Source organism: Carcharodon carcharias, chromosome 5, assembly GCF_017639515.1.
Source record: "Carcharodon carcharias isolate sCarCar2 chromosome 5, sCarCar2.pri, whole genome shotgun sequence".
Classification (NCBI taxonomy): domain Eukaryota; kingdom Metazoa; phylum Chordata; class Chondrichthyes; order Lamniformes; family Lamnidae; genus Carcharodon; species Carcharodon carcharias.
This window is the reverse complement of record NC_054471.1, coordinates 96,594,821-96,666,909: the sequence shown is the minus strand read 5'-3', so window position 1 is coordinate 96,666,909 and position 72,089 is coordinate 96,594,821. Positions and strand designations below refer to the sequence as shown.

At 39.8% G+C, this 72,089-nt stretch overlaps 2 protein-coding genes across 6 annotated transcripts in view; both read right to left on the bottom strand.

Moving 5' to 3' along the window:
• The window catches only part of arhgef10 (Rho guanine nucleotide exchange factor (GEF) 10), a 397,136-nt gene extending 393,729 nt beyond the window's left edge, over positions 1-3,407 (bottom strand). For 2 of the 3 annotated variants that reach the window (XM_041187543.1, XM_041187546.1), the window contains exon 1: positions 3,057-3,407. The gene's annotated coding sequence lies outside the window, so the exon portion shown is untranslated. The remainder of the gene's footprint in view (positions 1-3,056) is intronic. The other variant, XM_041187548.1, reaches the window with a different exon arrangement.
• A 23,047-nt stretch (positions 3,408-26,454) lies between these two features.
• Positions 26,455-61,719, bottom strand: cln8 (CLN8 transmembrane ER and ERGIC protein). Of its 3 annotated transcripts, none has more exons than XM_041187550.1 (4): positions 61,648-61,719; positions 57,238-57,361; positions 28,754-29,475; positions 26,455-27,972 (listed from the first exon to the last, which is right to left on the bottom strand). In XM_041187550.1, the coding sequence occupies exons 3-4, from the start codon at positions 29,315-29,317 to the stop codon at positions 27,658-27,660; spliced, it is 879 nt and encodes a 292-aa protein (XP_041043484.1). In that variant the 5' UTR covers positions 29,318-29,475; positions 57,238-57,361; positions 61,648-61,719; the 3' UTR covers positions 26,455-27,657. The 3 variants fall into 3 exon arrangements, with proteins under 3 accessions (XP_041043484.1, XP_041043485.1, XP_041043486.1); XM_041187551.1 differs by having other exon boundaries at positions 57,238-57,347; XM_041187552.1 differs by lacking the exons at positions 57,238-57,361; positions 61,648-61,719 and adding an exon at positions 35,375-35,495.
• Between the last annotated feature and the right edge of the window lie 10,370 nt (positions 61,720-72,089).

Below are 72,089 nucleotides of genomic sequence, written 5' to 3'. Positions count from 1 at the left end.
GAGGTTTATGAAAGGAATTCCAGAGCTTGGGGCCAAGGCAACTGAGGGCAGGGTGGAGCAATTCAAACCAGAGATGCTCAAAGAGGGTTGTGGGCTGGAGGAGATTACAGGCATATAGGGACAAGGATGAGAATTTTAATGTAAAAGCACTGCTTGACGGGGAGCCAATGTAGGTCAACAAGCACAGGGGTGATGGGTAAATGGGACTTGGTGCAAATTACGATACAGGCAGCAGAGTTATGGATGAGCTCTAGTTTAGAGGCTGTAATGTAGGAGGCCAGCCAGGAACTCATAAGAATATTTAAGTAGAGGTAACAAAGGCGCAAATTAGGGTATAGCAGCAGCTGAGCTGAGGCAGCGGCTAAGTCAGGCAATGTTACGGAGGTAGAAACAGGCAGTCTTGGTGCTGGCATGGGTGTGTGTTTGGAAGCTCACATCTAGTTCTAATATGGCACCAAGGATGCAAATGGTCTGGCTTAATTTCCAGCTGTTGCCAGGGAGAAGGATGGAGTTGGTAGCTAAGGAACGCAGTTTCAAGTGGAGAACAAAGGCAATTACTTCAGTCTTCCCAACATTTAATTGGAGGAAATTGCAGCTCATCCAGTCCTGGATGATGGGACAATCTGATAATTTAGCAACAGTACAGGAGTGGAGAGAGGTTGTGGTAAGATAGAGCTGAATGTCACCAGGACACTTCTGAAAATGAACACTGTATTTTCTCAAGATGTCACTGAGGGGCAGCACATAGAGAAGGAAAAGCGGGGGGAGGGCCTAGGGTCGACCCTTGAGGGGCACCAGAGGTGACAGTGCAGAGAAGGCTACGATTGAATGGATAAGAATTGAACCAGGCAAATGCAGTCCCACCCAGCTGGATACCAGTTGCAGAAGGATGGTGTGGTCAATCATGTCAAAGCCTGCAGACAGGATGACAATTTTAAAATCAATGCATGGCTTAAATGGCAGTCAATGTAGGTCAATGAGCACAAGGGATGATGGGTGAATGGGACATAGTTAGGACTTGGGTAGCATAGTTTTGAATTACCTCAAATTCACAGAGGGCAGAAAATGGGAGGCCAGCCAAGAGTATTAATCCCAGGGCTATTTTAAAAGACAACTTTTAAGGCAGAGCTGGGTAGATTTTCGGCTAACGGAGTCAAAAAATATAGGGAGGAGGAGGAAAGTGGCGTCAAGGCCACAGTCAGATCAGCCATGATCTTGTCAAATGGCAGAGCTGGATTGAGGGGCCGAAAGGCCTACTCCTGTTCCTAATTCATAGGTTCTTAGGTAAATGACTTGTCACTACATCATGCACCTTCTCAGGCTTGGTTATAGAACAGCAGCAGCCTGGAAGAAGACTATCTGTCAATCTTGTTAAAGAGAAAACATAAAATAGTGTACAAAATTAATTCAAACAAAATCATTCAAAACATAAATTGAAAGTTTACTCAAAAATACTACATTTGAAAATCATACTTTCTTCATTTTACACATTTTCAAGGCATTTTCAATCCATTAGGGGGTGTGCCAGTGTGACCTAGAATGTTGAACCTTTCAGGTTCCCCTTTCCTTTCCTACTAAGGAATTGCTTGGCTTATACATGGCAATTGACCAGCAGCATGGCATTGTGCCATGTCAAGTATAAATATTCCACATTCTACAAGAACACATTCAAAACTCCTAATTCACTGTGGCACATAGGGGTTTTAAAGGTCAAAGTTATAGCCTAAGCAAAACAGTTCTGATAATAATTGAAAATACAGCAGACTGCATAACAAAAAGTCATTTATAATCTCAGAAGCTACTATAATCATTATTGACTTCCAATGGAATTCAATATTAGAAATCAACTTGTACCTACTGTAATTACAGAGAGTAGTTTCCAATAGAATAATGTTACTGGCATCACCCAACTTGTTTCTTGCTGGTTACATTGTTCCAACTTGGTAAAAGTCTAGCAGCTGAGTTAAGGAATATGATCCTTAAACATTAGCCCAAAAGTTCAAACCCAGATATACCAGCATTTGAAATTCTAAACCAACTTTCAATAGATATGTAACATACCCACCAAACTAGTCATGAAGACAGAAGCTACCATGAGACCACTCTAAAACGTACAGGAATTGTACCTGGATCTGACTGTGCTCAACATATATTCAAAGTAAAGCTCAGCCCATTATCTCCTACATCTCCCGTCGTTGGAAGTATCAGCACAGATTATTTTGCAGGATACTTGTCCTGTACATAGTCTGCAATATAGGCTAAGAAAGCTTGACTTTTAGAATGCTGATTGTCTTCTTAAAAATTAAGAGGTCTACGTTGTACATTTGGAAGGAAAAGTTAAATCGAGGCAATGATGCCACCTTGAACTGAATTAAACTGTATAGTTTAGCCGAACGCTGTTCACAGGCCCAATTTTGGTCTTACAGTCCGAAATGTTAAGGGAGTTTGATGTAGCAGGAAGGGTTAAACTTCCACTACATTTTTAAAAAAGCAAAGAGCTTAGGTACAGAAAGCTAGGAAAGTTTCACAGAAAAACTGTTAGGTTGTATCCAGTTCTTTTGTAAGGCTGCTGTAACTCAAGTTAAGTTTTTAAAATCACGCTCCCGATACACTTGGAGTCATGATTTTCACCAACACAGGAAAGAATCGGGAATACAGTAACGATGCAGAATCAAGCGCCGTGTTTGACCAAAACTCGTCCTCCTCCTGCACTGACAAGACGCTTCCTCTGGGTAAATGCCAACTTCTCATGTACCCGAACCATAGCAACGCTTTGACTTTCCAAGCCGAACAAAAGACAGTTTGAACACTATTGTGATTTGTCTCTCCTCAGTCCCATCCCAGCAAATTCTACATTAAAACGGTCCGTCGTCCCACATGGACTCTCATCTGCAGAAAACTCCACTGAATATCGACAAAATCTCAGCCTGTTTTTTTAGGGGTGGGTTTGTTTAATTTTCCAGAAAACCTTTGAGGGGGGAAAACGTCGCTGGATGTGCATTTTTTTTTTGCTGTTGTTGTTTGTTCTCCCTCAATTTTGGAGCAGACTTACTTACCATCGCTGTCTCAATTCCAAGTTTGCCGCGATTTCAGCCACTCAGCAGTAAATGTAACTCCAACTCCTTTCACAGTCAGTCCTGCAGCTTTTACTGCCACTTCACGGATCAGCACTGGTCCCGCCTCCTTAAAGCGCTCTCCTGGCTTCCTCAACATCTCACTGGCTCAACAGCCTGTCAATCATCCAGCCAAGCCCCACGGGCTGAGATTTCGTCCGGTTGTTGATTTTATCTGGGCGGTGATCTATAGATTTCTCCCTCTTAGGTATGTTTACGTATAAACTTCAGGAGAGAAAGGGGGGAAATCAACGAGGCGGCCGCGATAGTTCTAGGTGAACGCTGGGTCGATGTTGCATCCTCCATTGGCCGTGGCTCTGACATAGAGCACAGGGGAAACGCCTTTTGTTACATTCTTCAGGCATTGGGTGAAAGAGACAGTGAGTTGACATGGCTGAGAATTGTGCTCCCATTCAGCGAACGCAGTTACGTCCCTCGTTTAACATAATTTTAAAAATTGCCCATCTCTATTAATTTATTATTAATTTACTTTAAATTATCTTCTTTAAAAAACATATATTAAGCATATGCATCTCTGATTAAATTATACAGAGCTCCATGATATCAGCAATGAGAATTTACAGAAAACAATTGTAATTCATGTCCTATGATGTTTTTCACACACAAGCTGAATACCATAAAATCATGGAGCACAGGAGGAGGTCATTCTGACATAGGCACAATGGGTCAAATCGCCTCCTGCTGTGCCAAGACCATTCTATGATTCCATGCTTTTATTTGGCCCATTGTGCCTGCACCAACTCTTGACAGAAGTATCCAATGAATTCCACTCCCCTACGCTTTCCCCTTTAAGTATTTATCCAATTATGTTGCTATTGAATCTGTTTCCATTAGTTTTCAGGCAGTGCGCTCCAGATTACAACTCAAAAAAATTCTGCAGGTTGCCCCGGTTCTTTTGGCAATTACCCGAAATTTGTGTCACTTTACCCTCAGCCACTGGAAACAGTTTCTCCCTACTTACTCTATCAAACTACACCTGATTGTTAACATCTATTAAAGTTTTTCTTAACTTCCCCTGTTCTAAGGAGAACAACCCAGCTTCTCTGGCCTCTCCATTATGCTGAAAATGTCCTTCAGAAATTAAAAGGCTGACGAAGACCAAAATGGAAACCACAAATGCTAAGAATATACAGCGAAGCAGTCAGCACCAGCAAAGGCAGCTAAATGTTTCAGATGTAAGTTCTTTCCTTACACCTGAAATATTGACCCAACTTTTCTCTGATACTGATAGATCTGCTATGTAGTTCCAGCATGGTCTCTATTTTACCTTTCAGCATTTCTCGACCAAAGAAGATTGTTTACTCATAGTGTGTATGAAGTTGTTTTCATTCTTTTGTTTAAAAGAAGTTATTTATTTAAGAAACTTTAATATGTAAGTAACTGTAATATTCTCCACTAACTTCAGAACATGTGGTCAAGATTTGTGGAAACTATCCAACCCTAGGGCATCGACAGTTTGGATGAGGTGTGAAGTGCTGTTTATTCTAGCCAATTGTACGGAAACCTGGCCAAATGCATCAATATGGTTTGCAAAGGCAAAAGAGACATTTCAAAGTAATATAACTTGCTAAAAGCTTCAGACAGCTTTTTCACAGATAAGCATGGACCATTGAACTTGTGTTGGGAATCAACACTTTCAAGACCTACTGTCATAAAAAGAAAGCTAAACACTCATACTTGACAATCACACTTGATGAAAGCAAAGTACCACAGATGCTAGAAATGGGAAATGAAAACAAAAAATGCTGGAAAAACTCAGCAGGTCTGGCAGCATCTGTGGAGAGAGAAACAGAGTTAATGTTTCAAATCCGTATGACTCTTTTTCAGTGCTCTGAAGAAGAGTCATATGGACTCAAGACAATCATATTTTGAAGCTGTGTTAAGTCATTGTGCTAGCCGAAATGCAATGTTGATTACTGTGTAGAATCTTTGTATGGTTTCATTAGTGCGATAAGATCAGGGGACATTTGGAATCGGATGGCCATTGTGAGTAGCTCTGAGCATAGGTAACTGGTAACAGGCGAATATGAATGAGGAAGCTCTGAATGTTAGTTTAGAAATTGGAGACAAGATGTTTAGAGAGATTTGTAGAAAACAGCCTAGGATGAGATAAGAAAATTATGATGTAAAAGCTTGGTCAATCAAAGACAAAAGTCATGTGTGATAGCTCCAGAAGCTTGTGAAGGATGGACAATGTCAGGGTGGGCTTTAACTCCATGGCTCAAACAAAGAACTTGATGATCCATTGGCTAAGTTATATTACAAAAGATTTTTACTAGACAGTGAAGTCCTGTCAGTGCAACATCCTGTATGCTATTGAAAAAAATATTAAAAAGTGGTTGTTAATGCAACCATTACTGCTATCAGAAGGAAGTGGTTTGGTCAGTTTTCCCATAAAGGAGGACCTATGATCAACAAGGACTGATCATCCATTAATGATGTATGTGTGGTTACCTCTTTTAACATTATTGGTATACTGCTTGCATTGTAGTGTTTTTATAACTAATTTAGATTGTGTGATAATGTTGGTTTTGAATCTGAGTTGGAGATACAATAATAGACAGAACTGTGTGGCCTGTGTAATTTCTCATAAATCTCAAGTAAATGAATCATAAATCTGTAAACTCCAAGAGTGAGGCCTCACACTTATATATCATAGAAATGGTGGCTTGAACAGTTTGATTGAATCACACAATAATGCTCAATGTACCTTAAAACAGTAACTATATAAGTTCGTCACACAAATGGCAGTTGTGAAAATGTCCCTTTAGACCCACAGGGTGAAACTTCTCAACTCAGACAGTTTTGTTTCTCTTTGACATTTTTATTTTTGCTATTTTTTGTTCTTAATTTTGTGGTGATCCTGGTGTATGAGATGGAGAGTTGAATGTTCACTTATTTGCAGCTGTCTCAATATCATGGATTCTTACAGCAAGTTAGATGTCAGGAAAATAATCTTGTTCCACTCTGTACCATCAAAAATTTTCCCTGGCCGGTATTTTCCAGCCCTTTCATTGGCAGGACCCACCGCGGGAGATTTGGCAGCCTAGCTAAAATTTCATTGAGTTTTGGCATGACTAGACAATCCCAGCAACGGGAGGGGTAGAAAATCCCACTCGATGTGTTGATAACATCATAAACACAGTGGGAAGACTTTTTATGTCTGCTATTTCCTGTGAAAATATGAAAACGTTCTAAAATAGCATGTTTATGATTTTACTAAAAATAGTAATCGAAGGAAGTCCTATGGTATGATTACTTTATTAGCCCATAATAACGAAAGCAAATCATCAGTTATCAACCCAGCTCCAACCTTAGCAGAGCATCCTGTTGCACTAATATCCATTTTGTTCACTTTTCACCTTGGCCATCTTGTGGGTTAGAAAGAAAGAATTTAGCTTTCTGCCCAAAGCACTTCACAACTAAGGTACTGATTTTAAAATGTAATCACTGTTATGCACAGGCAACCTTTTTTTAGGTAATGCCAGAAAATGTTCACCATGAAAACTCAGTGCTCTTCAAATAGTATCATGAAAGTGTTTCCATCCATCTGAATTTAAAAGACAGGGGCCAAAAGGCTCCATCCTGGGCATAATTAGTGATCTAGGGATTAATTTTGCTCAAAATTGTATCAGTTTTGCAAAATGTACTTTTTGCTCTAATTTCCACTTGCTTATCTGCATATCACTGAACATGAAATCTTCCATGAGCCAGCACAACTGGGCAGCGTTTTCATCCTACTGATCTTGTGGTATCCCAGTAGTTACAGCCTGCCAACTTGAAATGCTTAATTTTCCCCTACTCTGCTTTCTGTCATTTAACCAATTCTCTATAAAATATTACCCCCAACCCCATGAGTGCTTATTTTACCCAATAACCTTTTATGTCGCACCTTATCAAATGCCTTTTGGAAATCCAGATATACTACATCTTCTGGTTTTCCTTTGTCTGCTCTGTTAGTTACAGCCACAAAAACTTGAGCAAATTTGTCAGACAATATTTCCCTTTCACAAAATCATGTTGACTCTGCCTGAACATATTATGATTTTCAACAGCTCTTTAATAACATATTCCAGCACTTTTTCCTGACAACTGATGACAGGTTAGCTGGCCTATAGTTCCATTTTCTTGAATAGTGGTATTACATTTGCTACCTTTCAATCCACTAGGATTGTTCTAAAATCCAGATAATTTTGGACTATCACAACCAGAGCATCCATTATCTCTGTAGCCACCACTTCTAGAATCCTAGGATGTAGGCCATCAGCACAAGGGATTTGCTAACTTTTAATTCCGATAGTTTTTCTTCCTCTACTGATATTAATTACTTTAATTTCCTCAAACATTTGTTTAACACCTCTGCCATTTTGTTATTCCCCATTATAATTTTTCCTGTCTCAGCCTCCACTGGCCAATGTTTACCTTTACTATTATCTTCCTTGTTACATACTTGTAGAAGCCCTTATGATCTGTTCTTATATTTCTTGCTAGTTTACTCTTATTCGGTTTTTTCTCTTTTTACCAGTTTTTGTTCATCCTTTGTTTGTTCCTAAAGCTCTTCCAATCCTCTGGCTTACTACTATTTGTCAGAACATTATCAGTCTCTTCTTTTAATTTAATACCATCCCTAACTTCTTTTGTCAGCTATGATGAATCACTTTTCCTGTGAAGTTCTTGTTTCTCAATGGAATGTATTTTCATTGAAAACTTTGAATTAATTCTTCAAATGGTTGCCACTGCTTATCTACCTCCTTACCTTTTCATCTATTTTCCCAATCAACCTTAGCCAACAGGCCCCTCATACCTACATAATTGGGATTATTTAAGACCCTTGTTTTGGATTTAAGTGTACCACTCTCAAACTGAATTGAAAATCTATCGTATTTTAATCACTGTGCCCCATTGGATTCTTTACTATGAAATTTCTAATTATTCCTACCTCATTACACAATACCATTCTAAAGTAACCTTATCCCTCGTTGGTTCCATGATATATTGTTCAAAGAAACTGTCTCAAATGCATTCCATGAACTCGTCCTCCAGACTACTTGAGCTTGTGAAGGCATTTCTCTTTTGTTACTGCCAGGCAGTTGAGGATTGATTTGTCCACAGCTGGTGGTAGATGGGAAGTCTGCATCTGGTGCTACCTGATCTCCTTGGCATCGCTAGTTTGTTCTTTATTCTGACATATGAATCCCAATGACAAAGGAACACTGAAAAGGAACCCATAATTTGTGTCCCAATGGCAGCTGAGATAAATGAGCAATGCAATTTTTAAGAGATCCCTTCCTAATAGATATGTTGGCCTCTTAAGGTTAATTTCAAGTTCACAAACATTATAGGAATGGGACAAGAAAACAGAAATTTTGGTGCTTGCCCATTTATTTATATCAGATTTGATTTTGTAGTGACATTATGCAGGAAACAACACCATTGGCAGACAGCCAGATTTGACAGTATATGAAACAGGTTTGAAGGCAGCAAATTCCTTGCCCTGCTCAGTCAGTAAGTGCCAATGGAAACAAGAATTTCTTGGTTATAAATTCAATTAATGCTGCTGATCCTGTGGATAACAGGACCTGATTTTATTGTTCAACAGGGTTTCCTGCTAGTGACATCAGGCAGGCCCTGCAATTTTTCCACCCACCACCTGTCTAGTGTACATCAAAACATAAGTATTAACCCAGAGATGTTTGGTAACCATGAGATTGAAGCTTAATTGGGTATCTTTTGAAGTGTAAAAGGAAAATCAGTTTCATCAGCAGAATGGAAAATCAATCACCCCTTGAAACACACTACTACACATTTGCAATTCTTAATATTTCAAAGAGGATTGTCTTTGATGTCTTTCATGGTGGTATGCTGGTTTATAGAGTGTGCCTACATATATGTATTTTTGTCTTTACATCAGGGCTTCCTGAGTCAATAACCATCCCTCTGCTCCTCACAGTATCAAAGATGCATCTCTCTTTTTCCTCCTCCCCTTCAACGTAGTCCTACCCCTAAAGCCTAAACAGGGTCTCTTTCTCTAACCTCACAAATGAATCTCTCCAGCTGTTCCTTGCCGCCCCTCATTTCAAGAGCTTAAACTACCAAATGGGAAGTTTGTGGAACTGGGATATGGGATAGATGGCAGAAGCAACCTCGAGAACCGGAAAAAGCGGTTAAGGCAGCGGATGTAGTATAGAGGATAGGAGAGACTGGGTCAGGGAAAATGAGGAAGCATGTCGGAGTTGCTAGTGTAGCACTTAAACTAGCAGGGATCACAAGGACTGTTTCGTGATGAAAGGAGTGTGGTCATTTGGACATTGTTGTAGTCCCAGCCATTTGATAACATTGGGTAGGGAGGGGGAAATCACAGAAATTGCTGATTATCATTTGCAGATGAATTTGTGTAAATATTTATTCTGAGGATATATTGGAGTGGGCGAGGGACTGTCAGGCAGCTGGATTTCAGATAATATTTCTTCCCTGGAAAATAATAAAGTAGAATTGTTTGGGGAGAATAACATGGGGAGGAAATTGTAGCAGGGAAAAAGATTTTGCATAATCAACATCCATAAAACAGATTATCTGGTCATTGTCACAGTGCTGTTTGTGGAAACTTGCTGCATGCAAAATGGGCTGCTGTTTTCCCTACTTTACAACAGTGACTAGTACACTTCAAGAGTACATCAGTTTCTGTAAAGTACATTAGGACATCCTGAAGTCACAAAAGAAGCTATGTAAATGCAAGTCTTTCCGTCTTTATAATATGGTGAATAATACAAGTAGAAAGCCTACAAGTTAAAAACAACGAAAACAGAGATCTAGTGAATGGGGAAGAAGGCACTTGAGAAATGATGAAGGAAACCAACAGGTGACAGACTTGATTTGCACACAGATTCAATACAAAAGACAGCCTATCATGCTTTTAAAAATGTGTTTTAACATTTTTTGTTTTTATTCCGTTATGACCGATGCAGTTAGTAAAGCTGAGTTATTTAAAATTCTCAGAGGGAATCTTTAAACAACTGTCAGAACCCACAATTTTAAGTGTTATGTTTGAGATGCAACTCTAAATTCAGGAATCAGACCATCAGTTCTCAAGGTTTTACATTAAATTACATGAAACATTTTATTAATTTACATAGGTTAAAAAATACATATACACATGGCTTCAAATTATTATCATAATTTTTAACAAATTCCCAAACTAATCACCATTAAGGCAACAGCAACCCATAGACTTAACCAAACACCAGCCAAAGCATTTTCATCTTACGAATTCAAAATGAGGTTCCTTTCACTTTGGTTCCTGTGGAGACTTTCTTTTTGCAAAAATATACTTTATTCATAAATCTTCAACATTTCCTGTAGAGACAGTTGGAGGCTTATGGCTGCCTTTTGTTCTCACATTGCCTCTGCCTTGCACACCTGAAAACTGCTGAAGTTACACCCACCACCTCTCATTGAATGTAAATTCTCATTGTATCAAAAGCCTCTTCTAACAATAAAACCCCTTTCATAGTACCAATTTTATTAATAATATAAACATATTGTTTGGTATCTGGTAGATAAAAATCAGTTTTCACCCCACCTCTTGAATGTTCCATTCAAAAAATGCAAATACACTTTATTTTTCTTACATATCAAAACTAGTACACATCAAAGTACCCAGACTAGCTGGCTTTAATGCAATTAAGACACACCCACAGACTAAACATCTATTTTTTAAAAAAAATTCCCAATAATGTTATATACATTAATAGCTTCATGACATTCCCCTCCTTCTCAGAAAATGAACCATCATAATTCTAAAAGTCAGCTTCATTTTAATAACCCATCTCACACCATCTCCTATACTTATTACACTATTACGTTAGCAGGTGCATGCATTAACATAACTATATATATATATATATATACACTCACATAAGTCCTTGGTATCAACAGAAGTCACTACTGTTCAGTGTCCAGGTTTTTTTATAAAAAGTCTCATTTTCCTTAAAGCTGCAAGCTCTTGATCACGCATCTGCGAACATAGTTTCTCTTCCAGCAATATGTATAATACATAGATTAAATGGTAATAATAATAGACTCCATTTGAAAAACCTTGCACTTTTGTGATGAAATTTGTCTAAAAACTTCCAAGGATTATGGTCTATATAAACAATTGTTTCTGATGAATTGTTCGCAACATAAGTTTCAAAATGTTGCACTGCTAACACCAAATTCAAAGTCTCTTTATCGGTCATTGAATATCTTCTGGGTTGTACATTTAGCTTCTGTGAAAAATTCCCTATTGGTTTTTCAATTCCAGTGTCATCTTCTTGTAACAATACAAAAGCTGATGTCTCCTTTGCTCTCTCTGACAGTGGTACCTGCCAATATCCTTTTAGCAAGTCAATCTTTGTGATAAGTTTTGATTCTCCTACTTTCTCAATGTGTGGTATATCTCAGTGGTATGGGATATGAATCAGCTTTTGTCATTGCATTCACCTTTCGATAGTCCACACAAAGTCTTTGTGTTCCATCCGGTACCAGTACAATAGCTGAACTCCAGTTACTGCAACTAGACTCAATATAATTTTGAAGCATGAAATCAATTTCTTTTTGTACTTGTGATAACTTTGCCAGATTTAATCTATAAGGTTGTTGCCTTATTAAAGATGATATTCCTATACATACATCATGTAAAGCTAAATGTGTCTTTCCCAACTTATTTCCACAAATAGGTTTGTGTGACTGCAATAGCTTTTTCAAATCACTTTGACACTTGCTTGGAAGGTAACTCAATATTTCATTTAAATTTCAAGCACCCCCTCATTATCAAATTTGATTAGAGGAAAATCAATTTCAGAGTCCTGCACTGCTACCTCTTTCTCATCATTCACCATCACTAATGCCTCTTTTTGTTCCTCTTCCCTGTCAAAGTGCTTTTTAAGCATATTTACATGACACACCCTCCCTTTCTTCTATCTGGAGTATTTATTAAATAATTTACTTCACTCAATTTCTTTTCAATCCTGTAAGGCCTACTAAATTTTGCATTTAATGAATCACTTAGTACTGGTAACAAAACTAATACTTTCTCTCCGAAACAAAACTGCAATTTTTAGCCTTCTTATCTGTTTTCACTTTCATCACTTGCTGTGATAGCTTTAAATGTTCCCTAGCCAACTAACATGCTCCATTCAATCTTTCCCTGAAATTTGATATGTAATCCAGGAGAGTAGTTTCTGAATTTTGTCCCACCAGTTTCTCATGAATCAATTTTAGTGGTCCCCTTACGTCATGACCATGAACTAGTTCAAAAAGGCTAAAACCTGTTGATGCATTAGGAGCACCTCTAATAGCAAATAACAAAAGTGGAATTCCTGTTTCTCAATCCTGTGCATAATCAAGACAGTATGCTCTTATCATAGTTTTTAAAATTTGATGTCACCTTTCCAAAGCTCCTTGTGATTCCGAATGATAGACTGGTGACTTAAACTGTTTACCCCCAATTGTTCATTACTTCCTTAAACAGCTGTGACATGAAATTTGACCCCTGATCTGATTGTATTCCTTTAGGTAAACCATATCTTGTAAAAAATTTATTAACTCCTCCACAATCCTCTTAGTTGTCATTTTTCTTAAAGGTATCTCTTCAGGAAACTTGATAGACACATCCATTATTGTCAATAAATACTGTCTTAGGGAAAGGCCCTACACAATCAATCATGACTCTGGTAAAAGGTTCTTCAAATGTTGGTATCAGAATTAAAGGCGCAGGCTTAATCACTGCTTGTGGTTTTCCTGTTATTTGACATGTATAACAGGCTCTACAGAATTTGACTACATCGCTATGCAATCCTGGCCAAAAAAAAATCTCTATCTTTTCCTGTGTTTTCCTAATTCCTAAATGTCCCCCCATTGGAATTTCATAAGCAATCCTCAGAATCTCATTTCTATACCCTAATGGGATAACAATCTGATGCACCTCCCTCTAGCTTTCATTTGCTGAGACGTGATCTGACCCCTATTTTCTCATCAAAATACCTTCTCGAAGATAACATATTGGAATACATTTTACTTCGGTTTCTGAATAAGCTTTCTGATATAATTGTTTTAATTGCAAATCATTTTTCTGTAACTCCACTAACCTCTTTGAGTTAAATATTTCAACAGAATGTCCTGTATTCCTTCCTCCTGAACAATGTTATCAAATACAGTGCCAGCTAATTGGATTTTGACACTTTCTTCTTTGCTTTGAACTGCCTGCTTATCTTGTTTGTCTTGTTCTTCCCTATGAGCCTTTGATCTCATTATAACACAATCAGGAAACAATCCAGGATGTTCCTTCTGTAACACCTCTGTTGAAAACACTTCTACAGGCTGCTCAACTACCACAGGCATCACCCATATTTGCAATCCAGCTACATCGTTACCCAGAATAATTTGAACCCCTGCAATGGGCAATTTTTCCACCACTCCAACTATAACTTCACCATCTTCCATTTGCTCTTTAAATTTATCTTCCACAACAGAATAGACTTAACATCTCCATGAACCCCACTTATTACAATGGAAACACCTCAATTTTCAAATGTCACTTCTACCTTCAGTACTTTCCTTTTTATTCTGAGAAAAAAACTTCCTGGCAATTTCCAGCTACTCCTTCTCTTCCCTGACTACCTGCGTTCCTTTCACCTCCCCGCTTTTTATCCTTTTCCAGTTTGAAAGGGTGACGGAACAAAGGTTTAGCTTCTATGAATTAACTCATAATCATCAGCAATCTCTGCTGCTCATCTTACAGAATCAACCCTCTGTTCCTCCATATAAGTTCTCGCTACCAAAGGGTTTGAATCTTGAAATTCTTCCAGAAGAATGACTTCCATAAGAGCTGCATAGTTTGTCTCTATTTTTAACGCCTATATCCACCGGTCAAAATTACTTTGTTTTACTCTTTCAAACTCAATATAGGTTTGCCCAGGCTGTATTCTCATATTCCTAAATTTCTACCTGTACAATTCAAGAACCAACTCATATGCACTCAAAATAGCTTTTTTTACCATATCATTATTCACCGACATTTCTTCTGAAAGTGAAGCATATACCTCAAGTGCCCTAGCTAACAACTTAGACTGTAATAATAATGTCCAGTTTCCCTGTGGCCATTTCATCTGTTTAGCTAACTTCTCAAATGAAATAATGAATGCTTCAATATCTTTTTCCTCAAAATTTGGAAGAGCTTGTGCAAATTTAAACATATCCCCACTCTAGAGATAAATCCTTCCTCACCTACTCGCATCTCTTTTCTAACTGCCAACATTTGCAGTTGGAATTCTCTCTCCTTTTCTCTTTCCTCCTTCTCTATCTTTACAATTTCTAGTTCCCTTTTAAAGGCCATTTCTCTGTCCTTTGCTTCAAATTCAAGCTTTTTCAGTTCCTTTGCTTGTTCAAATTCATTTGCAACTGAAGTCTCACTACCTCCAGCTGTGACTCACTAGTGTCAGATTTCACTTTCCACCTGTAGATGCTGTGCTACACTTTTAACTATATCTGATTTTGTAGCCCCCACAGGTAACCCCAATTTTAACTTATCTGCCAACTCTGTTAACTTACTTTTGGTTATTTTCTCTAACCCAATCAGGGTTATCTCTTCTATTCTCAGACAAATCTTAGCAATTGCCAAAGCCATCTTGCAGTCTCACCACTTCTAAAATACCTCACCAACTTCTTAATTCAAAGTGCGTCTCATACCCGTAACCATTAAGATTCACCAATTCCAAACCAATCAAGGAATTAGAAATATAATTTATCCTGGCAAGAGTCCCCAATTGTTATGATCAATACAGTTGGTAAAGTTGAGTTATTTCGAATTCCCAGAGGGAAACTTTAAAATTATAGGTTATGAGAGTTGCTTAAGTGTTATGTTTGAGATGCAACTCAAAATTCAGGAATCAGACCACCGGTTCTCAAGGTTTTACATTAAACTACACGAAACATTTTATTAATTTACACAGGTTAAAAAAATATACACATGGCTTCAAATTACTACTATCATAACTTTTAACAAATTCCCAAACTAATCTCCATTAAGGCAAAAGCAACCCATAGACTTAACCAAACACCAGGCAAAGCATTTTCACCTTACGACGTCAAAATGAGGTTCTTTTCATTTTGGTTCCTGTGGAGACAGTTGGAGGCTTACAGCTGCCTTTTGATCTCACATTGCCTCTGCCCTGCACACCCGAAAGCTGCTGAAGTTATACCTACCACCTCTCACTGAATGTAAATTCTCATTGTATCATCAACCTCTTCTAACAATAAAACCCCTTTCATAGTACCAATTTTATTAGTAATATAAACATATTGCTTGGTATCTGCTAGGTGGGTGTCAGTTTTCTTGAATGCTCTATTCAAAGAATGCAAATATGTTCTATTTCTCTTACATATCAAAACTAGTACACATTAAAGTACCCAGTAGCTGGCTTTAATGCAATCAAAACACACCCACAGACTAAACCTCTATTTTAAAAGAAAAATATTTCCCAATGATATATACATTAATAGCTTCATGAAAATTCAAAGATCAAGTGAGTGTGGTGTAGATCAGGGATTCTCAGCTGGGGATCTTTGGCTCCCGAGAGGCTTTTGAGGTGTCTGCCAAATCAAAATCTTCCAAGAATAATTTAAAGAATTATTCTTTATTTCTGCATTTGAAGTCATTTATCCCTAAGAACGAGACCTTATTTTTCTACCCACCTCCAGAACCAAAAGAGGAGTTTAATTTAGTTCACTGATATGAAGTTGGGCTGGTGTGCCCTTGCCACCACCCACTGTTGTTGAGGCAGAGGAGACCCCAGCCTCTCTCCTCTGCCAGTTGCATCAGTAACAGTTGGAAGTGAGGTCTATTCCGAGCAGGCCACTTGCTCTCCTCATACCACCATCTTTATAAACCTGACAAGTGAAACAAGTTAGTAGGGTTTGATGTCAGCTTTGTGGGGGAAAGGACCCAAGAATTAATCGAAGAATTTGGAGTGTGTGTGGCTGACTTCACTTTTCCCTCTTTATTCTGCTGACTGCTGCTTTTTCCTGGTAGTTGTTTACAGGGCCAAGCATGGACAATCAAAGTGTCTGCTGCTGCCGGGAATTGACAGTCCCAGCTCCAGGAGTAAACACACGCGAGGTGTGGGTGGCTTTGAAAGTTGACCATTTGTACTGGGAAGTCATTTGGAGTTTAAGTGCACATCATTTCTGGCTATCTATCTGATATTCTGATGTAAGAACTTGTTGTGCACAAATTTGCTGCTAATTTTTACCACACGGCAAACTCCACTCTTAAAAAATAGTTGAGTTATGCTATATGGAATTTTTATCATTTGGGAGAGGGGCCTCAGAAGCAAAAAGCTTGAGAATATCTGTGGTACATGAGAGGCTGGTAAAATGTTTATTACACTGAAACCAAAAATATAAGTCTGAATTTTCAGATCATGAATTTTTAATGTTAAAATAACACTGACTGGAAAATAGCATCACATACAGGGCAAACAAAAACATCACAATATGGTATTACCAGATTTTACAACAATTTTACAGTGCAATAGAAGGAAATAGCACTAAGTATAAAGAAGAGTCATACTGGACTCGAAACGTTAACTCTGCTGCCAGACCTGCTGAATTTTTCCAGCACTTTCTTTTTTTGTTTCAGATTTCCAACATCCGCAGTATTTTGCTTTTTTTTTAATTCTTTCATGGGATGTGAGCATCGCTGGCTAGGCCAGCATTCATTGCCAATCCTTAATTGCCCTTGAGAAGGCGGTGGTGAGCCACCTATTTGAACCACTCCAGTCCATGTGATGTAAATACACCTGCAGTTCTGTTAGGGAAGGAGTTCCAGGATCTTGATTCAGCGACAGTGATATAGTTCCAAGTAAGGATGGTGAGTGACTTGCAGGAGAACTTGTAGGTGTTGGTGTTATATGCATCCTGCTACCATTATACTTCAAGGTGGTTCTTACCAAGTGACAGGAGCCACTCTTAAAAATAATTGTATTGTGTTACCTCTTAACCTTCTCTGCTCTAAGGAGAACGACCTCAACTTTTCCAGTCTCTCCCCAAAGCAGAAATTCCTCATCCTTGGGACCATTATGGTAAGTGATATAATTATAGTAATTCTATTTTGCACCCACTTCAAGGGCTTGGCATCTGTCCCAAAATCTGGTGTCCAGATCCCAGCTGAGGACCAACAGTGTTTGATAAAAATTTAAGTGTTACTACCTTGCTTTTGTACTTTATCCCTTTAATAACAAAGCGAAGGATCCCATATGCTTTTTTAAAAGAGCCTTTCTCAACTTGTCCTGCCACCTTCAAAGATTTGTGTACACACGCCACTATGTGTCTCTCTCCAAACACCCCTTTAAAATTGTACCATTTAGTTCATATTGCCTCTCTTCATCCTTCCTAGCAAAGTGTATTACTTCACACTTGTGTGTGTTAAATTTCACCTACCATGTCTCTGCCCGTCTGTCTATGTACCCCTGAAGTGTGTTACTATCCTCCTCATTGTTTACTACATTTTTGAGTTTTGTGTTACCTGTAACCTTTGAAATTATACCCTGTACACCCAAGTACAGGCCATTAAAATATATTAAAAAGTGCAGTGGTCCTAATATCAACACCTGGGGAACAATGGCATAACTCCCTCTGTTCTGAAAAACAACCACTCACTGTCACTTTCTGCTTTCTGTCCCTTAACCAAATTTGTTCCCAATCTGCCTCTGCCTCTTTAATCCATTTTTGTCATGCTATATTTTAGCCACAATATTATAGTCAATGCTTCTGGTAGTTTTTTTTCTCTTAAGCTCAAAACAAACAAGTTTATTCTAAATTTATATTCTTAGCTGCATTTATCTATAATCTAATGACTCTTGATACCTTAAAGTGTGATAGGCAAATACTTTATCCAACCTTTTTATATGTACTTGATTTTAAATTGTGTGCATATTTATATGTTACATATATATATATACATTCACATACATACATATATACATAGAGAGATATTTTATAATATTTAAGAAATATTTTATAAAATTTGTGATAAATTGTGATGGGTCTTGAATTGTTCTTTATAACAAGACTCTGAATCAGAATTTAAGCCTGAACCCTATCCATCAAAGCTACTAATCTAACAAAGTTATGGACAAATACTGTTAAACACAGTAAATATGTGCCACGTTTAGAGTTGCAACTGTGTATGTGTGTGTGTGTTTTTTTTGTGTGTCTTGAGTGCCATCTTGTGGGAGAAGGGAAAAATGACTCATTAATCTCTTTGTCAGAAACTTTCTTGAAACGCTATATTTTAGCCACAATATTATAGTCAATGCTTCTGGTAGCTTTTTCCTAGATGATATTGATGCATCAGTAGACGTGACAGCCCGAACTATTACACAAGTTGTACAAATGTTAATTGTATGGCAATGGAAACTACATACCCCCTGCCTTCCAGCCCCCAATTTTTGCCCATTATGGAAATAATTTCAGTTTTAGTTATATTCCTAAAACAACTGCATAAGCAGCTCACTTCATACAGAAACAAAGGACAATGACACTTTGATTAGACCTCATTTCCTTCCATTGAGTGCCTGTTTTTTTCTGTCATAGCATTCAATTTTGTATTCAACAAAACTGTTCAGTAAATAGTTCAAGTGCATTTGAATGCTGATCGCATAAGTAGCTCTGAATTTCAGCAAAATGCACTACAAATCTGCAAAATGAGGGCTGATCTCTGGTTACAAAAGAAAACATTAATTGCAGGGTAATTACTGGGATTAGAAATCACCCTATGATTTGGGTCAGTAATTTGTTTGGACTTAGAATAGAGAGAATAAGAGCTCATTCTCTGGTTCGTTGTAAGTAGCAAGGAACAACACAGATCTGTTTCACAACCTTAGCTTTTCACCATATATATTAATGGATGAAGAAATAAAGTGTTGCATGTCCAACTTTGCAGATGATACTAACTTACTGCCCATCGCTTGAGAAGATGGTCGTGGTGAGCTTATTTCTTGAAGCGCAGCAGTCTGTGGGCTGAAGATACTCCCCCAATACTATTAGGTTCCGGGATTTTGACCCATCAGTGATGAAGGAATTATGGTATATTTCAAAGTCAGGATGTGCCTGCTGCTCGTCATTCTAGGTGGTAGAGGTGGTGGGTTTGGGTTGTCGAAGAGTTGCTACAGTGTATCTTGTGGATGTTACAGGCTGCAGCCATGATGTGCCAGTGGTGGAGGGAGTGAATGTGTAAGTTGCCAATTGAGCAGGCTGCTTCAAACTTGGAAGTCAACCATGTTGTGAACCTTCATGCAGAACTAATGTTGTGGCAAAGGCTTCAATGTTTGACCTAATTCAGTTAAAACTGAGCTGAAGTATACCTTGATGGAAATTTGGAAGCATTTGGTAGTCCATAGAATCATGGAATAATACAGAGGAGGAGGATTAAGACAAGCAAGAAAAGGCTAAGATGTCAGGTGGCATCAGTCAAGACTGCCATTCTGTTACACATTTGGACTTTCTGGAATAGCTGTTAGGAATAACGTTGCCATACTGTACAATACGGATTGGACTGCTATTATAACTCCAGCTCAGAGTGATGGCAGACAATAACTGCAGGGCCAGTGTAATGGCGGCACCAGGGGAAGTGATCATGAACATTTTAGAGTTGACAGAGAACTCAAGCTTCCATGTACACTGGCAGTTGCTAACTCAATTTTCACCACACCATACTAGGAGTTGCTAGCCCAAAACTGGAGCTTCAAGCTGAATCCTTACCCTGCTACAGGTCCACAAAATCAAGTGTCTCCCTCTATGTCCACATATTATTGTTTTCCAATCTCCAGATCCCTCCCTACCATTACTAACACACCTACCATCTACCCCAGTGCTACTAGATTCCAGGATACCTCCCAGCACTGCCAGACCCCAAAACCCCCAGTGATCTGAACCCATATTTCAATCCTGCTAAGCTCAGTTCACTAGGCAGTGTCTCCTATGCTGCTAACTCAGGATGTTAGTGCTGCATTTTGCTTTCTGCTCAGTGCGCCAACATCTCAGTACACTGCCTCCCTGAACTCCAGACCGTAACCACCCCCCACTACCACAGTGCAAATTTTCAGGATTCCACCTAAACATGGACTCCCAAACCATTTTTCTTTCCCCTAACCGACACTGATACATCTGCCTACAATCTTCGGCTTTCAAAAAAGGATAACACTGCATATTCAGTAAAGTTGCAAAACAATTATGAATGCTGCTTGTTTAAAATGTTTTTTTTTTTAAAGTGCAGATATTAATCCAGAAAACGCTGGTAAAACTCAATGTCATCTACAGGTCCAATATCCAAAATCTGGCACCCTCGTGATCGAGACCATGCTGGATTTCGGAATTTCCCAGATTTCATCACACCAGACTTGGAGCATGGGAACTAGATTGGTGCACCACTGTAAACAAAGTGGCAAGCTGATAACTAATTTGGCATGCAACCAATAACTGGTGCCTAGCCAAATTGTCCCATTATTTGGGCAATAAGTCTGACTTTCATATAATCAAATATCAAATGTAATACTTTCAAAAATGTCCAGGTTTCAGACAGCCAGATTTTAGATGCCCAACCTGTAGTCATGTTCAAACAGCAACTATAAATCAATGGGACAAAGTCATTCTGGAATTTGGAGTTTTATGGATTATAGAATGATATTAGAATGCCTAACTACAAGTGTATGAACCAGAAAACATCGTAGATATAAGTATTTACCTGGAGTATAAAACAGTGATAAAACAACATAAAACAGTCATAAAAATGTTTTACTGATCCAAATAGTTTATCTTCTATCGTTCTGTTCCCAAAATACTGCATCAAAACGATTCTGAATGCTGCTTGGGTCTGCTCAAAAAATTTCTGGACAACTGGTGTTTCCAAACAATAGATTTCTGGACTGGAGTATCTACAGTGTAATACATTGTACGTTATATGTCATAATGCCTGATTATAACACATTGCCTTCCAACTCACCAGTGGCAATGCCATGGGAGATCTAACAACATATTACAAACGTCATGTAGAGGACAGCATAGATTTCCTGGTAAAGCTGTGTGAGACACTTAATCATATTTAAGCTGAACAACTTTGAAATTATCCAAACACCTTACATTTGTTTAGAAGATATACAAACTCATTTGTGATTTGAATTTATTGACTGAATTACAATCATATGCAAAGTTTCTTTGCAACAAGTGAACCAATCAGCTGTGATTTTCATACCCTTCCCCAACAGCAATAAATTACAGATTTAAAATAATATTTCTAAATTAAATTGACATACTTCACTTTAATTTGATTAACCTAACTTTGATATTGTCCTTTGTAGCTTTGAATGCCTTCATTAATGTTTGTACACGAAGGCTCCAGCTACTCAAAAATCTGGACTTGGATTTAATAACCAAAGGGATGTTTCCACAAGCATGTCTTTGTGCAGTGTGCCCATTTCTCAGGATGAGTTAACCATCCTTCGGGAAGAAAGTTTTCTTTCAGTCCTTAACTGTACCTGAGTTGGTTTTTCCAAATTAGGTGAAACAAGACTAGAAGGACTATTAAAAAATATTCTTAATTAAGAAACTTATTAGCCTGATCATGTAGTCCAATTTATCACTGTTTTAATCCATTTAAAATATTTTGAAACTTTGAGCAGAAATACACATGCCTTCAGTGCTAAGTTCTGGAAATATTCATTGAGAGCAAGAGAGTGAGTGCAATTTTCCAAAGAGATGCAAAAATTGTTGAGAGAATTGTATGAGTTGGAAGTGAAAATAAGTTTCATTATAGCAGCTAATTACTTACTGTGGTCTCAAAACAGGGAAAAGACAACCCTATTTTTACAATGCGAATTCTCCAACTCAACACAAGTAATATGGATGATCTATGCCCGCTCCCTGTCAATTAGGCAGCAACACTGTCTATTGCCGATGTGTGTCATATCTATGTTCTACACAGTTATTTGAACAGGAATAACTCTACAGAAACAAGATGCACTGAAATCACCATGTTAAGCTCCTAATTGACTTTCCCACAAACAAAGTTAGTGTTCTGATCTCCCTAGCCTGAATGGCAATTAATCGGTGAATGGACTCGCTCAATTAATTGTTAAGATGCCCTATTTGAGATCACAACTGAAGTACTTGGAATAAATTAATACAAATGACTGTAGATTTCTGGCCTGTGAAAAATTCATTATGAATGAGCCTTTCTTTTGACCTTATGTTAGAAAATTACATGGAGTGATAATCACCTGGGTTTGCTTATTTTGAGATTTGAGCAATGGTTTTAAAGAAACATACACCTTTAACAGCAGCTGAAATATGATGTGATATATAGATCATTGTGTGTGCTTGTATCATCAAAAGATGTTCTGTTCTTATAAAGTTGCATATGCTTTGATTTAACATGAACTGTGCCACATGCAGTTCACTGTATGAAGTTATTGCATTTTAATTCCCATCCTGTCCATCATACTTCAGATATCACATACTATCTGAATGCAAACTTTGTGTCACACTTGACAAAACAGTATAAATTAAAGGCAGTCACTTGGAATGTATGAATTCTCCAGCAACAGAAAATACCAGACCCACAACATCAGGAGCCACTTAAATGGTTTGCATTTACTTACTACTTTGTACCATAGTGTTAAGGAGAAAACTTCATTGGGAAGGCTGTGACATGCTATAAGACAGGTGGTTGCCTTTTGTTTTAAATCTATTCTCTGAATTTACAGCGAGTGCACACCAAAAGAGTTGCAGATCTTTAGTGCGTAAGAGGAGGCAGGCCACTCAGCCACTGAAGTCTGTTCTGCTATTGAGAGATCATGACTGACCTATATTGTAACTTCATCAGCTTATCATTGTTCCATAAGCTTTTACATACTTGTCCAAAATCAAAATTAAATTCTAAAATGGTTGAGCTAGTACCTACTGCTTTTTGTGGGATAGACTTTCACACTTGAACCGCCTTTTGCCTTAAGACATGCTTCTTAACTTCGCTCCTGAATGGCCTGGCTCTGCTTTTAAGGTGATTTCCCCTTGTCCTGGATCTCCCCCTCTCCCCCAAACAGTAGACAAAATTTCTCTCTATCTTCTCAAAATTCCTAAAAACCTCAATCAAGATCACTCCTAAACCATCTCTAGTACAGGGAATACAAACTTAGTTTATGTAATCTCTTATAATCTAAACCGTGGAGACCTAGTAACATTCTGGTGAATCTGTGCTTCAAACCTTCAAGATCAATATATCCTAAAGTGTAGTGCCCAGAAAAGTACACAGTGCTCCATATGTGATCTAGCCAGAGCTTTGTGTAGCTGAAGCAAATCTTTCTCTCCTTTATACAAGAACCTTCTCAGGATAAGGTTCAACATCCATTAGCCTTTTATAAAATTATTTTTTGTACCTGGCCCCACTGAGTTTTATATGGTACAATGCCTCTGTTCCAAATTTCATGCCTGCTTTAGGTTCACCTGTTGGTCACTCTTACAAGCAGACTGGATTGATCTCTTGTCCTGCCCAATATCTAATTATACGATATTTGAACCTGGAAATTTTGAACTGGCTATCAAGTTCTTCAAATGCAGCTTCATATAAGTTTCTCCAAACTTATGATAGACAGACACATTAATACGCAAGTGAAATGAGACCAGGTATGATTGATTAAGCTGCTTTATTTTAGTAAGTTATCATACAATGTGACAGTTATAGCCAATTTCATCTCAATCACCTCAAATAAAATAAAAATACATCAAGTAGCACGCTACAGAAAGGAAAAATCACTTTTTTGGACAGTTTTTCTTTGTTGAAATATGACCAACTGTCTCCTTCAAGGAGACTTACATCTTTCCATTCTCACTCAGTAGCTCACCATCACCCATTCCCCCCCCCCCCCCCCCCCCCCCCCCCCCCCCACTCCCCAAACTGACCTACATATATATTTTCCTCACTTTTCAGCACAGCAAGTAAGGAGGCTGTTCCCCAAAACTTCTTTCCCATTCAGGGATTAGTCAGAGAGAGCTGCTAATTACACCAGCTACTGTCCTCTCAAAAGTGGATTCAAACCATATTATAAGACTTCAGCTCTTCCCAGCCTTGGGTGTGAATGACTGCTGCAAGCCATGCACAAGATAACAAAATCTGTTGCCCCGTCATTATGGGAAATTGCACGGGAAATTGGCATCTTTATTCCGACTCCACACCTCTTTCTATTGCTAGCTGTAGGTACATACTAGATTAGGGTTTCCCAAACTGGGTCACGACCCCTGGTGGGGTCATGAAACATAGATTTCAGGGTTGCAAGCGCCGAGGCAGCAATGGCTGCTGTGGAGTTGGACTGAATGCTAACAGCTGTCAGGCCCCTTTAAATCCTCCCTTTTTTGTATTGGTAGGCCTAATGGAAAGATCTTTTGAGGCCTGATTGCTGCTGCTGCAAAAAAAAGTGACGATGGAGATGTTAGTTTTTTTTTTAAATCCCTAAAGTTTAAACAATTACTACCATGCTTAACTTCTCTTCCCCCAAACCCTCTCATGAGCTAAAACACTACACCAGCCCACTCAGGAGCTAAACCTCTTTTCTCACACCGCTCGGGAGCTAAAACATCCCCCACCCTCCCTCACATGCTCAAGAGCTAACCCCCTAACCCACCCCCCCTCAAAACACCCCCTTGGTCAAGAGCTAACCCCAACCCCCTTGCTCAGGACCTAAAACATCCACCTCCTGCTCAACTGCTGAAGCTACCCACCCAACCCCAACCCCAGGGGTCATACGAAGTCTGGGGGAATAAAATGAGGTCACACCAGGAAAAAGTAGATTTTTAACCCTTTGTGAAGTATTAAACACAATTGCTTCAATAAAACTCACCCCCAAATCCTTTCCTTGGCAAAGTGATCAGAAATCTAAAACAGAAGTCCTTGTACCTAAAAGCAATGCACCACCACCACTACCCAAATGCCTGTCCATTACTACAGACTTTAGTACTCGGGTATCAAATTGTCATAATTTGTAACAACTACAAAATCTTTAAAAACACAAGTCATTTAATAATGGTTTCTTTTGACCTGGAGCTAAAAATCAAAAAGCAAATACAATTATCACGGGTTACTTATTTAGACAATGGCCTTAAAAGGGACAAAGCCAAGTTAGCAGCTCAACATCACAAAAACACTTCAGACCATCTATGAACAATGCAATAGGAGATAAGATACATTATTGAAATACAAATCGAGTGATGTTTTCTACAAAGTAGCAGATCTATCAGGATCACATTGAAGAGCTCAAGAATTATACTCAATAGAACTTGCACATCAAAAGATTCTGGGTCCATTATTTATTTTCTTTCAGGGGATGTTGTAAGAAATTGAGGTCTTTAATAAACAAGTATTTTCTGCATTTTATGTGATTAGCTAAACAGCCTTGATTCTCTCTCTGGAAAGAAGATTTCTAAACACTGACCTCTAAACAGCCTTAGTTCAGGCTGCCATGTTGACATTCCTAAGCTGGTAGAATGGTGTCTTATGCACCCCCTTATCCATGCAATTGTTTAGAAAGGGTCAGGATATGACCCTCAGCAAGATGTAAGTTAAAAAGCTGACCTCAAGCAGGGTGACGGGCAAGGGCAGAGGGTTGGGGTTGATAACTACCCTGACATTTTGAGTACCTGTCCTGCATCCATTGGTCAGGATAGTTAAATAGATGACTGACACTGGGTAAGTTACCAGCCCTCAAAAAAAAGGGTATATAGATTGGTATCATGCTGGTGGTAGTGCGCTGAGGTGCTGGTGAAGTGGCACTGCTCATTGGGCAGCTGCCTTCTTCAGATGGAAGGTGGACCAGAGGAGGAGGAGGAAGATAGAAAGATCGAGGGAAGAGCTCTCTAACACTTCAACTAGAGAGCGGAATGATGTTATATAAGCTGTTACAGGTCCTATACTTCTGTATAATTAGTTAACATATCATATCTAAACTGTTTTTTTCTTAATAAACCATCCCTGAAGCCGGGAAATCTTACAATGTGAGCGTTGCTGGCCAGGCCAGCACTTGTTGCCCATTTCTAAATGCCCTTGAGAAGGTGGTGGTTAGCTACCTTCTTAAACCACTAAATCAAAAGGCCCTGCATTCTAGACGTAAGGCAAATTAAAGATCCAAAATAGCAAAGGAACTGCGTGGGCATGGTGAAGTTTTTTTGGAAAAAAGCCAAGTTGCAGTATATATATTTATATATTTATATATATATATATATATAGATGAAACACAAGGATAGCTTCTCTGAAATAAGTTAAGAAATGTTTATAGTTATTAAATAAAACATGGTTGATTTGCATCTTCTGCCAAATCTTGTGCAATTCTGGTAGGATTTTCCACCCAGTAATATATAAAAATGGGTTTCATAAGGATCAATGCATCCCAGAAAGTCAATTATTACACAAACCTAGAACTTTAACAGATGGACGAACACTTAAGTTTAAGACTGAATACTGTATTAAAATGAATAAAGACACTTTTATATAAGCATCTTTCATGACCATAGGCCATTCCAAAATTCTTTACAGCCAATCATGATTAGTCACTGTTATAATATAGCTATCAGTTTACACACAGCAAGGTTCCACAACAGTACTTTGATAACAGTCTGCTTTGTGTTGTTGGTTGAGGGATAAATTCTGGCCAAGCTACCATGGATATCTCTACTGCTCAGTACTATACTGGAGTGTCAGCCTTGATTTTTGTGCTTAAGTCTTGGAGTGAGTCTTGAACCCAGAGCCTTCTGACTCAAGAGGCAACAGTGCTGCCAACCAAGCCACTGCTGATAGCAATGTTAAGAATGTAAAAAAGATTCAACTGTCCCACAACAGTGGCATCATGAAAATACTGAAGTGTAAAAGCGTGTTTACATCTGACAGAATTATTACATGATTAAAGCAAATTATTGCTGCTTCAATCTTTGAGCTACAGGTACAAATACATGATGTATCATTATCAAACTTTTTCATGTAGAAAATAGCCAGTAGTCTTGAAAGATTCCAATGATGAATTAAAGTATCCATTTACTCCCAAACGCATTGAAGTTATTCAGATATTTACTTATTTAGTTAGGGAAATTTATTACCATCTTACAACGTTTTTAAAAAAAAATATTGAACTTTTAGAAAAGCATTACTTACTTTAATGCTAAAAGTCTATCGTTAACTAAATTCTCAAGAGCAGTTGTTGAATAAGTTTGCCAAGTTCCTGTTTTGACTTATCTACATTTGGTATGTGTCACTTATTGCACAAGCTTGCTTGTATAAAAAGGTCAAGTTCTGACGGGAAATGATAAACAAATACATGTTAGATATCAAATTCAATACCCAGGGATACAGGGCAGCTAACCTCACTGAGTAGATTTATGTAGTTTAGCATGTTAGGAATATAATTTTGCATGTTTGGGGTTTAACATTTCCCCCACATTATATTTCAAGTCACGTTGTTTTCTTCAAAACCTTGTTTGTTTCACCATTTGCCCTCCCGCTGATCTCCTTTGTAAAGTTCCAGTCAACTGGGTTCAAAAGTTGCAATGTTTTCTTACGTGTCCAATGAGGGTTGATTATGAAGGTCAGGAGGAAAAGTCCAGAAAAGAACAACACTGCCTGTGGGACTGGTACATGCAGCTTTATTCTGTCCAAATTCTGCCAGCACACCCACCATATGTGATAGGTGAGGATCATACGACAGTGAAACATGTGGATCATGAGCCACTGGTTTAATTTCCAGAGCAGGATATGTGCAAAACCAGCCTAGGAAAGGAGGATTAAAAGAAACAATTAAGACATAGTGGGCAAAATCAAAATTTGTCCTTGCCTCCTCAAACTGTACTGTATTCTTTAGACATAGTTAAAATGCAGCACTCTTTTCCTCAGAGTTAAAACTCGGAGCCGATAGAAATATCAAAGTTTCTTAAACTATAACTCCAATCCCGCAACAAATTAATCTAATCTTTTCTTTATAACAGGTACTGTGAAATGGAACATTTTTGTATGGGCTTGAATGTTCATTTTCACATCAGCTATTTTTCTACAAACTGAAAATTTCAACAAATATTGCTGAATTTAAATATAAAAATAACCTCATTTTTAAAGAGCAAAAAAAAAGTTTTGAACCATCAGGATTAGACAACAATTGTTCTGGCAATAATGGCACTCCCCAAATGTGCTGCAAAACAGAGGCATGCATGCACATGTGCACTTCAAAGATAGCTGGAGAATCACTATATTCCTGTTGGTGGAACTATTGAACTACTAGGAATCAGTCTACCAATTCACCACCAGAAAAACACTGCAGCCTAGAAACAGAAATATAGAAATATATGACAGATTGCATTCTGAATTAAAACTCAAATTTATTTGGAACTAACCCCTGATCTCAGAATCAGTTTCCTGTTTCGAAGAGTAAGTCATCAAAGGCACAAACATATTTGTTTACGGCCAACTGAAACAGAAATTTTAAACGCAGCCCCACTGGTTTTACGATTTATTTTGGTCCTATTTTTAAAAATTGGAGCAACATTAATGTTCTTACCTTCAACAGGATCCAAGAAATGCAAGTGAATGGAGTGCTCATCTCCAACAATAGTATCATCATGGGCAAATAGTGGCCTGCATTGTCCCATATCAAATTGGTGGCAAAACCAGAAATGGCAAAAAAGTGATGGATAGCCAGTGCCATGTCAAATGTTCTGAAAACTACATTGGACCCATGAAAAGCTGCATTCTCCAACACAAAGAAGCCAAATGCTGTTAAGATATTGAACCAAGACCAGTCCTGTTGAGCTAGTATTTTATCAGCATACAATTCTGAATCTTTAAGGAGAGCCCAAAGACCCGCAACCATGCCCTGGATTCCAAAAACACCACGAGTGACAGCGAGATTCCAGAAGACTTTCTCCTTTGCTGGCAAAGAGCAGTAGGTCACAGATAATATAAGGCTTAACCCATGTGAAAGAATGAATATTACAAAATAGAATAGAAAACCAGCAGCAATCACAGTGCAACGGACATTCCAAGAAGAATAGTTCATGTCAAAAAGGCTTTCTGAAGTGTCAACCTTGTGAAAGGAATTAATTTTGTCAACTGAAGCGATCATATTTAATTGAAGTTTGTATTGTAGCCAATTAATTTTTGGTTGTCTGGTCAAGAAAATTCAACCAGCAAAAGCAAAGTTTGTCTCCACATCCGAAGTGCCTGATGAAAAGTCCATCCAAGTTTACAGTATCGCAAAGGCTCTGGACAACTACAAGTCACCTAGAGGAAAAGAAGCACAGAATTAACAAATGTAAAAGGTCAACCAACCGCTGCATATTTTTGTTGCTGTTTCACAGGCCTAAGGTGATTCAAGTTATAGACTAAATTTTCTTCCAAATTAATTCCTGCCACTCCCCCCTATCCCAAAAATTGTGGTTCTTGCTTAGCTACACTCACGGTCAGCTCTCCAGTACCTCGCCTACATGGCCAGCCTTCATATTTAAGACAACACAGTTGAATATCAGCAATCCTGATTCTGCCTTCACCAGACACAGCTTATCAGCAGGGATCACTACAGAGCTATCAGGAATAGGATTTTAATTTTTGCCTCACCCTAATCCAAGGGTCCAATGTTAAAAGCAGCAGCCCCCACCACTGCCCTTACTGAAATTGCCTAACATAGTGAAGATTGTACATTAAATCAAGGATCTTCTTAGTCCGCATGACTATATCTTATTAGGTGGTGCAGTTACCCACTCTGCCTTGGATAGGGGGTGTGGGGGGAGGGGATTGTTTGTAGAATCATGATGTTGAGTGCATTGGCTTTTAAAGGCACAATGATGCCAAAATGAACATAAAATTCAGCCTTTTGCACAAATTAAGAGCAAATTATGTTCAGCAAATCAAGTTTCTGGGATCTTGTAAGAAACATCCTGTTAGAAGCTGGCCATGCCAATGGGAGTTTCTACTAATTATCCATGTTTGCAGGATTTTGAGTCTTCTTGTGGACACAAGGAGACTAATAGGGATGTTTTAAAAGCTTTTGAATGTAATTTTTAAAATGTACTAATAAGCTGATGACTGTACACCAATTCTATATAATTTTTAAAATTTCAGCAATTTAAAATCAGGTTACTCATAGGTAGTGGATTGGCACTGTGAATAAAACTTTTTGTGATAAAGGCACCTTCAGCTATTCATAATACTGCACAAAGTTACTACCTTTAAATATAGAAATGAACATTTTAAGAGCAAATTCTTTTAAAAGAATGTTTTAAAATTCTGGCCAGTTATGCTGGCTCATGTCAGATTTCACATTAAGTTTGAGTGGAAACCTGAGGGAGAAAAGATAGTTTGGAGTTGAGGGGTAGGGAGGCAATTTGAGAGCCATTGACATTCAGATCGCCGATTTCACCCCAAACAGAAACCTATAGTAACATGCATATATTTGCATTCAGCATTTAATGCCTTCCTTTGTCATTTGAGTAATACCAAACTATATCCATATAAAAATAAAAGCAAAATGCTGCAGATGTTGGAAATATGAAATAAAAACAAAAAATGCTGTAAAAATTCAGATCTGGCAGCGTTTGTGGAGAGAGAAAAACAGTCTTAACGTCTCAAGTCTGTAAGACTCTTCTTCAGAGCTGAAGAGAGGTAGAAACGTGATGGGTTTTATGCTGTTGATGCGGGAGGGGGAGGATCTTCTTCTTATCGTGTCCACGGACAGTCTATACGTGGCCCAGCCAGAACTGGACACATTTTTGCGCCTTGTTGTTGAATTCGGCGAGATCTGCAACAGTGCAGGGTTCCTCTAGTGATAGGCTTTGCAGGAGATGTTGCATAGTCTGTAGCTCAGTTCCACATTCACAAGTTGTCGGGCTGGTTGTATATCCCCATTTGCTTAGTGACACCTTTGAATGACCTACACCAGTCCTAAGTCTGTTAAGGCACTTCCAGGTTGCCCAGTTGGGGGAAGGCTTTCATCTGGTAGAATTTCCATCACTGGGGGTTGTTCGAGACTGGCGAGCCAGTCTTTCCACAAGGCGATGCGGGCTTCAGATGGGGTTGATTGTAATGGAACAACACTGTTCATGAAGCTCTTCCTTGACTTTAGGCGGCTGGGTGTAGGTGTATGACCATGTAGAGGGTGCCTCTCATCTGATGTCTGACAGAGTCGCTCTTTCTTGCTGGCTACCGTTCTTCTTATAAATCAGGGGGAGCGATACCTGCCAGGATATATAGGCTGTTGGTGTTTGTTGGTTTTAAACAACCTGTGATAAGTCAGTAGCTTGCATTCAGAATGGCATTCATTGTCTTAGCATGAGTAGATCTTTCCCATGCAGGGCAGGCATATTCAGCAGTGGAATAGCAAAGAGCAAGTGCACTGGTTCGCAATGTTTGAACTTGTTCCCCATTTTGTGTTAGTGAGCTTATTCAGGATGTTGTTTCGTGTTCTCACTTTTGCCTCTGTCTTTTCGATGTGGTTCTTGAAGGTGAGGCATCTGTCAAGGGTGACTCCTAAGTAGATAGGGTGCTCGCAATGTGTCAGTATTGCTCCACACCAGGTTACTTTAAGCTGGTGTTTGGCTTCATGGTTTCTGAGGTGGAATGCACAAACTTGTGTCTTTGATGGGTTTGCGCGAAGGTGGTTTTCTTCATAGTAGGATGTTAGTCCCTCCAAGGCCTCAGAAAGCGTTTTCTCCACAGTGTTAAAATCAGTGCTTTGGGCAGTGACACTTAAGTCATCAGGGGGAGGATAACGTTAGAGCATGTGGAGCAAAATAAAAAGGTCAGGGATAGGTTGGAGATCAGGAGAGATAAAATGGCAAGGATATCATGGACTCAAGACGAAGGGAGTAGTGATGATAGTGTTAAAAACTAAAGCAGGTATTAATAGCAGAAGGGTCAGCACTTTCTGAAAACAAAACATGAGAGAACACAAGATACTGACTGGCACTGGGGTGGGGTGGGGGTGGGAAAAATGTCCAACAGGAGAATATATTGAGGAAAGACGGACAAAAATTGATACACAGATGAAACTCATACAATAGCCAGAAAGCAGAAACATTACTTTCCCGATGATTGGTCTATGATGTCAAATAGCTCATCCAATCTGAACATTAATGGCTTGGATTATCATATAATATTAGATACAAGTTACTTTTTTAATTATTTAGGTATATATATTTGGTATACATAGGTATATGTCACTCAATACTCTATGGTTGCAGCACTTGAATGTCACCAGGTAGATGCAAACATATTGCATAAAAACACCTGCATGTAGTATATATGCAGCACTTTCAATGCCACATTACAATAGAAAGCACCCACAAAATTGCTAAGTATTTCTGATAAAGTAATCTCAATAAAAAAGTAGGTCCCAAAACACAAGTCCTGTAGACCTTTTAACTCCTTGATTCACAATTGTGAATTTTACTTCGAACACACACTCAATTAACCAGAAGCTAATTTTAAGACAATATTTGCAAAAGTTGTTTTAACTGATTGAGATACAAATATTAGACAGGATTGGGAATACAAAACAAGAGTGCACAATGCTGAGTTGTTGCATCAAGAGATCAAAACTAAGTCCATATGGTTTTATTTTATACCTAACAAAATCAATTTACAAGAGAATTCTAACTTAGAAGAGTCCATTTTGGCTTTATATACATACACGTCTTTTGGACCATCTATAATGTTGCCACTCCTCAAACCTTAATTTTTCTGGATACTATTCCTTTTGAAAATATTGTGAAGAACTTTTACATCAGGCAGAGGGAATTAAACAGGAGGAATGAGTGTTAAATCAAGCAGATGTTATTTTTTCATTAATTTATTCATGGGATGTGCCTGGTCACTGGCTAGGCCAGCATTTACTGTCCATCTCTAACTGCCCTTGAAAGGTGGTGGTGAGCTGCTTTCTTGAACCACTGCAATCCACATGAAGGTACACCCACTGTGCTGTTAGGTGGAGAGTTCCAGGATTTTGACCCAGCGATCATGAAGGAATAGTGACATTGTTCCAAAGTCAGCATGGAGTGTGGCTGCAGGGAAACTTGGAGCTGGTGATGTTCACATACGTCGGCTGCTCTTGTCTTTCTAGATGATAGGTCACAGGTTTGGGAGGTGCTATTGAAAAATCCTTGGTAAATTGTTGCTATGCATCTTGTAGATGGTACACACTGCAGCCACATTGTTCTGGTGCTGGAGGGAGAGAATATTTAAATATGGCAGGTGGGATCCCATCAAGTGGGCCATTTTGTCTCGGATGGTACCGAGCTGAGTGCTGATGAAGCTAAACTCATTCACACAAGTGGAGAGTATTCCATCACACTCCTGACTTATGTCTCACAGATGTTGGAATGGCTTTGCAGAACCAGGAGCTGAGTCACTTGCCACAAAATAGCCAGCCTCTCACCTGTTCTTGAAGCCACAGCATTTATCTGGTTGATAGTTTTAGTCAATGGTGGCTCCCATGATGTTGATGGGGGTGCTGATGCTGGTAATGCTGTTGAATATCAAAGGGAAGCGGTTAAGCTCTCTCTTGTTGGAAATGGTCATTGCCTGGTGCTTATATGGCATGAATGTTACTAATCAGCCCAAGCCTAGCTGCACGTGGTCAGGTGCTACTTCATTTCCTAAAAAATATTGTGAATGGAACTAAACAGTATGCAATCATCAGTGATCATCCCCACTTCTCACCTTGTGATGGACGAAAGCTCACTGACGAAGCAGATGAAGCTGTTGGGACCCAGGACACTGCCTAAGGAAGTGATATTCTGCGGCCGAGATGATTGGCCTCCAACACTCGCAACCATGGGGAGATTTTCCCCGTGCTGGGTGGGCCAGTCGGGAGTGGGTCAATCGCTGACCACAATTGGCTCCACACCACCATTTTACATGGGCAGGCAATTAAGGCCCGCCCAGCATGATGCACAGCCGGTAGCGCTCAGCGCTATCTGTACGGGCAGGGGGAGGAGGGAGAGTTGGAGCCTGCGCTCTTTCACGCATGCACGCGGAAAAGCGCAGAAATCTCCGAGGCACAGAGCTGCCTCGGGCATTAAGTTCATATTGAAATCTTTAAATAAAGATAAAAATTATTTAGACATGTGCCCTCGTGTGACAGTGTCACGAGCTGGGACATTTTATGAATTGTTCAAAAAAATTTATAGATTTTTACTAAACCTTGGAATCCTCATCCCGCCCATGGATGAGGTTTCCTGAAAAATGTGAAAGCTGCTTGGGCTCTTTGCCTGCCCACCAACCTTAAGATTGCACGGGCAGCCCCGTTAATTATCTGAATTAGTTTCCTACTGGCCTTAACAGGCCTTTGACAGTTTGGTGGGCACACAGCTGCTCCTGGTGCACACCCGCTGAACGAAAGACCTGAATGACACGCGGTGGCATCAGGGTCCACGCCCAACCTCACCGTGCGTGATTTTACATGTCGGCGTGCTGGGCCTGCCCCGCAAACTGCCGTGAAAATTCTGGCCCCTGTTCCTTCATCCATCTTCCACTCTCACCTCATCTTAGGAAATTTAACTTTTTTGTCCATGTTTGGGCCAAGGCTGTAATGAGGTCTGGAGTCAAGTAATCCTGGCAGAACTCAAACTGAACATCAGCGTGCAGGTTTTTGGTGAGCAAGTGCTGCTTCATAGCACTGTCGACTACACCTTCCAACACTTTGCTGATGATTGAGAGTAGGACAGTTTAACACTTATGGCTGAAGACTGTTGCAAAAACTTCAGCCCTTCCTTTGGCACTCGTGCTGGACTCTGCAATCATTTAGGGAAAGGATGTTCATTGAGTCTCCTACTCCCATTAGTTGTCTAGTTTTCCACCACTATTTAGGACTGGCTGTAACAGGTCTGCAGAGCTTTGCTTTGAGCCATTGGTTGTGGGATTGCTTGGTGTTCTATAGGATGCTGCTTGTCCTGTTGAGCATGCGCATAGTCCTATGTTGTGGCTTCAGCAGGCTGGTGTTCTTTTTGTGCTCCACAGTAGATTTAAGCTGGTTGTTTCTGTTGGCAGCTGATTCACAAAGCTACTACCTCATTAACATTTGCTAAGATGACTATAGAATTCCAGTGACATTTAAAGGAAAGTACAAACTCATTATAAAACCTTTCAGCTAATAGCGGAAGCTTTAAAGAGCAAGTTTTAAACCTACCTTGAGAGGCCAGGAGGAGCAGGAATTAGCCAGCAGCACAGTGCCTTCTGCTTATACAATATGGCCGTCTGCGCATGTGCACTGGTCCATGCAGACATCACTCTGTCGCGCCCAAAGTTTGGGTTTTGTAGGCAAGAAATGTTTGCAGGTCTTAATGTCTTAATCAGCATTAAAAAAGCAAACACTGAATGACAATGAATGAATTTCAATCCAGCAGCATTAGATCTATGAAATCTTGTTCTGCTGCCAGTCTGATTCAAACAGTAAACATGGCGGAGAAACAGTAGAACTGTGTCATAGTCAGAGTCACAGAGGTCTACAGCAGAAAAAAGGCCCTTCGGCCCATCGGGTCTGCATCAGTCAAACAAGTACCTAACTATTCTAATCCCATTTTCCAGCACTAGGCCCATAGCCTTGTATGCCATGGCATCGCAAGTGCACATCCAAATATTTCTTAAATGTTATGAGTGTTTCTGCCTCTACCACCCTTTCAGATAGTGAGTTCCAGATTCCCACCACCCTCTGGGTGAAAAAAATTCTTCCTCACATCCCTTCTTAACCTCCTGCCCCTTAACCTTAAATCTATGCCCCCTGGTTATTGATCCCTCCACCAAGGGGAAAAGTTACTTCCTGTCTACCCTATCTATGCCCCTCAATTTTATACACCTCAATTATGTCCCCCCTCAATCTCCTCTGCTCCAGGGAAAATAACCCCAATCTATCCAATCTCTCCTCATAACTAAAACTCTCCAGCCCAGGCAACATCCTGGTACTCTAGCTGTGGTCTAACCAGCATTTTATACAGTTCCAGTATTACCTCCCTGCACATATATTCTATGCCTCGGCTAATAAAGGCAAGTATCCCATAAGCCTTTTTAGCCACCTTATCTACCTGTCCCACTACCTTAAGGGACCAGTGGACATGCACACCAAGATCCCTCTGATCCTCGGTACTTCCCAGGGTCCTACCATTCATTGTGTATTCCCATGCCTTGTTTGTCCTACCCAGGTGCATCACCTCACTTATCTGCATTAAATTCCATTTGCCAATGATCAGCCCATCTATATCCTCCTGTAATCTAAGGCTTTCCTCCACATTATTTACCACCCCAATTTTTGTGTCATCCGCAAACTTACTGATCAACACTCTTAGATTCAAGTCTAAATCGTTTATACATACCACAAAGAACAAGGGATCCAACACTGATCCTGTGGAACCCCAATGGACACAGGCATCCAGTCACAAAAATACCCCTCAACCATCACCCTCTGCTTCCTGCCACTCAGCCAATTCTGGATCCAATTTGCCTTGGATACCATGGGCTCTTACCTTTGTTATCAGTCTCCCATGTGGGACCTTATCAAAAGCCTTGCTGATGTCCAAGTAGACTAAATGCATTGCCCTCATCTGCACACCTGGTCACCTCTGAAAAATTCAATCAAACTGGTCAGACATGACCTCCCCTTAACAAAACCACGCTGACTATCCTTGATTAATCCCTGCCTCTTCAAGTGTAGATTAATTCTGTCCCTCAGAATTGCTTCCAATAGCTTCCCCACCACTGAGGTTAAACTGACTGGCCTGTAGTTCTCTGGTTTATCCTTTCCTCCCTTCTTGAATAATGGTACCACACTGGCTGTCCTCCAGTCCTTTGGCATCTCTCCTGTGGCCAAAGATGTACTGAAAATTATGCCAGAATGCATACCATTGGCAGCAAACAGTCATTAGCCACTGCAGCAGCAGTGTTTGACCCTCATCTTACCCCCATCATTTCAAGTGTTCTTTAATTTGTCAATATTGATAAGGAAAAAGGTCTGCTAATATTGCATCCAAGGGGGGAGACAGTGCATTGTGGTATTATCACTGGATATGTATTCCAGAGACCCAGAGTAATACTCTGGGGACCTGGGTTCAAATCCCACCATTTCAATTGATGAAATTTGAATTCAATAAAAATCTGAAATTAAAAGTCTGATGATGACCAAGAAACCATTGCTGATTGTTATAAAGACCCATCTGGTTCACTAATGTCCTTTAGGGAAGGAAATCTGTCATCCTTACCCGGTCTGGCCTACATGTGACTCCAGACTCACAACAATGTGGTTGACTCTTAAATGCCCTCTGAACAAGGGCAATTGGGCGTGGGCAATAATGCTGGCCTAGCCAGCGATGCCCACATCCCATGAACAAATAAAAAGAAAGTGGCACTAGCTAATGAGCATCCTCTATCTTGACAGCTGGCAAAATTCCATATTGCACAGTGTTAGTTTTCATGTCCATGTAGAAAAAGCAGGGATTCTGTATCCCTTGGGTAGATTCTTCCTCCAGTTTCAGTGCTTCATAGGCTCAGACCTTAATGGCGTAATTCTAACATATCACAAACTTTCTAAAATAGCTCTGAAGGAAGGTCATGCAAACTCGAAACGTTAACTTTGCTTTTTCCCTCTCCACAGATGCTGTTAGACCTGCTGAGTTTTACCAGCATTTTCTGTTTTTGTTTCAGATTGCCAGCATCCACAGTATTTTGCTTTTGTCTAAAGTAGTTTCTTGGTTCATAACTTTAACTAGAATTTGGAACAGTACTTTAAAATGCGTCACAATATTTCCTAAACCAAACATCATGTAACCTCAGCATTTTCCCCCAACAATGAAAGCCTTGACCTATTAGAGATATGCATTGGTTCCCTGAAAAATGCCAAGAGTTCTGAGGAAGTACTGTGGTAAAACTAAGTTCCTAAAAACTGATACATTCTAACAAATCCATTTAAAGATATTCCTGTGTTTTTTTTAAAAAACACAACAGTAGTTTTCACATTCCTAGATGTTGAATCATGAATAAAAGTGTCATTTTAACCATTTATAACACATTCGGTTTGAGAGTGAGAAATGTGGATCCATAACAAACTTAACTAAAGGCAATTATAAGGGTATGAAGACAGAGTTGGCTAAAGTGAACTGGAAAAATAGATTAAAATGCAAGATCGGAGAGAAGCAGTGGCAGGCATCTAAGGAGATATTTCAGAACTCTCAACAAATATATATTCCCTAGAGGGAGAAAGACTACCAGAAGGATTCACCATCCAAAGCGAGCCAAGGAAATTAAGGGTGGTATCAAATTGAAAATAAAAGGTGTGTAATGCTGTAAAGATTAGTGGTACGTCAGAAGATTGAGAAAGTCTTAAAAATCAGCAAAGGATGACTAAGAAAAAAAGAGAGAAATTGGAGTATGAGAGAAAACTGGCAAGAAATATGAATCACAGTAAAACCTTCTACAATGGTATAAAAAGGAGAAGAGTAGTTAAAATGAGCATTGATCCCTTGTAGGGTGACACTGGGGAATTAATACTGGGAAACAAGGGAATGGCAAAGTCATTGTACAATTTGTACCCTTCTCCACGTTGGGAGACATATAAAGCACCCAAGAATAGTAGAAAATCAAGAGGCAAAAGGGAGGGAGGAACGTAAAACAATCACATTCACAAGAGAAAAAATAATGGGAAAACTAATGGGACTCAAGGTTGACAAACCCCCTGTACCTGATGGCCCACATCCTAGTGTACTAGAAGATGTGGCTGCAGAGATAGTGGATGCATTTGTTGTAATCTTCCAAAATTCCCTAGATTCTGGAAAGGTCCTATGTCAGATTGGAAAAGTGCAAATGTAACACCTCTGTTCAAGAAAGGAGGGAGACAGAAAGCAGGAAACTATAGCCCAGGTAGCCTAATGTCTGTCATTGGGAAATGCAGAAATCCATTATTAGAGAGGTAGCAGCAGGACATTTAGAAAATAATACTACTATCAGGCAGTGTCAATCTGGTTTTGTAAAAAGGAAATAGTGTTTGGCAAATTTATTACAGTTGTTTGAGGATCAAGCAGGGTGGATAAAGGGGAACCAATAGATCTAGTGTACTTCAATTTCCAAAAGGCATTTGATAAGGTGCCACATAAAAGATTATGACACAAGATAAGTTCTCACTGTGTTGGGGGTGATATATAAGCATGGATAGGCGACTGGCTAAGTAACAGGAAAGAGAGTTGGAATAAATGGGTCATTTTCACGATAGGAAACAAACTAGTGGAATGCCACGGGGATCAGCGTTGGGGCCTCAACTTTTTACAATCTGTACTAATGAATTGGACTGTATTGTAGCCAAAACAAAAATACCTGGAAAAACTCAGGTCTGGCAGCATCGATGGAAGAGAGCACAGTTGACGTTTTGAGTCCTCATGACCCTTCAACAGAACTAAGTAAAAATATAAGCTGGTTTAAGGGGTGGCGGGGGTGGGGGGGGTTTGTTGGGACAAGCAGCCAGTAATAGGTGAAGATAACCAAAAGCTGTCACAGGCAAAAGAACAAAGAGATGTTGAAGGTGGTGATATTATCAAAAGGTATGTGCTAATTAAGAGTAGAAGACAGGACAGATAAGGTACAGATAGCTCTAGTGGGGGTGGAGGAATACTACAAGGTAGAAATACATTTAAAAATAATGGAAATAGGTGGGAAAAGAAAAATCTATATAAATTATTGGAAAAAATCAAAAAGGAGGGGGAAGAAACAGGAGGGAGTGGGGATGGAGGAGAGAGTTCAAGATCTAAAATTGTTGAACTCAATATTCAGTCCAGAAGGCTATAAAGTGCCTAGTCGGAAGATGAGGTGCTGCAGTGTTCCAGTGAAGCTCAACGCAAACTGGAGGAACAGCACCTCATTTTCAGACTAGGCACTTTACAACCTTCCAGACTGAATATTGAGCTCAACAATTTTAGATCTTGAACTCTCTCTTCCAACCCCACCCCACTCCCGTTTCTTCCCCCTCCTTTTTGTTTTTTCTAATAATTTATATTTGATTTTTCTTTTCCCACCTACTTCCATTATTTTTAAATGTATTTCCACCCATTGTTTATTTCTACCTTTTAGTATTCCCCCACCCCCACTAGAACTATCTGTACCTTATCTGTCCTGTCTTCTACTCTTAATTAGCACATTCCTTTTGATAATATTACCACTTTCAACATCTCTTTGTTCTTTTGTCTGTGACAGCTTTTGGTTATCTCCACCTATTACTGGCTGCTTGTCCCAACAACACCGCACCCCCCCCCCACCCAACCGAAACCAGCTTATATTTCACCCCTTTCCTATTTTCACTTAGTTCTGTTGAAGGGTCATGAGGACTCGAAACATCAACTGTGCTCTCCTCCACCAATGCTGCCAGACCTGCTGAGTTTTTCCAGGTATTTCTGTTTCTGTTTTGGATTTCCAGCATCTGCAGTTTTTTGCTTTTATCTCTGTATTGTAGCCAAATTTGCTGACAATTCGAAGATAGATAGGAAAGCAAGTTGTAAGGAGGATACAAAGAGTCTACAAAAGGATATAGACATGTGATTGGGCAAAAGTTTGGCAGATGGAGTATAATATGGGAAATGTGAGGTTGTGCACTTTGGTAGGAACAGAAAAGCAAAATATTATTTAAATGGAGAGAAACTGCATCGGGACCTAGGTATCCATGATTACATTACAAAAAAGTCAGCATGTACGAACAGCAAGTCGTTAGGAAGGCAAATGGAATCTTGGCCTTTATTGCAAAGGGGATGGAGTTGAAAAATAGAGAAGTCTTGCTACAGCTATACAGGGCATTGGTGAGACCATACCAAGAGTACTGTACAGTTTTGGTCACCTTACTTAAGGAGGGACATACTTGCATTAGAAACAGTTCAGAGAAGGTTCACCAGGCTTATTCCCAAGATGAGATTGTCTTATGAGTAAAAGTTGAGCAGGTTATGTATATACTCACTGGAGTTCAGAAGAATGAGAGGTGATCTTATTGAAACATACAAAATTCTGAGGGGGTTTGACAGGGTAGATGCTGAAAGGATGTTTCCCCTCATGGGGAAATCTAGAACTAGGTAACACTTTCACAATAAAAGGTTCTCCTATTTACAATGGAGATGAGAAGGAATTTCTTCTCAGAGGGTCGTTGGTCTTTGGAATTCTCCTCCCCAGACAGCAGTGGTGGCTGGGTAACTGAATATAATCAAGGTTGAGTTAGGCAGATTTTTGATTGACAAGGGAGCCAAGGGTTATGAAGGGCAGGCAGGAAAGAAGAGTTAAGAGTTTTAACCTTTTACAACCGCACCACACCTTTCAATGGGTAATTAAGGCACACACAGCACTCATTTTAAATTGTGGGCTCCACAATGCATATGCCATGCAATACTTTCGGGAAGGATTTATTGATGTCTTTTCAGTCCAGGGCCTTAACTCGAGCTACCCAAAATAACCTGCCAGCCCAAAGTATATTTATTAAGTGATGCCACCTCCCTTATGCTAGCCAACTTTTAGGTCTTGGACTACAGCTGACTGTTCCTGCCCCTGTACATATGCAAGCTTTATATAGTGCATGATGGCTGCAGGTGTCCTTGCAACTTAGGTGACATCCATCCTGCTGTTGACTCATCCTTCAAAGGCAGTTTCCTCCATTACCATATTGGTTTTGCAGAAATGGTTGTTGGCATCTTAGTTGGTGAAATCCAATAGGCAATGCTAGCTCCTGATTGCTCCAGCATGCCTAATTTCGTGCAATACCATATCCAGCATAACAGACTGGGATTAGGCATTTCAGAATGGTCAGTCAGTCACGTTCCATTGTGATAAGTAAGGATCTTTGGCACAATGTCCTCTGGAAGGAGCTGCCTCAACCAGTGCAATGTTGCCATAGCTCATACATTACCCTCTCTTGTAGATGTGAAGATACTGGAAGACACAAGGTACCTCTCAACTAGCTTGCCCTGCCATTACTCTGCAGCTGCTCCTCTACAAATATTATTTTTAAAGATACATGTCTGGAAACTCTGTAGGTCATTTAGATTCTCAATTATGGATCTGTTCACTATCAGTTTCCTACCAGATTTCCATGACTGTGTTGAGGACTTGAATATCAGCATATTCCTGGGCTCAAAATGGCACGGTGTCTTTTGCCACCCACGTTTACACATGCAGCCAAAAGTACCACCTGCTTCCAATGGGAGCTTCATAATTCCAACCCCAAGTCCAAGCAAAGTATTTTATTGGGTTCACAAACAAGAACCACCTTCTTAGCATAATAGATTTCTAACAGATTTCCTGGCCTTTACCACACAAAATGGGGGCTCGGTAAAAACCAAAATCAGTCCCATGGTTCTTGAGGAAACTGCAGTATAGTTTATATAATGAAGACAGATAGAATGGGCCCAATTTTCACCCATTCAAAATGCACCCTCTTGTACAAAGTTAAAATCAAGCCCATTATATCTCTCCCCCAACACATTGGCCTGGATTTTGTGGCAAAAATAATGGTGAGTCTAATCAATACTCAGTGTTATTAAAGACCACACCATGTAGAAGCTTCAGCTTTCCAAGTGTGGAAGCTGCAGAATTTGCAAGTCTGATTTACCTACTCTTCTACAAGTGTCGCTAGACCAGCATCTCACCAAGGGATTCAACACTGAAATACATAATGCTCATGAAGTTGTGGTACCTACACACCAGGTACACACTAAACAGTAGTAATTCAGACTTGTCCATTCATATGTAAGGGAATTTCTAAACAGCATGTTAAATCTTAATTACTGCCAAACAATCTCTCTCACACTGAAAGTTTACTTCTATAAATGTAAGTTTCATTCCTTTAGATTTTAATTATTGTTGGAGATCTAAAAAAATATTTATTTTTACATCTCATCTCTTCCTTGCTTTCTTTTTCTCTATATGATTTGACATTTAATTAAGTGTTCTAATTTACGCTTCCTGCTTTGGCGCTACATGCCACAAAGATTCTTCAGTCTGATTGGTTAAAGACAAAGCTATTGCTTGTCCTGTTTGCACAGGTCCCAGATTTCCTGCAGAGGACTTTGGCTTTCTATTACTGCAAATTGCACTGTAATGGTGCACAGAAATCCCGTAGGAAATTTTAAGTGTTATAAACGGTGACCATTGTTCGATCACCATTGACTGGATAATCTAGACCATTACCTGTCAACAAGGGGCTTAGTTTAGATGAATGCACATCAGGTCTTGAACTGGATGTTGGGTTGGAGCATCACAATGGAGCTCATACAATTTGGTTGCCTAATATGACTATCAATTTTGTTGGCACTCAGTGAAGGCAATTAGAGTTGCCAGAGATTCAACCACTCAAATATTTATTGCTCCAAGTTTATGCTACTGCAAGCAGAATTCTCTGCAAAAGTTGTAGTGTAACATGCAGTTTAAACGCATTTCTCATTATTAGTCTTTTCCTCATTTTTCCTCTGGTTTCTCTTCCCCCACAAAGCTACCGATCGAAACAGCAGTCTGACAAATATAGAAATTTCAATGAACCACAAAAGTGAACTGCATGCTGCACCATTTTAAACTGACAAAAGCAGTTAACCTGAATATCTCTAACCAAATATGGACTGGTGCCTTGCTACTTGACAGGAATACAAGATCTAAGCCATACCATGGTCACATCGTTTGAAGAACTCTTACATTATCGATTATAAACATTCCTTATCCATTACTGAAATAACCAATAAGGATTCAAGAACTCGATATGCAATTAATTAAATGCAATTCTTACATTAAAATGGACCTTTTTCTCCAACCACTATTGTAAACTACATAATCTCATATGTCTCCTTCTGGAGCTTAAATGCAAGAAACTTACCATAGAAAACAGGTTTTTTTTTAAGCAGACAAATGAGAGGTTGTGGAATGTATTACCAGCATTAGGGATTGGAACTGAAACCATGCCAACATTTAAGAATCAACTAGACAAGTTGTTGAAAGAAAAGGGAACAGAGAAATATTGGATCAGAGGAGGCAAACCAAGCTAAGACTACAGCTGACGGGGAGGATAAATGCCAACATGGGCTGGCTGGGCTGAACAGCTGGTTTATATGATATAATTATATAATATGATATAATGCCATAAGAATAAAACCTACAATGAGAAATGTTAGGTTACATGGCCCTGAATGTATGTGTTTGCATGTAATGGACAAGACAGAACAGATTCCTTTTTTTTCTGAATTGGAGCACAACCTAAGAAAGTGCATAAATCTTTGTACAGGGCAAGTGAAGAAATCAAATACTGCCCAGTGTGGGCACTTCATAATTCACTAGAAATTGATCTTAATCGCCATCTACCTGGGTTTTATGAGGAGTATGCCAGAATCTAATCTTCTGGGTTTGTTCTAGTGATAATAAAAAAAGTGGTGCGTGATTTTTATTTTCATTCCAAATGGAAAACACATTTGTGGGCAGATTGAGGAGAAGAGATCATAAGAAGGTTCAGTGCCTGTTTACTGCATTACTGAATTCCCAGAAGAAAACTAATGATCATCTTTCAATATTGTATAAAATATGCAAATAAACTTTGTATTTGTGACTTTTTGTGTTTTGCAGTTTATGTGGTACTACACAAGTAAAACTTTTGAAGTGGTGATAAAGAAATCAGAAGAAAAACTTGTTAGGCATGGTTTCATGTCTCACTCCAGGACTTGAGCATACAGGCTAACACTTATTGAGGCAGTGCTGCACCGTCAGATGCAGTGTTAAAACCATGATCTCCTCTGCTATCTCAGAAGTACAGAAAAAACATACAGAACCAACTGAAGAGCAGGGGAGTTCTCTCCAATATCCACAACTGAACTGGATGTATTTAATGCGGCCCCAGTCAGGGGCTACTTGTTACATTTTCTTAGCCAAATAAGTGAATAGTGGACACAAATCCTTTGAAGGTTTTTTTTGTTGTAATAAATGAAGTTTAAAGTTGTGAACTTCAGCTTACAAGACTGCACCTTTGTATGAAACTTTAAAAAAACCCAGAAAAATACTATTTAATAAAATGTCACATTTACAGGAATTGCTGATCCATTACAGAATTCTGTCGTTAGCACTGTAGCAGCCTTAATGGGAAGTAAACCAATTTTTACTTTCTCTGCTGGCTTATCCATTTGCCAATGTTGGCACATTCAAAGCTGTGATGGTTCGTTATGATTTCAAATTAACCTCACAAAGCAAGTAGTTTTGTGAATAAATTATTTTGTAACTGCAAGTCACTACATTCATGGAGAATGAGCCTCGGCCTCAGTTTAACGTCTCATCCCTAAATACTGCACTGAAGTGCCAGCTTAAATTAAGTGCTCAGGGCTCTGGAGTGAAGCTTGAACCCGGCTCAGAGGCTGCAATTTAGGAAAGTTAATGACACACGAATGAAAGCATAACTTCCAATTTGAAAATTAAACAATTTTAAAGCTTTGTTCATTGAGTACTATCCTGTAAAATAATGGATAGCTAAAAGCAAGCTACAGTGGTGGAATCTGTTTCCAGTATTTCATTCAAGATAAGAGTAAAACTGAACCCCACAGCCAGATTATAAACTATACCACACTCTTAGGTATCATGTATTAAAATAGGGTTCAACTTTGTTCAGTTGCTTTGAGCACAATCACTAGCTATCAAGAAGCAATGGTATTAAATTTTACTGGAATAATTATTTGGGTCAAACATAATTAGCTAACACAAGACTACAATAATGATGTACAATAAATTAACCAAAGGATTCCGGTGACAATATGAAAGATGTCCCCAAAGCTCTAACCACAATTTGAACCCATCAATTAAAGCAACCTTCAAATCATTCTCCAGTATCTGTAAAACAAAGTGGGGTTATTATACTGATCAAAGCAAGAAATGTCAATACTCAGGAATGAAAAGTGATCTAAATTTTCTTCCCAATTAGCCATTTATATAGCAGATTCCAACTGAGACTGCCATAATTAATGCTAAATTATAACCATTGATGGTTTTACATTATGGACCTACATACATTAGGAACAGGATTGTCCTTGTTATGCTCAGTGAGCTGTAGTAATAACTTTCTTTTTATTTATTCTTTTACAGGGTGTGGGCATTGCTGGCTAGGCCAGCATTTAGTGCCCCTTCCTAATTGCCCTCAAGGTGGTGAGCTGCCTTCTTGAACTGCTACAGTCCATCTGATGTAGGGACACCCACAGTGTCATTAGGGAGAGAGTTCCAGGATTCTGACTCAGCGACAGTGAAGGATATAGTTCCAAGTCAGGATGGTGAGTGGCTTGGAGGGGAATTTGCAGGTGGTGTTGCACCCATCCATCTGCTGCCCTTGTCCTACTAGGTGGTAGAAGTCGTGAGTTTGGATGGTGCTGTTGAAGGAGCCTTGCTGAGTTACTGCAGTGCATCTTGTAGATAGGACAAACTACTGCCACTGTACATTGGTGTTGGAGGGAGTGAATGTTTAAGATGGTGGATGGGATGCCAATCAAGTGGGCTGCTTTGTCCTGGATGTTGTTGAGCTTTAAGTGTTGTTGGAGCTGCACTCATCCAGGCAAGTGGAGAGTATTCCATCCCGTTCCTGACTTGTGCCTTGTAGATGGTGGACAGGCTTTGGGGAGTCAGGCAATGAGTTACCCACCACAGGATTCCTAGCCTCTGACCTGCTCTTGTAACCACAGTATTTAAAAGGCTGGTCTAGTTCAGTTTCTGGTCAATGGTAACCCCCAGGATGTTGATAGTTGGGGATTCAGCGATGGTAATGCCATTGAACATCAAGGGTTGATGGTTAGATTTTCTCTTGTTGGAGGTGGTCTTGACCAGCACTTGTGTGTTGTAAATGTTACTTGCCAGTTATCAGCCCTAGTCTGAACGTTGTCCAGGTCTTGCTACATGTGGACACAGATTGCTTCAATATCTGAGGAGTTGCGAATGGTGCTGAACATTGCACAATCGTCAGCAAACATCCCCTCTTCTGACCTTATGATGGAGGGAAGATCATATTCCCTTACCAGGAAAATTTGACATAATTCTGCACACAACACTGTTCATTTGCACTCAGTTATGATGATCTGCATTCTGAAGCAATCATGCAATCATCATTAGAGAGATGAATGCATGGCTTAAAGGCTGCTGTGGGAGAAGTGGGTTTTGATTCGTGGGCCACTAGCATCAATACTGGGGAAAGTGGGGGCTCTACCATTGGGACTGTGTTCTTGCAAGCCACTTAACCAGGGAGGTAGAAAGGGCTTTAACCTAAACAAGGAGGGGCTAAGGGATAAAGCTTGGGCAGATGTTGCAAATCATGGGGTAGAGTCACTGCAGGAGAGCAAAGTAGTAATATGGGAAATGAGGGTCAGAGAATGGCAGGAAGGAAGAGAGAAAAAAAAACCTAAGAATGCACCAACAGTCAAGACTACAGTTACAAAGATAACAAAAAGGCAAAACTAAAGGCTCTGTATCTGAATGTGTGTATCATTCATAAAGTAAATGAATCGATAGCGCACATTGAAGTAAATGAATATGATCTGAGCCATTACGGAGATGTAGCTGCAGGATGAGAAGGATTGGGTCCTAAATATTGCAGGGTATATGACATTCAAGAAGAATAGGAAGCTAGGTAAAGGTGGAGGGGTAGCACTGTTAATCAAGGATGGCATTTGCACAATAGTTAGAGATGACCTTGGTTCACGAGATCAGGATGTAGAATCAGTTTGAGCGGAGATGAGGAATAGGTAGAGGAAAGAATCACTTGTGGGAGTGGTCTACAGGCCCCCTAACACTAGGCCCCCTAACACAATGTAGGACAAAGTATACAAGAAGAAATATTGAGTGCTTATTATAAAGGGACGGCAATAATCATGGGTGACTTTAATCTACACGTGAACTGGAAAAAAATCAGACTGGCAGTAGTGGCCTGGATGAGGAGTTCGTAGAATGTTTGAGACGGTTTATTAGGAACCAACCAGAGAGCAGGTTATAGTAGACTTGGTATTGTGTAATGTGACAGGATTAATTAATGGCCTCAGAGTAAAGGTACATTAGGTAGCAGCGACCACAATATGATTGGATTTTACATTCAGTTTGAAAGAGAAAAAGTGTGGGTCTAAGATTAGTATTTTAAACTTAAATAGGGGCAACTATGTGGGCATGAGAGCTGAGCTAGCTGAAGTGAACTAGGATACTAGGCTAGAGGGTAGGTCAATACAGGAGCACTGGGATACATTTAAGGGGATATTTCAGGATATTCAGAATAAGTATATTCCTTCTATAAAGAAATATTCTGAGGGGTGGAGCCACCATCCGTAGTTAACCAGAGATGTTAAGGAAAGCATCAAACTTAAGGAAAAAGCATGCAGCTCCACAAAGATGAGTGGCAGGACAGATGATTGGTCAGAATATAAAGAATAGCAAAGAATGACTAAAAGGTTAATCAGGAGAAAGAAATTAGAGTATGAGAAGTAGCTAGAAATGTAAAAACAGATAGCAAGAGCTTCTTCAGGTATTTAAAAAGGAAAAGAGTAAATAAAATGTGTTGATCCTCTAGAGAGCGACAGGGGGAGTTAGTAGTAGATAATAAGAAAATGGCAGATGGAATGAACAAATATTTTGCTTCTGTCTTCATGACAGAAGATACTAAAAAACATTCCAGTGATAGCTGCAAATCAAGAGGTGGAAGGGAGGGGGGGAATTGGTGAAATAACAATCACCAGTGAAGCCTTACTGAGCAAAGTGTTGGAGCAGCAGGCTGACAAGTCTCCAGGCCCTGATGGACTTCATCCTAGGGTCTTAAAAGAGGTGGCCAATGAGGTCGTAGATGTGTTGATGTTAATTTTCCAAAAATTGCTAGATTCTGGAAAGGTTCTATCAGGCTGAAAAGTGACAAATATAACCCTTCTTTTCAAGAAGGGAGAGAGGCAGAAAACTATAGGCCAGTTAGCCTGGCATCTGCCATGGGGAAGGTGCTAGAATTGATCATTATGGAGGTTATAGCTGGGCACTTAGAAAAACTCAAGGTAATTGGGAAGAGTCAGCATAGTATTGTGAAAGGAAAATCATGTTTTACCAATTTATTAGAGTTCTTTGAAGGAGTTATTGCGCCATGGATAAAGGGGAGCCTGTAGATGTACTGTACTTGGATTTCCAGAAAGGATTTGATAAGGTGCCACAACAAAGGTTATTGCAGAAAATAAAAGTTCATGGTACAGAAGGTAACATATTAGCATGGATAGAAGATTGGTTGGCTAAGGGAAAACAGAGTATGCATAAATACGTCATCTTCTGATTGGCAGGATGGAATGAAAAGAGTCCCGCAGGGGTATGTGCTGGAGCCTCAACTTTTTATAATTGATATCAATGACTTAGATGAGGACAGTGAAAGCATGGTAGCTAAATTTGCAGATGACACAAAGATAGGTAGGAAAGTATGTTGTGAAGAGGATATAAGGAGGTTGCAGACAGACAGATGTAGGTTGGGGAGTGGGCAAATATCTGGCAGATGGAATACAATGTGGGAAATTGTGAAGTTGTTCACTTTTGCAGGCAGAATAAAAAAGCAGAGTATTACTTAAATGGAGAACGACTGCAGAGGGATCTAGGTGTTCTCGTGCATGAGTCACAAAAAGTTAGTATGCAAGTACAGCAAGTAATTAAGAAGGCTAATGGAATGCTATCCTATATTACGAGAGGATTTAACATAAAAATAAGGATGTTATGCTTCAGTTATACAGGGCATTGATGAGACCACATCTCAAATACTGTGTGCAGTTTTGGTCTCCTTATTTAATGAAGGATGTTGATGCATTAGAGGCGGTTCAGAGGACGTTTACTAGATTGATACCTGGGATGAGCGAGTTGTCTTATGAGGAAAGGTTAGACAGACTGGGCTTGTTTCCACTGGAGTTTAGAAGAGTAAGGGGTGAGTTGATTGAAGTATATAAGATCCTGAATGGCTTTGACAAGGTGGACGTGGAAATGATGTTTCCTCTTGCGGGTGAGTCCAGGACTAGGGGGTCACTATTTTAAAATTAGGGGCACCCTTTTAGGACAGAGATGAAGAGAATTTTTTTCTCTCAAAGGGTTGTGTGACTTTGGAACACTGCCTCAGATGGCGGCGGAAGTGGGGTTATTTACTACCTTTAAGATGGAGGTAGATTGATTCCCTTGCCAAACAAGAATCTAAGGTTATCAGGGGTAGATGGGAATGTGGAATTCATAATACAAACAGATCAGCCATGATCTTATTGAATGGCGGAACAGGATCAACAGGCCAAATGGTCTACTTCTGCTCCTATTTGTATATATGTTCGCAATCATGAATAGTTATTTTACAGGAGGCCACTTTGCCCGTCAAGTCTATGCTGAGTCTTTGCAAAAGCAATTTAGCACTTCCTCCTTTTCCCTGTAGTCCTGCAAATTTCCTCTTCAGGTGCTTCTCCAATTCCCTTTTGGAAGCCATGATTGAATCTGCCTCCACCACCTTCTGAAGTAGTGCATTCCATATTCTAACCACTCGCTGCACAAAAAAGTTTTCCTCATGTCACCCTGGGTTTTTTTTAAAACCAATCGCCTAAAATCTGTGTTCTTGACCCCTTTGTTTCTATTCTTTCATGGGATGTAGGCGTCGCTGGCTAGGCCAGCATTTATTGCCCATCCCTAACTGCCCTTGAGGTGGTGGTGGTGAGCTGCCTTCCTGAACTGCTATCATCCATGTATTGTAGGTGTACCTTCCACCAATGGGAATAATTTCTCCCTGTCTACTCTGTCTAGGCCTCCTGATTTTGAATGCCTCTACTAAATCTCCTCTCAACCTTCACTTCTCCAAAAAGAATAGCTCCAGCTTCTCCAATCTATCCATGCATCTGAAATCCCACATCCCTGGAACCACTCAAAACTTTTCTGCACCCTCTCTAAAAAGTCTTCCTATGTGATGCCCAGAATTGGACATAAGCTACATTTGAGGCTGAACCTGTGTTTTATAAAGGCTTATCATAACTACCTTACTTTTTAAATCTATGCCTCCATTTATAAAGCCCAGGATCCCGTATCCCTTTTTAACCGCTTTCTCAACCTGCCCTGCCACTTTCAATGATTTGTGCACATGTATCCACTGGACCCTGTACTCTCTTTAGTATTACATGCTTTAGTTTATATTGCCTCTCTTCATTCTTCCCACCGAAATTAATCACTTCACACTTCCCTGCATTAAATTTCATGTCACGTCTGCTCATTCCACCAGCCTATGTCCTCTTGAAGACTGTCACTATCATCCTCACAGTCCAAAAATACCTGTGTTGACTACAAATATTGAAATTGTACCCCTTACACCCAAGTCATTAATATCAAGAATAGCAGTGTCCTAGTACTGACCCATAGGGAACCCCACTGTATATCTTCCTCCAGTCCAAAAAAATCAACCATTTACCACTACTCTGTCACTCAGTCAACTTCATATCTATACTGCCACTGTTCCTTTTATTCCATGGGCTTCAATTTTACTGGTATTAAGTGGCACTTGACTGAATGCCTTTGGGAAGTCCAGTACACCACATCAACCTCATTATCCTCACCAATCTTTTCTGTTACATTAAAAAAACTCAAATCAAGTTGGCTGAACACAAATTGTCTTTAACAAATCCAGGCTGGCTTTCCTCAATTAACCTACACTTGTCTGAGTGAGTTACCACCCCAGAATCAGAGGAGGATTAGATGATTGTATCCAGTACTGCTGCAATTTCTACCCTTATTCTGCTCAGCATTAAGAGTTGCAACCCATCTGGCCCTGGTGACTTATCAACATCCAGCCATTCTCATAATACCTCCACTTTACCAATTTTTAGCCTTTGCAGTGTCTCAACTACTTCTCCTTCACCATCATTCACTATAATTAAGGGGTTTGGAGTTAAGTAAAGTAACATTTCCAGAAAGGCATGATCGTAAAGCCGATGAACCTAGACCACTGAGCGAACTGACACAGCAGGAAGGGGGACAGGCTAGAGCTGCTGATAGAGAATTGAAAGAAAACCTTGAAGAGACAGACCTGCGTTTCTATCCAAAGGAATGGGGAAAACTGTTCTGCTTATTCCTCTGTGCTACTGCTAAAGGAATTGTATTTGGATTTACTTTGATTTTATTACTATGAAATAAGTAATCAAACTACCAAAATGCAGGCTCCCTCAAATACTTACAGTACCTAGATACATTTTCCTATTGTTTTTATTTCATATGAGAGTTAAGTGCAAATTTTATTCGATTTCATTTGAGATCTACAAAATGCACTGCAGCATCACACCAAGGTTTCTTCAACAGCAGCTCCTAAACTCACGACCTCTACTGTCTTGAAAGACAAAGGCAGCAGGCACATGGGAACACCACTACCTCCAAGTCCTGACTTGGAAATACATGACTGCTCCTCCTTAACTGCTAGGTCAAAATAATGAAATACCGTAACAGAGACAAAAATAGCTGGAAAAACTCAGCAGGTCTGACAAATACCTTCCCCAACATTACCATGGAGTACCTTCACTACACAGATAGTGTTTCAAGAAGGCATCTCACCACCAGCTTCTCACAGGTAATTAGGTATGGGCAACAAATGCTGGCCTTGCCAGTGACACTCATATCCTGTGAATGAGTATGAAAAGAAAATTTTAATCCAATTTTTATGCCAACAATCCAGGTACCAGCTCCAGCTAACTGGACGGGGTGACGACAATGACGACAGGCAGGAGAGTGCTTGAAACAGACCAAGACCCAATCATACTTGAGTGCACAGCTATACTACTAATTCTGAACTGTTGCAAAGCAGCTTCTATTTTACAGCAGTGAAAATGTGACAAATATAACTGATGTGACAGTATTCATTGTAGTTACACTCTAACCTGGCTCTAGAGATGGGTAAAGAAAGACCTCTTCGAGGATGCAGCCTTGTTGCTGTTTGGCTTTGGTACTACAAAGAATAAATCTGCAATTTAGGCAAACATGGTTTGACCAAAGCAAGCAAAAAAGCTTTCCTAAGTACCCTATCATTCTATCAAAATATTATTTAACAAATGGGAACAGATCACTACATGCCTGCAAGTACAGGTATTCAGAGCTTTCTCCTGGTCCCAAAAAAATGCACCCCTAGTCACAATTGGAAGTTCCCAGTCATCTTTAGATCAAGCTATTAATAAATCCATATTAGCAGGTCTTCTACTCGTCGATATAATGTCCACACTTGTTATCCATAGGACACATTCCACTTACCCAAGCCTAGAAAACTGTACAGTTGACAATATGGAATTCCATTGTGCATCAAACGTATTACTGGAGTCGAACTGACTAAAACTGTGCAATTTATCAGCACATGATAAGTCAGTAAGTTTCCCCACTGCTTACCCAATTCAGGATCATGCTACACATCGAATTGCAGCTACCTGACATTTGCAACATTTTTTGAACGTTCATTAAATCAAAAAAAATCAAAAGGCAACAAAGATTATTTATATAAAACAACTTGAACATTAGAGCTGCAATCTCCCATACAAACTAAGCTGATTTTAATGAAAGTTCATCGGTCTGAATTGTTAACTCACTCTCTTTCCGTAGATGCTGCCTGACCTGACTATTTCCAGCAATTTTTGTTTTCACTTCAGATTTTCAGCATCTGCAGCATTTTGCTTCAGTGTTCTGTATAAAGACGTATGGTTCAGCTATCTGATTACCTAGAACATGGAACGATCGACCAAGCTGCAATCTTCTACCCCCACTTTTATCCTTTTGGAGCCAATCTGCCTTTAAATAGTCCTTGATTCACCCAACCTCCAAGGAAAATGAGCCACACTGAGTTTGAATTGATGTTTAATAATGCTATAAAACCCCAAGGTAACTTTCTAAAATGTTCACTTGATGCAAGCCACCTTGTATTAGTTTGAAAATATAAAGGTTCATACAGATAATAAAAATACAATAAGAGAGCGTATTCGGCTCATCTCATCATAGAAACCACTGATAACTCAGTGTCCACTGCCTCTTGAATTGCTCTAGAAACTTTTGAATCTACTATTCTACCCTGAGATATTTACAAATATTAATCATGCTTTCATTGAAGTACTTCCTAATAACAATCTTGACAAAGAGATCATAGATTCCATTCAAGTTGTTTCATATAATAAATCTGTACAAAACAAGAAACATATTGACACAAGCATAAGGAAAGACAAATCAGAAAATTCATCAAGGCCAGTATTCCATTGACTGAATGATTGAAATTATCTTTCTTTTTATTACATGGGATTGTAAGTACAATCCCATGTAATAAAAAGGTAACCTTGGACATAACAATTACCAAGGGCTTATAAAAAAAGTCGTACAAAGGGTGTATGGGCCAGGAAGTATTTCACATTGACGGGGAAACATGCCAGCAGGTTAGCTGGGAGCCACTCAGGTTTAGCAGGCAAACGAGGAAGGAGGAGAATCACAATCCCAACTACTACTATTCTCTGACTCCCAAATCCATCTTCATCCATCCTGCAATTCTATAGTTGTGATTACAGTAAGCACAGTAGAAAAACTGAACTTCATTTTTTTTTTTAAATTCGTTCATGGGATGTGGGTGTTGCTGGCTAGGCCAGCATTTATTGCCCCTCCCTAATTGCCCCTTTTCAGAGGGTGTTTAAGAGTCACATGTAGGCCAGACCAGGATGGCAAATTTCCTTCCTTAAAGGACATTAGTGACATTTTTCTTATGACAATCGGCAATGGTTTCATGGTCATCAAACTTTTAATTCCAGATTTTTTTTTAATTGAATTCACATTTCACCATCTGGAGTGGTGGGATTCGAACCCAGGTCCCCAGAACATAATCCTGGGTCTCTGGAACACTAGTCAGTGACAATACCAATATACCACCACTTCTCCTAAATGAATAAATAATCAGGCCTAGTTGGAGCAGGAATGATTGTTCAGTGGATTAGTTGCAAAAGGAGCAGAATGAGCTATGTAGGGACACAGCAGGTGAACCCAAATAGAGTGAAGAATGGTTTGCCTTAGATTAACATGGACTCCAGGTAACAATGGCAATGGAAGCCAATAGCTTTCCAACAATAAATGAAAAAGGTTAAAAGCTCAGTTTTCTGCAACTTACTCATTCATCATGCACACTTACAATGGATTAAAAATGTCTCTGACACTTCATAAACTGGATATGTGAATATGTTTGATTTGATATATCTGATTTTCAACTCAATCATGAATTTTTGCTCAACCTTTAAGTGTGTCATATACTTGTGGCAATGTAGGAGTTAAAACACAAGCTTTTAATCCCCATCCTCCATGCCTGAATATTTGTTCTTTGCTAATCCATTTCCTCTGCAACCAATTGTAGATGGGTGTTGCTGTGCAGCTTTGTCTAATCTGAATGAAACAAGAAGTGTCTTTACAATAATATTACCTAATGCAGCTTTACAGGAAATATAAATACAGCCTTCTTGGGCAGAATTGTAAACCCCAAAATAAGAAGTGAAATTTATTAACACCATCAAAATTTAATAAATTATGAGATTTCATCAACCTAGCTGCACACTTTATTTCCTTTTCTGTTTTTGTCTAAACTGTGAAAATTAGTAAACACTGGTGACCTGTAGGACCAATGCAACTTAATAGTGCATGGAACTGAACTAATCCTTATGTACAATTGAAGCGGCGCAGTCATAAAAAACATATCCAAGGTATTGATTGATGATGTATAATTAAACGTGAAGAGCTTTTGTTTTGTTAAGGTCTTCACTTGCTGGGTGCAAAGCAACCCACCTCTTGCACTCTCATACAGGTAGTTTGAGAACACTCACTATCCCCTCCAGTGCTCCAGAGACAACAATGGATCCAGAGTCAGAGGTACATTACTGATGAACAAAAGCTAAAAAAAGTCACATTCCATATGTTTCTCCGATAAAATCTAATGACAAACATTAAAAAGTTTACAGCACTCACAATATTCCTTGTTTCATGCTGAGGTAAATGGTAAAATGGACATTAGCAATCCCCCAGCCAATCAAATGGCAGTTTGAACCTTTCCTTCCCCAGTTGCACTACAGTCATGTGATCTAGAGTTTCTAATTTTTGCTTTCCCAGGCCAGACACACATACATCAACTCAGTTACCATCATTGCAAGTTCCTCCCAAGTCACCTGACCTGACTTGAATATATATTTCTGTTCCTTCATCAGTCAGTCAAAAATCTGGAACTCCTATCTAACAGCACTATAGGAGGACCTTCACTACACAGACTGTAGTCGTTCAAGAAGGTTGCTCATTGCATCCTTTTGAATGGCAACTCAGGATTGGTAATAAATGCCAGCCTTGCCAACAACACCTATATTTCAAGAATTAATTTGAAAAATCTCTAGATAGTAATGAATTTGACTATCTGATTCTTTTCAATAAAATAGTACCAATAGTAAAATGCCCCACAATAAAAGTGAGATAAATGTGCATATAAAAAACATGTTCAAGAAGGTAAAATCTAAAGTAAAATATCAATTCTGAGCCATACAAATCAGAAAGGTTCAAGTTCAATTTCTAGTCTGTGTTAACTTAATTCTCATCTGGAATGGCAAGGGTGTAACATTATGCCACAAGCACTTCCCCAGGTTGGTCAAAGAAAGTGGTTTCATAGTATCCACTTCTGATTTCTTTCCAGTGAACCCTGCTGAAAGTGCATGTGTGAGGAAAAGATCATAACGGTCCACAGCCAAATAGTTGGGAATCACACGAAGACCAACTTAAGACAAGACATGGGAAACCAACTTGCAGTTGCAGAGTCAATGATTCCACAACAGTAGGCGAGAAAAGTGGAAAGTACATTTGCTAAATCTGCAACCATGGTAAGAGATTTTAAGAGGTGGCTAACTCATGGGAAGCAAGTTCATGACAAAAATTCACAAATAGGGAGTTCCCAGTCTCAGATGCACCAAACATTTTTTCACTATTGTTGGATTAGACTGATGGTTGTAAAGTTAATCTCTACAAAAATAAGTTTTACTTAAAAGTACTCACCACATGAAGGTGTTCATGTAAGTTTTAAAAACCCTTTTTGCTGTAGGAGATCCTTTTCTAGGCTGTAGTGATTTGCCATTTCAAGTCTCTCCTTTCAATTTTGAGTCATTCTATGGATAAACAGCTGCAGCATAACCACACATCTTCGTTATAATTTCCTTTAGAAATACACATTAGAAAAATTCAGTACCAGCAGAATGTAGCTCAGTTTGCATCTGACACTGAATTTTGCTGACACACCCACCTGGTTTCCAGCCTAGAGATGGAAACCCATGGGAGTCCAGTGTCCACATGTCAGCAGATAGCATCAGTGGAATCTGGAAATGGTAGGCCTCTATGAACCTGGAAAAGTGCAACTTAAAACTTTATAATTCCCCTACATGTTCCTACTGCTTTAAGGCATGAAATATTTGCCTGCTATATGCCAAAATAAGTTGACCAAAAGGACAATGTAACTTGCTTCTCGGCCCACCTCTGATGACAAGCAAAGCATGGTTGTGTGTGGACCAGCAGTTTTAAGGTCAAGAATTATTCTAGATTTCATTCAAGACAACGCAGGGGCTTGGGGGGGTGGGGGGAGAAAAACCTGACACATTCTAATAACTTCCTTGCAATTGATATTAAACTGACAGGTCTGACACTACCTGGTTTCTTCCACCTTAAATAATGGTGTGGCATTTGAAATTTTCCACATCAAAAACAGAATCCCTGAAGGTAGAGAGCGTCAGAAAATCATTAATGCATCTCCAATTTCCTTCTCTATCTTTTAACACCCTGGGATGGTGGAACCATCCAGCCCCAATGGTTTGTCAATTATGTCTTTTTCTCCATCACCATTTTGAAAATGTGTATGAAAATCTACTAAATTCCTCTACTTCCCAGATCTGCAAGTTTCTTTGTGCCACTGGTATTTTATCATCTTCCTCCATTGTGAAATCATTTAACAAGTCTGCCAATTTCTTATTGTCCATCACTGTCCCACATGCATCAAACTTTAATGGGCCCATATTCCTCTTTGCCACTTTAAAAAAAAATTGCTGTTAGTCTCGATACTGCTTGCAATTTCTTTTCTTAAAAACATATTTACTGCACTTTTATCGTTTTCTTTGTATCGCTTGGTTGTTTTCTTTTACTGCTCTAGTAGTCTGCTAGATTTCTACCTTGTTTTGCGATGCGTCAGCCTTTGTTTAAACAAATACTGTCTTGCCCCTCATTTGCTGACAATCGCTTTAATACAGGAGTAAAGCCAGACACCATCTAAGTGTAGCAGAAAATGTTAAGATTGTATGAGCCTCAAAACAAGGGTGATGCTGAGGGTTAAATGAGGCCCTCGCCCTATCTCTGGATGAAACGAAATCTAGCTCAGGCTAATAGAAGCAAGTCTTCTAACAGCAAGGGCACTTAATGAAATGAGTTTGGGCAGTCTCAGTCCAATTCCAAGTGTCATGGTCTGAGCTGACATAACCAAGTACTCCACGTAGAGCATTAATTTGCAACATCATTTAGAAAATGTCAAGTTGACCAGGCCTGAAGCACTTTGTTAGGGCAGAGTGCAAGGAGCTTTATTTGGCATCTGACCATACTATCCATGAAATAAATCACCAATCATCAGTGTTACCAGTTCTAAAGTAGCTACAACTGAAACTTTAACTTGTCTGTTCTGTACACAGATGCTGACTGAATGTATCAATGAATTTTCCATTTGTGCTTCAAATTTCCAGCATCTGTAGTTATTTGCTTTTAATACTATGTGAGCTGAGTGCCTTAAGAAAACTATTCTATTCCCCAACACTAAGTTTCCCTTTAAATGAGGACAAGATGGTAAGATTACCAAACGGCTGCAGTTGGATTACTATAATTAAAATGTGTAATGTACATTAGCAGGTGGCAAATTAGATAACTGAATAAAATGACTAGTTTTAACAATATTCTAACTTCTTTCTTGTTATCTTAAAAAATGAATTTTCACATCCTAAAACACTTCACAGCTCAAAGTACTTTTTGAAACAGTCTCTATTGCAATGTAGGAAATTGTGATTTCAATCTGCACACAGCAATGTCCTCAAAACAGCACTGAGATAAATGATCAGATAATCTGCTTTTGATTATGTTGGCCTGCTCTTCAAATAATACCATGGGAATTTTTGTTTATATCAGCTGGAGAACATGGGGACACCACCACTTGCAAGTTCCACCCCCACCCCCGCCACTCAGTAGCCTGACTTGGAAATATACCGCCGTTCCTTCAGTGTCACTGGGTCAAGATCCTGGAACTCCCTCCTTAACAGCACTGTGGGTGTACCTACACCACATGGATGGCAGTGGTTCAAGAAGGCAGCTCACCACCACCTTCTCAAGGACAATTAGGGATGGACAATAAATGCTGGCCTAGCCAGCAACACCCACATCTCATGAAAGAATTTTTAAAAACTAAATCATCAGTATCAATCATATATTACGGCACCCAAAACTAGTTGACATTATGAAAACTGTTTTAGCTGTAGGGCTGGCCTGGGTGGACAGAAACATGACACAAAGAATCACTGGGCACAAAGAAAACAACAGGACACAGCAGTCATCTTTGTAAAATATTAGCGCTCATCATTTCTATCCATGGTTCACACATTTGTTTTGGGATTCTCCTGCCTGACCATCACCAGCTCTAACCAGTGAGCAACATTCCAATCATTATATCTTTTTGTTCTGGCTGTTTTATTTCAGATGTCCTGCATTCCTGCTTATTCTCTACTTCCTCAACCAAGACCATCAGCCGTTTCATGGCTGTTTGTGAGACCTTGGTGTAGACAAATTGGCTGCTAGATTTGTCTACATTATCATAATGATTACACGTCAAAAGAAATTAACTGCCTGAAAAACACTTTGGGGGCATCCTGAGGACATTACATACAATTATAGCAAAGCATTTTTCCTTCATTGGAACCAAAGATTTGGTTCTTTTAAAATGCTATCCAACCAACCTGGGGTTCAGCAATGGAATCTGGCAGAGTAGACTAGTCAGAATTCTTCCCAAAGAGCTCCATATAATCTTGCAAATCAATTCCCAAATATGAAACTGTTTCTAGCTGAACAAGCAGAAGTTTACTATTGTTCTGTGCTTATCACTGATCATTTTATTTTTATTAAGCTCTAGCAAGTACAGTCAGCCCAACAAGACTTGAATCTTTCAAACCAATCAATGTTCTTGCCTTGGGCAAATGAGGCAATGAAGGAGGTGGGGGCACTCTTAACAGGCAAAGAGAGTGCAGATTTCTAAGCAAAAATAAAGATACCTGAAAATACTCAGCAGGTCTAGCAGCATCTGCAGAGAGGAACACAGTTAAAGTTTCGAGTCTGAATGACTCTTCAACAGAACTAAGTAAAAATAGAAGAGAGGTGAAATAAGCTGGTTGTTCCAGTGAAACTCAATGCAAACTGGAGGAACAGCAACTCATCTTCCGACTAGGCACTTTACAGCCTTTCGGACTGAATATTGAGTTCAACAATTTTAGATCATGAACTCTCTCCTCCATCCCCACCCCCTTTCCGATCCCCCCCACTTTTTGTTTCCCATAATTTATATAAATTTTTCTTTTCCCACCTATTTCTATTATTTTTAAATGTATATCCATCCATTGTTTTATCTCCACCTTTTAGCCTTTTTTGATTCCTTCACCCCACCCCAGCCCCACTAGGGCTATCTGTACCTTGCTTGTCCTGCTTTCTAACCTTAATTAGCACATTCCTTAGATAATATCACCACCTTCAACACCTGTTTGTCATTTTGTCTGTGACAATTTTTGGTTATCTCCACCCATCATTGGCCCTCTATCCAGCTCTACCTCTCCACCACCCCCCCCCCCCAAACAAGCTTATATTTCATCTCTCTTCTACTTTTACTCAGTTCTGTTGAAGAGTCATTCAGACTCGAAACGTTAACAGTGTTCCTCTCCGCAGATGCTGCCAGACCTGCTGAGTTTTTCCAGGTATTTTTATTTTTGTTTTGGATTTCCAGCATCCGCAGTTTTTTGCTTTTATCAGATTTCTAAGCAGTTCAGTTTGCCACCACCCCACTTTGGCCCCCACCCCAGGCTTACCCCCACAGTGGCCCCCACCCCAGGCTTACCCCCACAGTGGCCCCCACCCCAGGTTAAAGACTGGATTTACCTCATGTTAAAGACTATCTAGGGTTTAAAACCAGGTTTACCTCACATTGCTTTTTACCCCGGATTTAAAACTCAAATTAGCACCCTCCCCGCTTGACCATCATCCCCCCGGGCCCGGGCTAACCCGGCACTGTTGAAGGGTAATGAGGACTCGAAAGGTCAACTTTGTTCTTCTCCACCGATGCTGCCAGACCTGCTGAGTTTTTCCAGGTAATTCTGTTTTTGTTCTAACCCGGCACACACTCACCCTCTCAATCTCAGACTCTCCCCGCAGCCGATGGAGCGAGCCCAGCCAGTCACGTGACCCTATCGCCTGACGGTCCTTCGAATAGAAGCCCCGCCCCATACACCAGTCTCATTCTGATTGGCGACAGCGCCTGTTTACCATCAGTTACAGGCCATATTAATACAAGCACTTCAGCCAATAGACAGAGAGAAGTTAGTGAGTGGGGGGGGCGGGCTCTATGACGTATCGCCGCTGATTGGAATGCTGATCCCTTCACTCGGTGATCAGTGACCCCAGCCCTGGGGGTGTGTCTTTTCGAGACTGGCTCTGACAGTACATTGTGGGGAAACGCTGTATAGTCTATTTAGGTTATTTGAAGCATTTGCCTTATGCATGATCGGCTGTGTATATAAATTGGAACATCTTTATCCATCCAAGCAATGTTTTATTCATAAGATGTTAAAAAGTGCTCAAACATTCCTGCGTTCATAGCTAACCTTTACACCTGGCCCCTTTATTCTTTCTCTTTTCAAAAACCCATCTAGTATCTTCCTGAATCAATTTCAAGGTTGGCATGCTGTTGCAAATTTGTATATTTTTTTGGTGAATTTCTAAGCCTAAACATGTAAAATTGTGTTGCTCTAGTTCTTGCAGCAGATGTTTCTCCTGGATAAAGGCCGATACTGCCGATGCTGGAAATCTGAAACAAAAACAAAAAATGCTGGAAAAACTCAGCAGGTCTGACAGCATCTATGGAGAGAAAGACGGAGTTAACGTTTTGAGTCCATATGAGTGTTCAGGGTCTGAAGAAGAGTCATCACCCCTGTCTCAGCGCATCTGCTGCTGAAACCCTCATTCATTCCTTTGTTACTGTTTAGACTTGACCATTCCAATGCACTCCTGGCTGGTGTCCCACATTCTACCTTCCGTAAACTTGAGGTAATCCATAACTCTGCTGCCCGTGTCCTAACTCGTACCAAGTCCCATTTTGCCAACACACCTGTCCTTGCTGACCTACATTGGTCAAGCAACATTTTGTTCTTAAAATTCTCAGTCTCCTTTTCAAATCCCTCCACGGCCTTGCCCCTCCCTATATCTGTAATCTCTTCCAGACCCACAAACCTGTGAGATATCTGCAATCCTCTAATTCTGACCTCTTGTGCATCCCAAATTTAATTGCTCCGGCATCAGTGGCCATACCTTCAGCTGCTCAGCCCACAGCTCTGGAGTACCCTTCTTACACCTCTCTGCCTCACTTTTCTCCTTTAAGACACTGCTTAAAACCTATGTCTTTGACCAAGCTTTTGGTCATCTAACCTTATGTGGTTTGGTGTCATGCTTTGTTTTATAATACTCCTGTGATGTTCCAAGGAATGTTTCATTGGGCAGGATATTACGCTTGGCATGCGGGCATGCGCCCAAAATGCCCAAAGGTAAAATGACATGCAATGACATCGGGCATGTGTACCGACATCATAGCGCAGTCTCATGATATTTCATTCAGTGGGCGCATGCCAACAATTAAAAGGCCTTTTAAGGCCATTAAGAAGATAATTAAATTCAAAGTTACGCTGCCCGTCCAACCTAACAGCCGGCAGATAGGCGAAAAGGCCTTTGTATTTTTTAGGAAACCTCATCTACGGGCGAGATGAGGTTCCCTAAAGCAAATAAACATCAAATAAAAATTTTATTTTTGAATTGAAAACATGTTCCAGCTCATGTGACAGAGTCACATGAGGTGACATGTTTTATGACAGTTTTATTTCCTTTATTATTTTTATTAAACAGTGCTTCATCTCCCTGAGGCAGCTCCGTGCCTCAGGGAGATTGAAGTGCTCTTTCGCGCACATGCACGAAGATCGTGCTAAGCCCGCTTGCCCTCCTCCCCCCATTCCCCTGCCTACACAGACAGCACTGAGAGTTGCCGCTTGCATTCCATGCTGGGTGGCCCTTAATTTGCCCGCCAGTGTGAAATCACGGTGCGGAGTCAATCACGGGCAGAGGTCAGCTTCTCGACTGACCCTGCCCATCCCCGCTGAGCACCCCTGCCAAGGGAAAAATCCTGCCCATTATGTTAAAGGTGCTACATAAATATAAACTGTTGTTGCATTCCTTTCTCCCTCAGGTAATCATATAGCTTCCCCTTAAATGCATTAATTTAATTTTTTACTTTCTTTCACGGGATGTGAGTGCCGCTGGCTGGATCAGCATTTGTTGCCTATCCTTAATTGCCCTTGAGAAGGTGGTGGTGAGCTGCCTTCTTGAACAGCTGCAGTCCATGTGGTGTAGGAACGCCTACAATGCAATTAGGAAGGGAGTTCCAGGATTTTGACCCAGGGACAGTGAAGGAATGGCAATATAGTTCCAAGACAGGGTAGTGTGTGGCTTGGAATGGAACTTGCAGGAGGTGGTGTTCATAGGTGGTAGAGGTCGCAGGTTTGGAAGGTGCTGTCAAAGAAACCTTGGTGAGTTACTGCAGTGCATCTTGTAGATAGTACACATTGCTGCCACTGTGTATCAGTGATGGAGGGAGTGAATGTTTAAGATGGTGGATGGAGTGCCAATCAAGTGGGCTGCTTTGTCCTGGATAGTGTCAAGCTTCCTGAGTGTTGTGGGAGCTGCACTCATCCAGGCAAGTGGGGAGTATTGCATCAGACTCCTGGCTTGTGCCTTGTAGATGGAGGGCAGGCTTTGGGGGAGGGGTGAGTTTATCACTGCAAAATTCCCGGTCTCAAATTTGCCACAAATATTCCACATGGCAGTGAGTACCATATTTGCATTCTCTGAGCAAAGATGGAATTCTTCATAGGATTTATTAATGACTAATAATTATGGTTTCTAGTACAAAAACAGAAATACCCGGAAAAACTCAGCAGGTCTGGCAGCATTGGCCGAAAAGAGCAAAGTTGACGTTTCGAGTCCTCATGACCCTTATGGTTTCTAGTTTTGATGTCCCCCTTCTAAGTCCTTCATAATATTAAAGACCCACATCAGGCTACTTCTCAGTCCTTTTTCAATTTAGTCCTAGCTTGTTCAGTCTTTCCTGATTGTTGTATCCTCCCCATTCTGGTATCATCCTTGTAAATCTTTTTTTGCACCCAGTGCTTCTATAACATTATTGTAACATAGAGATCAGAACTGTGCATGATACTGGTCTAACCAAGATTCCATTTAAGTTTAACATTGATTTTCTGCTTTTGAATACTTTTTCACCAGTAATGAACCCCAGTATATTGTTTACATTTTTATGGCTTTGTTGGCCTTTGTTGACGTGTTTAATGATTTGTGAATCTGGAGATTCCTTTTCACTTCAATACTGTTCAGACTCTTAGGCCAGATTTTAACTCCTGAAGCCAGTAGCTCGTACTGGGAAATTTCCCAACTCGCTGCATCCGCCTTGGGAGAAACTTCCCCAAATGGTGGGATACTTGTTTCAGGGGTTTCGCGATAGAACTGGACCTACCATCCCCTTACTTAGATTGGAGGCAACCACCGGTGCTGTAGAGTGCCGAGGAAGACTGTTTGAAAGGCCCGCCTCAGTTCTCTGGGACTTTGTCCCAATTCTTTTGTTAAATATTAGGCTCTCTAGCCCTCCCCTCATACCTCTCACCCCCCCAACCAATCCCCATGGTTTATCCACGTCATCATGCCAACTTAATGGCAACCCATGCCCCCAACCCCGTGGCCCCTTATAGCCCCCTGCTAACTTGAAGTCACCTCATGGCCCCTTATAGACCCATTTCAACTAAATACCAGCTTAATGCCAACAAATCACCACCCTTTGTTCTTACTCACCCAGCATCCACTATGGGCAGACCTCAGGAGCCATCTTGATATGAAATAAAATAAATGTTTAAATTTTCTTATAGCCTTCACTATATTAAAAAAATCTCCCATTCATGAAAGCCCAGTCAAAATTTTTAAATCCCCTCAAGTTCTTAATCCTTTATAAAAGCAAATAAAGTTGTATTCATAACCCATATCAAAAACAGCTAATATTTTAATAACCTCTTTGAGCTATTAATCAAACTGTAAACTTAGAATCCCCTAGTGAAATAGATTAGGCTGTGGAAAGCCACCAAGCATTAATAATGACATAATGATAGCCATTGGGATAATGTCAACAAGCAGCCATTATAAATGCTAGACCAGACATTTTTTGACTTAGATGCAGGCAGCCTATTAAAAAAAAGTCTGGGGATTCAAATAACTTCACTGCTTGACATTCCTACAAACCTTACCCAATCTTCAAGAGCTTTTATAACTACTCTAAATGTTTGTAACTCCCACTGTGTGGGGGTGAAAATGGGGTCTGTTTCAACTCAGTACTTAGTTCAAATGGCCCTGCTGAGTTCAAATCGCCCTCATTTTGATTCATGCCCCACCCTGCTTCCCCTACCAGTGAAAATCAGACCTGTCAGAAATGGGGGTGGGGCTTTTACTTCAGACAATGTGGTATTTTGAATCATTAGTATTTAGCATAGCTAAAATTTCATTATGCAACAGTTTAATTATTTAATTCAAGCCTGTTAAAAACATGAATTACATAAAACTTTACTTACTTTTGACTAGGGGTTGGTATGTAGATGGGGCCAATATTTTCCTTGATTTATATTTATAACCTAGACCTGGGTGTACAGGGCACAATTTCAAAATTTGAAGATGGTGCAAGACCTGGGAACATTGTCAACTGTGATGAGGCTAGTGATAGACTTCAAGAGGATAATAGACAGGCTAGTGGAATGGGCAGACATGTGGCAGATGAAATTTAATGTAGAAAAGTGTGAAGTGATACATTTTGGTCAGAAGAAGGAGGAGAGGTGACATAAAACAAAGGGTACATGTGGTAATCTGATGTTTAATATAGCTTTAAGAAGAATGTTATAATAGAAGATCACATGATCTTATTATCCAATGGCAGATAGTGTGGACTACCTTAGCAGTCTGTAGTCAGTAGTGAGTAGTCTAGAGTAAGAGGCTGTAATGTAGAGAAAGGGCTTTAGTTGTAAGTACACAAGTGTAGCTGCTGAGTTCCTTTGTAGATAAATAGAATGTGTTCTACATAAGAACTGTCTACTGATCTGCTACGTCTATGGTACCAACTAGGTCATCCCAAAACAAGCGTGCAACCTGGATCAATTAATCCGACTAAACTAGTGACCAAGGATCCAACAAACTGTTGATGAGGTGAAAAAAGGCCAGAAAAAGCAAGGAAGGACGAGAAGAAAAGCGAGGAAGGAAATCAAGTGAACCGAAATCGGACTGTACCTCGTACGGTAATTTTAAGTAGAATTTCTGTCCTAATCATCGAAGCAGTCCACTCAAAGCATGCCACAGTTTGGAAGAGTTGATCCTTTCAACCCAATGGTGAATGATTGGTCTCATTATGTCAAACGCCTTGCATTCTTTTTCCAAGCTAATGACATTGCGGAGGAGGAGGAAAGGCACGTGATCCTCCTATCCATGTGTGGGAGTAAGACTTATGGATTGATCTGAAGTTTAATGGCACCCAGGATTCAAAAGTTTTGATGATTTAGTGAACCTTGTGAAGAATCATTACCAGCCAAAGCCCTCGGTAACGATGCAACGATCCAAATTTAACTCAAGAAATAGAGCCCCAAGGGATACAGTTGCTTGTTATGTAGCAAGACTGAAACAGTTAACAGATTATTGTGAATCAGGTACATCTATAAATGAAATGTTTAGAGATCGTTTGGTGTGCGGTATAAATGAAGATTCGATTCAGAAGAGATTACTGTCTGAAACATATTTGGATTTTCAAAAGGCGCAGTAAATAGTACTGGCTATGGAAGATGCAGTGAGGGACTCGAAAGCCATACAGGGAGCGCAAAATAGCACCGTACTCCACATTGGGCAGGAAGCCCCAGCCAAAAAGGGCACGAAAATGTACAGCCCTGATGAGAAGCAGCAAGTAGCCACAGCTTTCAGACAAATAAAAAGAACTGACTGTGTAGTGAGAACATGGAATAATGGTAACAGAAGTGGAAGCAGACAACCTTGTAATGAATCAAAGTTTTAAAAAATCGAATGTTTTACTGTCATCGAATACCTCATATCTCATGAGACATTGCAAGGCTAAAATCAGGCAGATTTTCAATCAGAAGAAAAAGCCCTGCGAGATTCATAACATAGAAGAGCCTGAAGTAACAGATTCAGATATTTATTCATTGTATAATTTAAAGGTAGGAAGAACAGAACCAATCTATGCAACAGTGAGGGTGAATAATAGCCCTATCAGAAGGGAAGTGGATACAGGAGCTTCCTTTGCGGTGATAGGTGAGCATACTTTTAAATACCTGAATCATGGGAAATGTAAATTAAGTTTGGAAGAAACAGATGCCAAATTGAAAACTTCAAAATCAAAGGCACAAGCAGAGTTACTGTACAGTACGAAAGTCAATCAGTGAAATTACCCTTGATGGTTGTAGCAGGTGAGGGGCCAAGTTTCCTTGGATGAAACTGGCTGAAAGAAATTAAATTGGTTTGGCCTGAGATCTTCCAACTGAGAGCCACTGAGTTACCTGAGCCAGTACAAAAAAATCCTCAGTTTTCCAAGATAAACTCAGGAAGATCCAAGGGTTACAAGCAAAAATTCATGTTGAACCAGGCTCTATCTCCCTATTTTTGAATGTAAGACCAGTACCTTATGCAATGTGGGAAAAAGTAGATGCCAAATTGGATAGATTAGAGAAACTGGGGATGATAAAACCTGTGCAGTTTTTGGAATGGGCAGCACCAATAGTCCCCGTACTTAAGCCTAACCAAAGTTCGAATTTGTGGAGACTACAAATTGACTGTCAATAAAGGGGCTAAGTTGGACAGACACCTATACCAAAAATTGAAGACTCGTTATGTCCCTTCTATTGGGTTACTTTGCTCAGTGAACACAGTTGCATGCCTGTCTACTGGTGAGTGAGTTGATAATCAAGATGATGCTGACGAAGAGACCATTGTAAGGTGAAACAGGCTGTTTATTAACATATTAACAGAGCACTAACCCATGTTTGCTTCTCAAAAATAAACACTATACTACAACTACTGATTAACAATGTAGCCCACGCCACATGGCAACTGGGTGATACAGTTGCATGGTCAATCTGCTCACATTCTCTTAATGGTGTATTGCACCTCAGATTACCACAGCTAAATTGGCAGGTGGAACCATCTACATGAAACTTGATATGAGCCATGCTTATCAACAATTGGAGTTAGAGAAGGCCTCCCAGAAGTTTGTCACAATTAATACACAGAAAGGGTTCTACCAATATTCCCATTTGCCTTTTAGTGTATCCTCTGCATGCACCATATTCCAGGGAACAGTGGAAAATTTATGGCAGGGATTGCCTCATGTTGTAGTTTATTTAGATGACGTTCTGGTGACAGGAATCACTGAAAAGGAGCATTTGACAAACTTGGAAGAAGTATTGAAGGGTTTATCACAGGTGGGAGTGCATTTAAAAAAAGAAAAGTGCACATTCCAAGTGAAAGAGGTAGTCTATTTAGGTCACAGGGTAGATGCACAGGGCCTCCACCTGGTTGAAGAAAAAGCGAGAGCCATTATAGAGGCACCAGCACCAAGGAACACCTTGAAGCTAAAATCAATCTTGGGGATGATCAATTACTATGGATGCTTTTTACCTAATTGTCTACAGAATTGGCATCCTTGTATTACCTACTGAAGAAAACAACTTTGGTCTTGGCAAACACCACAGAAAGAAACTTTCACAAAAGTGAAACAGCTGTTGCATTCATCCACCCTATTAGTACATTTTGACCAAAGAAAAGAGTTAGTTCTGACATCTCCTATGGAGTGGGAGCAGTGCTCTCCCATCGAATGGACGATGGCTCAGAATGACCTATTTGATATGTATCAAGAACGCTCAACACAGCAGAAAAGGGATATTCACAGATAGAAAAAGGCGGCTTATCAATCATCTTTGGTGTCAAGAAATTTCACCAGTATGTTTGCGGTCATCATTTTACTATCATTTCGGACCATAAGCCTTTGCTAGGACTGTTCAGTGAGGACAAGGCTATACCACCCATTGCCTTAGCAAGAATACAGAGATGGGTGTTGATTTTGGCAGTGTATGAGTATACTTTCATCCACAGGCCTGGAAATCAGATTGCAAACACTGATGCACTTTGCATTTGCCTTTGAAAGAAAATGATGAGGATGTTCCAGTTCCTCAAGAACTTGTTTGATCATTGAACTTCTTAGATTCATCACCAGCATGCGCTAGACAGATTAGAGAGTAGACAAGTTGAGACCCAGTCTTATCCAAAGTACGAGAACAAGTTCTTCATGGTTGGCCACAAGAACAGGAATCTGATGAAATGCAACTGTATTTTCACAGAAGATATGAGATAACCAGCCAGGATGGTATCTTATTGTGGGGAGTGAGAGTGATTGTTCCTCTAAAAGAATGAAAGCCTTTGTTAACTGAATTACATAGTGCACACCTAAGTATTTCCCAAATGAAGACCATAGCACGCAACTATCTATGGTGGCCTGGAATGGTTGGAGAAATAGAGAGCTAAGTGAGAAGTTGTGTGCAGTGTTAGTAAGTGCAAAAGTTACCTCCAGCAGTTCCGTTACACCCGTGGGTGTGGCCAGGAAGGCCATGGGTGTGATTACATATTGACTATGTGGGACCTTTTATGGAAATAATGTTTTTCCTTATCGTTGATGCTAACTCAAAATGGATGGACATATATGAAGTAAAGTCATCAGCATCTTTTGCTACAATTGACAAGCTACAACAAAGTTTCACCATCAACGGACTACCTGAAGTGGTCATATCAGATAACAGAATGGCATTTACGAATGCTGAATTTCAACGGTTTATCAGCCTCAACAGTGTTACTCATATAAAATTTTCACCATAGCACCCTTTTTCGAATAGACTGGCCAAGTGAGCAGTTCAAACATTCAAAAATGGTGTGAAGAGATTAACTGGAGACCACGGAAACCAAGTTAGCACGTTTTCTTTTCCATTATAGAACCATCCCTCACATGACAACCGGTGTCACACTGCAGGTGAATCATAAGAACATAAGAGATAGGAACAAGAGTAGACCATTTGGCCCTTTGAGCTTGCTCCGCCATTCAATATGATCATGGCTGATCTTCCTGTGTTTTGATTTCCATATTCCCATCTAACCCCGATAACCTTTGATTGCCTTGCCTAACAAGAATCTCTCTATCTCTGCCTTAAAAAATTTTCAACTCAGAATGAGGTTGAGCTTAGTAACACCAAATTTAGGGGGGGGAAGGTGGAAAGAGGTCAGGGAAGTCAGAAAATTGTACATGATTGGTATAGTTGTGACAGAAAGTTTAATGTAGGACAGACAATATATGTGAAAAATTTTGGTGAAGGACCTAAGCGGTTATCAGATGAAATAGGTGCAGTCACTGGACCTCTTACTATGTGAAAATAGAAGACCGAATCATACGGAAGCATATTGTTCATGTAACGAGGAGAGAAAAAAAATATCAGGGAATGATTCCTCCAGTGTTCACGATTGCGTCAACATCTCCTGTTGAAAGAACTCAACTGAGTACAGATGTGTCTAAGGATCGGTTGTACCTGCAAGAGTTGAGGAAACAGATTTGCAGGTGTTCAACGAAGAACCTGATGTTCAGACAACACCAGAAAAGCAGGTTGCTGACAAAACACCTGAAGCTCTAGAGCTGAGACATTCAACACAAATAGGGAAACCCCTAGAAAGACTGAATTTGTAAATTACTTATCTGCGCAAACAATTTGACATTTGAGAAAAATTGTAATTGTAAAATATGTTTCTGAGTAAAGGGGAAGGAATGTGGTAATCTGATGTGTAATATACCTTTAAGAAGAATGTTATAATAGAAGGTCACATGATGTTAGTATCCAACAGCAGAGTAGCGCAGGCTACCTTGGTAGTCTGTAGTCTGTAGTCAGTAGTGTAGAGCAAGAGTCTGTAATGTAGAGACAGCGTTTTAGTTGTAAGTACACAAGTGTAGCTGTTGAGTTCCTTTGTACATAAATAGAATGTGTCCTACATAAGAACTGTCTACTGATCCGCCAAGTCTATGGTACTAACTAGGTCATCCTGCAACAAGCGTGCGACCTGGATCCTTTTGTCCAACTAAACTAGTGACCAGGATCCAACAAGTCAATTCTAAAGGAAATGGAGGAGCAGAGGGACCTGGGTGTATATGTGCATAAATCATTGCAGGTGGCAGGGCAGGTTGAGAAAGCAGTTAATAAATTATACTGAATCCTAGGTTTTATGAATAAGGGCACAGAGTACAAAAGCCAGCAAGTTATGAACTTTCAAAAAACACTGGTTCAGCCTCAATGGGAAGGATGTGAAGGCTTTAGAAAGGTTGCAGAAAAGATTTACGAGAATGGTTCCGAGGATGAGAAATTTCAGTTACGTGGATAGATTGGTGAAGC

Excerpts from the sequence above, each read along its gene's own strand:
- cln8 (XM_041187550.1), bottom strand. The coding sequence starts at position 29,317 with ATGATCGCTTCAGTTGACAAAATTAATTCCTTTCACAAGGTTGACACT. Across the intron at positions 27,973-28,753 it reads TTTCTTGGATCCTGTTGAAG|GCTGGTTTTGCACATATCCT; the intron begins GTAAGAACATTA and ends CTCCTTTCCTAG.